This window comes from Pomacea canaliculata, linkage group LG7, assembly GCF_003073045.1.
Source record: "Pomacea canaliculata isolate SZHN2017 linkage group LG7, ASM307304v1, whole genome shotgun sequence".
In the NCBI taxonomy this organism is placed as follows: domain Eukaryota; kingdom Metazoa; phylum Mollusca; class Gastropoda; order Architaenioglossa; family Ampullariidae; genus Pomacea; species Pomacea canaliculata.
This window is the reverse complement of record NC_037596.1, coordinates 30,642,864-30,703,811: the sequence shown is the minus strand read 5'-3', so window position 1 is coordinate 30,703,811 and position 60,948 is coordinate 30,642,864. Positions and strand designations below refer to the sequence as shown.

Below are 60,948 nucleotides of genomic sequence, written 5' to 3'. Positions count from 1 at the left end.
AAGCATGTCATGTCTAAAACATAACATTTTCATGTTTATTCACTTTACAAGCGACTTCTGACAGTATTACCTTGTTATTAGGTGTAAAGTAAAGGAATCAACTACTTGTTCTTCTACTAAATTCAAACTCTAGTATGTCAAGAAACTGAAAAACACACTAACAACAGTTAGAAGATCAGAAGCTTGTCCGATCTCCCTTACTTAGCTGTTAATGCGTGTTTTTCTCTCGTTTGTTTTTTGAAAGTGTAAAATGTAAAAGCAAATAAATACACAAGTCAATAGACACATTTAAAAAATGCTGCCAGATACATAAGACGAGTATCTATTCTGTTTTTAAAATATCTTTATCACAAGAATATATTTCACATTTAAAATTGCATAATTACTGTATATACAACAATTTCATACGATTCGATCATCAAAAATAGCTCATCAGTAATGAAAGTGCAAGAATAAATACAAGAAATGTATTAGTTCTCTTTCGAAATTATCGTAAAATTGAAAACAAAATACTGCAAAAAGATAAAGAACAAGATACCTATATAGGAAAACAATTGTATTGCCTATTTTTTTATTAAATCTACAAGCAGTGTATTTAAAAAAATAATGTTTATAAATATACACAAAAAATATTTAAAAATTACAAAGTTGATAAAATCGGTGTCTTTATTATAAGTAGCGTTAAATATTACAAAGAGTTTCTATCGTCAATAAAATTGATAATTGTAAATACTAATTGGTGAATGTAACAAACAACTCTTTAATTTTGACATAGACATTCAAAACCCTGTAATATCAAGTACTGTGGTAAATACTTCTTTTAAAAAACGCGTATGACTGCATTTGAAGTAAAGATGGAAACTAGTCATTGTAAGAAGAAATGGTAAATACTGAACACTTTAACTAGGAAATCAATTTTCTTTAAACCGCAGGACAACAAGAGCCCCCCCCCCCCCCCCCCCCCCCCCGCACACCTGGTTACTGCTCTTTCTGGAATATCTGGAACAACCACAGAAATTTCTCAAGAAAATCCCTTGTTCTCGTAGAAATCCTCCTGAACTGGATCACTGGTGTTTTCGTCCTCCTTGGGAACTTCGTAAATGTGGTATGTGTCTTGATCTTCGGTTTCCTTTGCTGGCATTTTTAATAATAATAGTCACACACACACACACACACACACACACACACACACACACACACACACACACACACACACAAACATACACATTGACACGTACACACAGAGACACACACATGAGAAGTGCAAACATTTACACTCGCAAGCCGTCACTTTAATGTAAGCTATACGCTATACTAAAGTGTTTTTCTTACTGTTTCCGATATAAGAACTATAGAAAAGTAATTCAAGTATTTATTGAAATTATTACAGTTTAATTAGGTATGTGGTTATGATTAGATGGATTAATAACAGCTAATTTATATTTAAAAATTTTATTTTGCTTTCTCTTTTTTTCTTTATTTCCTTTAAAGTTTATATTTTTGTGTATCTCTTGTACAGCAATATAAACAGTCTACCTTTAATTACATGTAAAGGGAAGATAATTAATAAAGTGTAAAGCACGCAAAATAGAATGAAAATATCATAATATTATTATGTTTTCAAACACGTGAACTCTGGAACAATTTTTAATATGTACCTGTACTTGGGGTAGTCTCCTCACCATTTAAGCTTTCAAGGTTTTGGTATGAACGCTGACTCTTAATTTCCCTTAAGGGTATCTCACCATAGACATGATCTACAGGGTAAATTTAGACAAGGTTAGTTAAACTCATTATTTTGTTTTTAAGGTTTTTTTTCTCTTCTTTAATGTCACTCCAATTTTCCTTCAGATAATTTTCTCTTTCTCATTGTATTTCAGTGTTTGTAAATGAATTTATCATACTTAATGAAGTGCTTTAAACTCATTTGTATTTCAAAATCTTAATATTACAGTTTGCTTTAAATACACTAGGACATTAATACTGCCGGACTACTTACCATTGCTCACGGAAGCAATCGGGGCACTGAGTGAGAAAAAGACAAATTGAATAAAATTAAAACAATTTCATTGTTTTAGAGTTCTTTCTCCTTTCTGTCTGTCTGCCTTTCAGCTGTATAAGCAATGTAAATAATCTTTATTGATGCTGCTCTCTTGGCAGAAACTATTAATCTTGTATTTTGAAATAACTTTGTTCTATCCAAATATTTTGTAAATAAAATGTTACCAGAGCTTCCTTCTGTCAAAGTATATTATGCATATTAGCTCTATATATTTGTAGATATTAAAAAGTAAATAAATAAATAAGCTATTGAATATACTCACATGAGAATGTGGCAAGCAAAAACATTTTTGACACAATACATGTGCCTCTCTTTATTTCAGACATGGTAAATTTCTTCGCACTTAGCAAGTTAGTAAAGCACATACTGAGTCGCAAACTTCTTTGATCTTTGCTTACATCAGAAAAAAACTATTTTTTTTATTATACCACAGACATCAGAGATTTTTCTAACAGTGTTTTAAAATTTTATCTCGTTGAATCAGGCTTTCTTGACTTACCCATTTCCGAGTAGAAAATTCCATCTAAATCTAACAGCTTTGTAAATTTTCAGTCAGGAGCATTTATGGGGCTGATCAAACCCTTCTCTTCCATTTGTAAACTACTTTACACTAGCGAACATACACACACGTAAGTAGGTTAATACTAGTGTAGAAAAAGTTTTAACCGCAATGTGATGATGACAAACAAATCTTAATGCAGAGCTGGCTTATGGATGAGATAAGCACCTAAAGGCAAGATAACAGTACTTTATGCACACTTGCAAAAATGCACATTTGTAATGGATGGAAAGAAGGGGCTGAATTATATTCCCACTCAATGCTGATAAGTTTGTGGTGGAATTTAATGTTTTTAGAATGAGTGGAACAATGGAACGAGTACAAATTATTTCTCTTTATTTGTTTTGACCTTTTCTCTTGATCTTGATTTCTTTTCTTTTAATCCATTTTTTATCTGATTCTTTTTTCTGTTTCCTTTGTCTTATTCCTTCTTCCTTTTACCTAAGTGACTTCTTTCCAAGAGCCACTAAGCTGTCATTGTCAGATTTGGGTCATCTAATAGAAAATAATATGAACTAGGTACATAAACACACAAATGGAATGTCTTATTGCAGCGAATAACTGTACATGGTTATTGCAAAGCAGTTACCATCAGCAGGTATAAATATTTACATAGCTGTTTCATACAAAGCGTGTAAACATTTTGCTAAGCTGCTGTATTCAATGTGTTTATAATTACTGCATGTCTGTTGCACATTCAATATGCAACACTAACTTCAGAAGAAACAAGCGACGTGTCACACTACATGTATAAACAGGAGTTAATCAAAATAATTTGAGGCATACTAAATTTTTGCATATAGATGCGCAAATTTATTTTAATTCCTTATTACTTATATATGTATAGTTGATCGGCTATTTCCTTTTTTCATTAATAGAAAAAAATATCAAATCAAAAAATTTTGGCATAACTCCACTCAATTAATACATTATACATTTTAAAATAAACATTACAGAATAATAACATGACTAATTTATTCCCTAGCGTTTTTAAGATGGTTGGTCTATATCTCTGTTACATTCTCAACAAGAATATTAACTTTGTTACGATGTCTTCAATTATCTCTTAGGCAAGTCACGTGAATACTTTGCTTCTAAATTAGTAAAACCGATTTAAATAATTAGTGTACGATCAGTTTGTACATACGCTTCGGAATACTGATGTGGTGGTGACTCTGTTACGAAAGAACGACAATATGTTACAAATTGAACCATATTTCAGAAAAGCTCATTGCGTCCACGGGTATCAAAGCATCTAGTCTATATGACAGTGTTACAGGCACAGAGATATTTGCTCCCCATTTGGCCTTACAGGTAGTTTAGTCCTTGTTACTCCTTGAGAAGCCTAGGGCCACAACCTTAAAAGTATGCACTTTTTAAAATCTTTTTGTCTCTTTCTAATAATAGTGTAATGCTTGTGTAACTGATAGACCTTGTGTTGACAGTATTTTACGAAATAAAAACATTCGAGCAGTTTGTGTCCATGTGTGCGTGTGTGTGTGTGTGTGTGCATGCGTGCTAGTTTCTATTTTCCTCTAAACTTTTTATACCTACATTACTAGTGAGCTTAACCTGGAAATATCAAGCCCAATATTCATCATTATTTTCTCATTCATTAATTGGTTCAAGCTAGTGATCGTTAAAGAGAAATGAAATACAAACACTTAACAGATTAACTGATTGCTGAAACGTTTATGGGTTCGGATCTGAATGTGTTTTACTGATCCTAAGCTCTAACTTTCCATTGGAAATACTTGTGAAGGGAAAACATTTAAGATTGTGAGACATTTAAACTCCATGTTTGGGCTGACTGCTAATATGTAGTTATATTTGCTTTTTTGTGTGTTAATTTTTTCAGCAAGCATTGACCTCAGGTTTTCATATTTCCCTGATACGGAAAAGTAGTGTTATGTGATCCCGCTGACCGACACAGTTTGATTAAGCAGGGAACTTTTTTAGCAGTCAAAAGACAGACAGAAGTGTGACACATGTAACAGCTGGTGTTATACACGCACCATCATGCCGTCTCGAAATCATTTTTCGCAGCCTCACGATGATGACAGCAAGGACAATGACAACAACACATGCAAGGCCTAATCCAGCGCCAAGTCCTGCTCCGAGCACTATCTGAGAGTTTGCACTTTTGTCACCTTCTGGCTCTGAAGAAACAGTAAATACAGCACTTGCAGACACAATGTTATTACACAGAGCTATAGGTAATATTGCACACAATCTGTTAAAAGAATCGTTTTAAAGCTTGGATTACCTATTAGTTTTAAATATGTATATAGAGAGAAAATAGTCTCAAGATCAGAGAATACCCATGCACATACAGATGGGAAAACTAACAAACGTGTGATTTGGATAAGTGGGCATAAGGATGGACAGTAGTACAGAGGGACTGAAAGATAACTGGAGAAAGTTTGTGAAAGTATGTGAATGTTATTGGGACACATCTCTAAAACTCTTAGCTGCACTTGTGCATCTTTCGTTCAAAAGGTATATGAAGTCACAGGTGGTCTACTTTTTTTTTTTGTTTTCTTGTTTGACTTTCCTCCTTTCATTTCCTCTCTCTCTCTCTCTACCATATCGTGTATACAACACAACAAAAAGTATTTTGAACCGTAAGATAAATGCTTTATTAAAAATAACGTTTTACATTTATATGAATACTGTGTTGTAAAATATTAAAAACGACAAACTGGATAACAATGCTGATCTTACAAATATGTAAATAGTCAAAAAGAACAAAAAATAAAGTTCTGCATTAATATGCAAAAATAGAAGTATATATTGAAGCCTATCAAATAGGCAACTCATGCAAAACTTTAAAATACATCTTTTTGTCAGGCTGTGATATATTTTGGAGTGAATGATAAACATAATTAGATGCCCAGTACTCACTGCCAAATTTTGTATTTGTCGTTGTCTGAGTCCAATTTAAACTCTTTATTTAAGTTCTTTTCAGATATAATGCCCGGTAAGCATAGAAAATAAACATAATAGTAATTTTGTTTGCACAATTACTTTGTAAGTGCAGTAACAAGTTACTGGTCATACAAGAACCAACTAGATAGGCTTTTGTTTTTTTTTTGTAAAACAGCATTTTGGTCATGTACATGTTAAACTTACTTGTAAGAACAATTAGCCTTAATGGCCTTATATGTAAAAGCAAATACAGCTAGCTGTAAAGGAGGACATAGAATGATTCAATACAAAAAATATTACTTTCCAAAATTTTAGACAAAGTTTGCATGAATTATATTTAACTAGGAAGTAAAGAGCACTGTACAAACATTTATGTCTGTTGACGGTAGTTGTTCGTTATAAATTAGAATTTCAGATCCGGAACATCTTTCTCTTTCTCTCCGATTATAAAAAAAATGATAAAAAATTAAACATGTCAAACTGTAGTGCAATGTCTGTTCATTTAGACTTAAAGTTTTATTTACACTTCTAAACATGTATCAGTGCTAATTAGCATAAATATGGTCTACAACACTTGATTACTTCCTCTTTTCTTTTTGAAACACTTTCCTTTTCTTTCTCCTAGCTTCTCACAAACACACTTTTCATCTGTAGAAATATTTCTGCTCTAGCTTTAGACATAAAAGCTATTTTTGATTTTGCATAGAAGTAAGATAACAATCAAACTGTTATTTTACCATGCAGTACTCAAACTGACATATTGCTTCATGTGATCTTTTGTCTCAAACGTTGACTTTATAGCTATATCGAGCTTTACACATGATATCGTTACAAAGAGGGTTTTCTTAGCATGAATATAGAAATTATAAAAAAATAAAGGTAACTTTTTACTTTAGTTAACTAAAACTTAAAGCATTAATGAAAAGTTAAAATTATCATTTGTAAACAATACTGTTTTAGGTAGTACTACCATGATCTCAGCAAACTGAGCAGAAACAATGAACAACAGAAAGGTGTTATTAAAGTCAATGAGCTATTTAATACATAAAACTTTGTAATTATATACAATTTACAGTTCAGAAGACAGCTAAGTCATAATAAAGATTATAAAACGTATAAACTGTACATAACAGCGGAATTATTTCTTTATGACAGCAGTAAAATAAATAGTATATTATTTGCTTAAATACCTTCTTTATTTATTTCTGAAAAAAGAGTATTTCTTGATGAGTCGTAAACAACTTATTTGCGATTTGAAATGACATAAAAGCATATGAATGTATTTTACTACGTGATGAATAAAAAATATAACATTTTAAAGGATGAATATAACTAAATAATTAAAATGGAAAAATTCAAACACAGAAACGACATATTTTATTGCTTTTAAAAAAAAAAAACTTTTAAAAATAGCATAAATTAGTGAGAAGAGTTGTTTAGTCTGTAGGCTTCTGTCGTGGAACTATTTCAGCATACTCAGTGGGCTCCGATACTGGTGGTGGTGTTGGGTGTGACCGTGGGGTTGCCAAACACGACAGTGGTGTAGTTGAGACCTTGCTGGCCTCGTCGCTGGATTTCTTTTGCTCCTTTTCTTTCCTGAAATGCAGTTAATGCTTTATGTTTTTCTCTCAAAAGCTTTGTTTAAGATGTAATACTTTTTTTCTGAAAAATGTCTACTTATTTATGACTGAGTTTTCTAAAACACATTTCAAGATAACATTCGCATTACTTTTCCATGCATTTGTAGACCTCACAGATTCAGTATATGTAAACTATGTTAACTATTTACATTTAACGCGTGCAGTCAAATATTATTATTACAATATTTGGTTCCTGCGATTAATGCGTCTTAGCAGCTCACAAATAACACTTGAAAAGCTGGAATTGATAGAATATGATAGAATTTTTTTATTTACGGTAAAAAAAGTTTTCTCTTTTATGTTTACAATGTCTTTCGGTCTCTCATTCTAAACCCATTCTTTATGTTTACAGCACCTACCTTTTCTTGTTCTTTGTCATCGAACCCACAGTTTTCGTACTCAGATTCTGCCATTGGAGACATTGACAAGGCACCTGATGGAACAAATATAGATCTCCAAATATACATTTTTTTCTTAAATTATGCATGGAAATGATTTATATAAAGACACAACATTGAGTTTGGTAGTTTATCTTTTAAACAGACACTGACTTACATGTGTGTCTTTTTACAAAACATGACTAATGCCTACCAGAAAGCAAACACGAAGACACCAATATGTACGCTGTCTCAAGAATACTGTAATATAAAGTTAGGGTGGTAAGAACTGTTGTTTCCTTACCTCCGCCTTTAATACCATGTGTTCTTTTCAGACAATGGCTTTTTGTCTCCTTTTTGATAAAACAAAAATGTCATTACTTATTAAGTTGACCACAAAGTAACTAAATAAACTTCACATAAAGTAACTTGGGATCAAGATACAAAGACAAGCACTGTTAGACAGTAATACACCTGCTTACAATAATTAGGACGCTTCAATACACGGACACACATGAACGAGAAGAGCAAATTGTTCTTTACTTACAAACAGTTTGACATACCAGGTTAAGGTAAATCAAATGGAATCAAGAATGAAGCACACACATTTATAACCAACGGTTGGCTTAAAATGATGTAGAATAGATATTCTTCAAGTGGCCACCCAGGGAAAGTACATTTTTTTACAGTGTCTTCAATTCCAAGCCTACATTAATCTTTATGACTAGAAAGACTAAACAACTGAAAAATACTGTACTGAAAGTTAACGAAAGCTGTTAAATACCTTTTCCTTTCTTTTTTCCTTTACCATGTGTCTTGCTGATTTTTCCTTTTTTATCTTTTGCCGCATCCTCAGGTGTTGTGGAAAGTGTTGAGGGGACTAAGTCGAGTTCAGTGCGTTCTTTTCCCTTCTTGACTACATCAGCATACACGTCCGTCATCGTCGAGGTTGTAGTCGGTTTTGGATCCTTCTTGTCGACGATGGCATACACCTCCTTTGGTGTTTCTGCACTATTATCTGACATAAAAAGAGTGTACAAGTCCATGAACTCTTGCTAGATTTAGCTTGAACTGCTAATAATTTTTTTAAAGCATAACGTACACTGAATTATATGTGCAGGATTATACTGAGCAATAAGTATCATACATCTTATATATATATACAATCTAAAAAATATATTTCAATAAAGAACACTTTTAAAATGTGAATTCTTCTAGTATTTCTAATTCTTTTTAGGAACGTTTATTTCAGAAAAAAATACTGTTTCTATTTCTTTTACGCTCTCTCTTTCTTTCCGTGTGTGTGAGTATAAAGATACTGACTTTGTTCCTCACTAAAGTCTTCTTCCACAGCGTTATTCGGTCTGCCAAAAAACAATTTAAGAGATATCTGCTTAAAATGCGCATAAAAGTTGATAAAGAAAAGCCCAACCATTCACTTAGAAATCTAGTGAAACTCTTAACTTTTTACATTGTTATAGTCTCAACAAATGTAATGACAATGTAAATAAATTCATGTTACGTCTTAAAATCTGCTTTTAGACACAACAATTTATTAAAATGAGAATAAGTAACAAACTAAAAATAAATGCAAAAGTACTCACAGTGAGGGGCCCTTGTTACGTTTTCCTGTGAATGATAAACGTTTTTTTAATCATAAATAAAATACGATTCTATCGTTAAGCGACCATTGATTTTTTTGGCAAGAATATTCTAGCTAGCTATTTTTTTTTACGTTTACTGCAATATAACATTTTAAAATAGTAATCAGTGAATGTAAAGCATTTTTTACATTGATACCTTAGATTACGCATTAGATTATAAGCAAAGAAAAAAAAGGCAGGTACGAACATCAATATTTTAGAATAAGTATCAATAACTATTGCCTAAATCTTCTGCTTTTTAAAAAAATATTACTAACCTTTTCGTCGAACAATAAAGATGATAATGGCTACAATCAGCGCAAGAAAAACTACTCCTCCAATAACTCCTCCAACAATAGGTCCTGTTACAGGACCAGGTGAATCTGCTTTCAAAAAAAGCAAAGATTCTCGGGATGCTGGAGAACTGTATGTCACGTTTATCGTGAAAGTAATTCATTTTTAAGTGACATACATGTAGTGGTCGGAACAGTGCGAAAACCACGGAGACAAAACTTAAAAAATATAAATGTTTTAATATCTTTTATATTTAAAGTAGCCAAAAGATTAAATAAACCGCAGTCTTTATATTTGTGTATTATTTTGTAGTCTGTGGAAAATAAAAAATAGTCAACTTGTTCATAACAGTTTCTGATAAAGTATTCATTCCTTGTTTGTTTTTATTTTAATAAAAATATATTTTTAGTTACAGTAAAAGATTTTTTGCTTGTTTAACAACCTGCGCACTCAACAGACTAAAGGGATAGTAATGATGAAATAGGATATCTGTATTAAAATGAAACGTACAATGTAAAGTATTCGGTCGCTTGCAAAGGATGCAGAGGAACGTTTACAAACCAGCATAGACTATGTGCGTATATATCAATGCAATTAAATTTTATATCGTTTAACAATAATACTTAAACCCTTACCTGTTATTTCCATTGCTTTTGTTGTTGGCAGTAATTTTTCTTTGATTTCAAACGCGAATGAAATGTCTCCAAGATCATTGCTGAAAGTAACGGTGTAAAACCCAGGGGGTGTAGATGGTTTGGTTTAGTAGAGTCACCGTGCAAGTAATCATAGAGCTGTACGATGTATCAGATGAACAAGAAGACCTCACACTGTTCTCATATTCAGATTTACTGGAGATGAAATTATTTGCTGATCCGTTGTAAACTACTCCTAGCAGATTGGGTGGAGGGTAAGCATTCATTTTAAACGTCAGACCGGCTTGGCCATCCACAAACGTTGTGAAATAGGAGTCGTTCGAAGTTTTCTTAGGAGAACCTGTCAAATAAGCACAACTACAAACTCCAGTTAAACTAAATAAATAATAAATATGATTGTTAGTTATGGAACATTAAAAATATTCATTTCTTATGACAAAGATATAAACTGGATTTTTTATTTTAATTTCCTGAAAAAAAGGTTTTGTAATTTTTTTTTTCAAATAGACTCCGTTACTACAACTATAAAGAAGAGTATGGTAAGAAAAAAATACGTATTTACACATTTAAAGACAGTTCTGCATCAACTAAAAAAATCGCAATCTGTTATTCAGTTCTATTCCAGTTTAGTCTCTGGAGTGTGGCTGGTAAAGGAAAGAAGGGAGGAGGAGACTAGATAAGTACAGTGACTGACAATGTTCTTCGCAGAGACCTCTGGTGAGAGGTGGCAAACACGTTTAGCGCTAGAAGATTTGTCCTCTTCTTAATGATTTAGCCAGTCCTTTTTTTCCGAATACTGACATTTCATCACCTTTTTTCATGAGCCCTCTGAATGATGGTCTTAGATAAAGTGCCAACACACGAGGCGTCACTAGACATTTAGTGCTAAATCATTTTTTTCCTCAGTAAAGTCGCTGTGACTTTTGAAATCCTGGTCTACGCACTTCTGCGGAAATGCAATTTTTGAGAGAGCAGCTCGCTGGTAGTTAAAGAAAGTGATTTATTGTTGTTTTATGTATACTTTTCTTTGCTCTTCACCACTACATTCTGTTGTAAGCTTAGTTTACATCTTATAGAATCTTACTCTGTCGGTTCTCTGCATGCGATGAGGAAGTTCTTGTCAAATAGATACTCTATAATAAATCTCATCATTAATACAGTATTTGATCTCAGAATGTCAATTGCCTAACGCAAATCAAACCTTAACAGAGATCCGCCAAATAGTCGAAGTTCTGTGTTCCTGTTCTATTTCTAGACCGTTTCATACTTTTGCTAGAAGTTACTTAGAAGTAGGCGACTAGAAGGTATCTCTTTTGTTCCATCGCTTTTTCCGGTATTTAGTCTATCAATTTAAGACAGCATGTTTTCTGTAAGTATATACCAACAACTGGCGTTCATTAAAGAAACTGTAGGCGTGTGCATCGTGTCGAGGGTTCTAAAGCTGTGGCATCTTTCTTATTTTAGAAGTGACTTTTTAATTCAGGTTTGTTGTTGACCTAGCTGTGATGCTGACAGAAATTGCAACGATTGTTCGTATAATGACAGAAAATGACGAATCCCGACACGGCATATGCCAAGTTGTCCCAGCAGCAATGCTCCAGAGAGTTCTTTTACTTGTCTTAGTAGTATAACCAGTGGAGTTTCCTTCTTTCGATTGTGACTTGTTTTGTTAGGTTGACTACAAGGTTTGCTTCAACAGCGTACCTGCATTTATCAGTCTGGAGCTTCCAAGTGTGCAGTATTGTAAGTGTGAAACTCGGTCAAGTCCGGTTTGATAAAACGATATTTCTTTCTTCAAGTCCTTTTACACTTGTGACATTCATCTTTTTTGAAAGTGTGACTCACAATGAATGCCTGCTAGCCCGGAAAACTCTAACATACAGCTTGTTCAGCTTGTTCGGTGCTCAAAGGTATTGTAATTATTAGTGGTTTATTCAGAGCAGTTCTCCACGAAGGATTATGTGAATTCAGTGTCAATAATACCTTAGGACTTTCAGTTAGTTTTTTCTTGAAAATAATTATGCTATATAACTGTTTATTTGTACACTTAATGTATCTAAATTTTATTTAAATAAATGCATGACATTAAAAACTAAAAGTACTACAATAAATAAACAAATGAGTGAATATAAGTCAAATGTCTCTGATATCCAAATATTATAGAAAAAAAACCCAAATAGATCAATAATAATTAAAGTTGTAACTACACTTAAAATAACAATAGTGTTAATAAGCATTTTGGTAGGAAAATTAGTTCTTGAAAAATACTTAAAAAAACAATAATACTTACACAAAACAATCAGAAGTATATTTCTTTGGTCCGCAGAAATACTGTTTTCTGATTTACAAAAGTAGTTGTATGCTGCTTCACAGTTTACAACATTTATAGTATATTTCAGGTCCGACTTATTATTAGCCACAAATAGGTTCTGAGTTAGGTTGTCGTTGCCCTTTCTAAAGAGACTTATTGTTGGCAGTGGTCTTCCCTCAGCTTGACAAACTACGGACACATTTGTGTTTTCTGTGACATTTACAACAGCGTCTTCTTTGTCACCAATCTTGAAACTTTCAGCACTCGGGATGCATCTAAAAAGAAAATTCATAAAACATTTTATTCGTGACGACGTTTGAATAAGTATGATTATGTTATTTTAGTATATTATGTAAATAGAAAAAGAAGCCCACAAATGTGGCATCATTAAAAGCGTACTAAATAAGCGACACTTTAAAGTTTTAATAACTTTTAATAAGTACAAATGTTTATAAGTAAATTAAAAAATGTTTATACTTAAATTATCGACGCGTTTGTTTATGCAATCCAAAGTAGCGTTCGTATTAAATCGATAAATTTAATAAGTATAATTTTGACCAGTAAAAGAACAAGGCATTTAAACTTGGTTAAAGCATCACCTGCTATAAGTTATGCCTGAATAACAAACTTTCAAGAACCGTTATAAATATTAGGTACAATGACAATGAACATTTCTGTTTTCAGTAAGCTCATCCCCATAAATGATGCTCGGGGAGTGGAATGGGTATTAAAGTAAAAAATACACTTATCTAATACAAAAATATAGTTACAACATCAATTAATTTGGTAAGAATAGAACCAAGTAATTTGCGAATTATTTGTTATCCCTAGTCAGGAAAATATTATTAGAGTACAAGAAAGCCAGAAATTGGCGTCTGTTGTGCTTAGTTTTCTTTGGGTAACTCTGCTGTTGTCAAATTTTTTCTCCAAGAACAACTAGGACACATATAAATAGGTGTGCTATTTCGATTAAGGAATGAGCAATACATTGTAAAATAAATGAGTTCTGGCTTTATTGTGATTACTTTATGATAAAAAAATTGTAGATGTTTCTCAGGCAAAAGTAAATAGCGTTGTAAATAATGAAAAAAATACGACACATACATGATACATGACAACAAGATATACTTCATAATGAAACATCAGAAACAGCAAAATACAAAAGATTTCATACATATCACACGAACAAGTGACGCAGGTTAAAGAGAGAAACGTAAAATGAATAAAACTTGCATCCCAAGCAAGGGTAAAGACAAGAACTATATAAATGACGTTTTCCAAAGTAAACTTACAGTTTACTGTTACTGTGTACTGTGTACTTTGTACAGCATTTTTGTTCCACGTCAAGTTACACGTATTGCTTGTCCCACTGTATGACCTGTTTACTTTGTCGATCTTGAGCCTCGAAGAGCTTGCGCCTCTCCAGACAAGAGAACCAGATGGAAGTCCCAGGTCATCGGAGTAGCACAGACAGTCTATGTCCTCACCCTCTGTTACATACTGCGGACAGTTGTGTGAGGAGGCTTAGATGGACGTCCTAAAATAAAAATATATTATCATGGTGTACATTATTCTTAAATCTCAGTAAGATTGGTAGTTAAATTTAATGTGGTTTGTAGCAGGAATTACTTCAAAACATGACAGATTTAGAGACCGCTAACCGGAGTTGTATGGCTAATGTACAACAACAGTTCAACACTCTGTAAAATACTATGGGTTCACCTGAATACTAGGTGTGGGCTATTATCTTAGTGGTTACTAAACTGTTGCACACCTTGCCGTATGCAAGTTGTTTACGGGGTTATATGTAACAATGTTTATAAAATGTAACAAAAGGTATGGTTTTTATATCACTAAATAAAAATATAGATGACATAGCAGATACAAATATCCGTAACTGAAAGAAATTGACCTGTTTAAAAACTCAAGATATGTCTAATATCACTGAAAGTTTCATACAATTTACTAATCAAATAAAAAATAGCAAAGACATAATGTCTAAACAAAGCACTCAACTCACTGATTTCGTTACTTCCATTAAAGGAAGGAACCACTCGTACTTCACCAGGTATAATGATGACACTGTAGTTGTACTTTCCTTCTGGAGGAAGAGTAATCTTAATTTCACAGTTGCCAGAAGCATAGTTAGTTCCCGAATCAGTCTTCATTGTAAAATTTCCCACCAAAGAAGTAAGTTGTTGCTGACACATAAACGGTACATAAAGAGGTTTTTAAGTAATAAACACATGTAAAACATTCATGTATCTTCTTTTCCTTTAAACGAAAGTAACACAACTCATGGAGTAACTTCAGATATATTAACATGCATAAGATGTGTTATGATAATTACAATATTTAGTCATTAGGCATTAAATTTTAAAAGAATACGACTGTTAGCTACAGTAAACTGTGTAAGAAATATTCAATAAACAATAACCAAATGGTAGAAGTAGGAAAACAAATCTCTACTTTAATAACGTGACTTCTTGTATTCTCAAACTTTCAAGGAATAAAATTAAGGTGTTGAGCGTAAAATCGCCCATGGATTTGATGTTTATTTACTGTTTAAGCGAATATACAGAGATAGATGATAAAAGTGCCTATACCCACTGTGGTGGTAATAGCGAAACAATTCAAAACCGGTTTTGTGGGTTGTGAGGCAGTGAGACTTCTTTGGATAAGGTAAGAAAAGGCAGTAATTTTCGAGAAAACAGTCATGACATTAATTTGTGGGAAAGTTGGGCATAGGAGAAACAATTGAAAAAGTATTAAACAATTTGTAAGAAAAGCTTACCTGTGAAGTCTGGTATACATAACACAAATATCTGTTTCTCCTTGACCGGGCCTTGGGAACAGCACACGAGCCAGTTACTTCCCATGTGTCTCCACTGAACTGAATCTGGCATGTGGCATTCTCAGCAGGGTCTGTAAATAATTATATGTACGGCGGTGAAAGAAAGAGACTGTGCGTACTCGTTGCATTTGCAGGAGCGCTCTTAATCACACGCGCATTCACACACACACATCGAGAAAGAAAAAAATATATATAATGTGACAATAATGGGAAGGAGGCATAGAACGAGGATGGCTAAAGTGCCTGAAACTGTGTATAATAACAATGACATTGTAGATCGACGTGAACATGATTTGATCAGATATTTTATACAATGGCAGTAATACGTACATTGCTCGTGAGACAGCTAACAAAGAAATAACGCGGTCTCTATCATGCTGTAGATTGCCTGGCTCTTCAATGTGTAATGATGAAATGAAAAGTGTAAAAATGCAAGTCAATAATCTGCGCCAGAACTTGTGATCCATTTGCTTATTTATGTCTTTCAACAAACCGTTCAGCTGATGCTGTGAAAAGCGTTAGTTCTACTTACTTCTGACTAGTCAATGTCTTTACCAATTTTGCAATGACTGTAATAAGATGTATGGTGTCAAGAACATTTCAGTGGTGTTCCACACCGCACAGAGTCATTCGCATAGTTTTTCTAGACTTCACAAACAAGAGCCTTCAAGCTGTCAAAAACAGCAATATATTGCCAAACAAATAAAAAATAATACGAAGGTAAAATGAAATAAGCATAATAAGTGTTAGTGCATATATGCGTATTCTACACAAATCCCATGGGGTCATTGCCGCATAAGAGAAAGCACAAAGCAAAGGTAAAGAGGTACGAGACCCCACCCGAGCTATGGTATTAATACGAATTCTACATATATACAGTCACAGTCAAAGGAGGTAAGACACTGTTCAAATACTCCATAGTCAGCAGTATGGCATGTAACTGAATCCACCCAGAGAGAACACACTTCTACAATAGCGAAGAACCAGACAGTAGCTTAACTCCGCCCTTTGCGTAAATGACGAAAATCTACACATCACTCTCATCATACCCCCGTCATAACACACAGTCACTTTCTTATCCACTTCTATGTTATATTTCAGACAGTTTCCTACACCAGTTGTCTCTCTCTCTCTCATCTCGGAGACTCCCCATCCATTTCAAACTCACCCTGTTTATCCGTTCGCCGGCTGAACGTTCTCGAAAATCTGTATCCCGTATTCCAACATTAAAATTAACCCCATTTGATCTCACTCGCTACCATGACAGGTGTAAAGCCCAGGTGGGAACAAATATATATATATATCTTTCTAGCTTTGCCACCATTCTCCGAGGAAAGACATGTGACGCGACATCAAAAACATCAATTCAACATCGCAAAAAACAGTTCACCCAGTAAACCACCATCCGGGCATACCCTTTGCTCTTCCATTTCCCCGCTACCATTTCAAAGTGAGAAACAAAGCCGAATAAATTTGGCCGGACACAAGTCCCAGACATATGGAAAGGATGATAAGTGTGTTCCTTTGCACTGTCAGGTTTTGACCTTCATACAGACTTCCTTTATTCACATGTTAAAAATGCTCTTTGGTATAGTCTAACCCTAACCCTACATTAAATTTTAGGAATCACCCAAGACTAAAGCAAAGACATGGATAAATGATATGATACTACATTTTACACCCATCTTTAATCCATGGTAAAGTTATTAAGAGTAGTGAAGCAATAGTCTTATTTTTAGTGTGCGTGGGCACGAGTGTGTGTGTGTGTGAGTAACGTGTGTACGAGAACGCTTGCTCAAATCGTCAAACTATACTTACATACTACATCCAGCTGACAAGTCACCCTTGACGTCTGCTGGCAGGACAGGTCAGTTGTAGCTAAATAATTTAAATCAGGGAATGCGGTGACATAAACTGCGATGTCACTTGATGTCGGTGAAGCTCTGCTGATCTGGAAGAATTCAGGGCGCCTGTCGTTGCTGCAGCTTGGATCACAGGTAGATATAGGTTCCGATCTCCACCACCAGTAGACGTTTTGTGTTGCTACTAGCCCTGTACAGACAAACGTGTTGCCTCGGCCTTCTTTTACCTCCAGGTAAGTACTGGAATCGCACAGTGACTGTGAGTCAACTGAAACAGCACAGAGTAAACAATGTAATAAAAGTGTCATTGTAGGCCTCGTACCTAATTCAATAAAAATTATAATAATAATATCACATAGGATGCTGAGCGATGCCCTATGTATAAATGACTTTTAAAGAAGTATAACTAGTTATTTCATTCATTCTTTGTACTATTCTTCACAGGTATTTTTGCACTCTGCTTTAGTGTAACAAAATGGATAGAGCGTTATCAACGCCATGTAGTTTTCTCCCTTCAAATTGTTTACTAATCTCTCATCCTCTTTCCGTAGGACTGACGGATTCGTAGATTTTTTGGGACTTAGTCAAACTCCTTTGAAGGATGTTATTGTCTTTCGTCAGCTAGAAGTTGTGCAGGTCGTTGAAATATTAAGTCGATTGGTTTGCATCATACTGTGATCACCGTAAGAAGGGGGCCATTGCTCTTCGATTTTGTTGTGTATCTGTCTTGAGTAGTTGGTATGCCTTGTGATGGCTCCTCTCATTCCTTCCGCAATAGTTCAGCTTTGGTCTTAGATCCCGTTCTCCCTAGCTGCCATTATCCGTTTCCTAATGTTGCACTGTACTGCTTTGTACCTGGAAGCTGCTTCAGGGTTATTTTTTTCTTTTTCTTTAGGGCCGTCCATTATTCACAGACATCTACATTTTTTTTAATTACCTAGGTGTTGAGCATGGGTCTCTTCTGGGGTAAATATCCATTGTCCTTTCAATGAGCTTGGTGGCCCCGTTATTCCTCTCCAAATAAACTGCAGCCGATGAGTTGGTCCGTTCGTTAAAACGGTAAAACGTTAAAAACCCTAGAGTCTAGTCGGAACTTTATTTCGGAAAGCTTTTGCCCGTTGATGTCATGTTATAATAGTCAAAACACAGAGGTTATGCGTAATCAAAGGGTGGAGTTTGACGGTTGAGTAAACAACTTCCTCTAACACACTCAAATCATACGGGTCGAGAGGCAGAAAATGTAGTACACTGCTGAATTCCTGTACAGAATGCGTGGGTAACGTCCGGCCCGCGGGCCTTATAAAGCCAGTTGACTGCTTTTCGTAGTGTAAAACAGTGATGTCAGAAACTACAATATCCACACCGTCTTCTTTGAAGTCTTTCAAAGGATTTTGCTAACCTCTGTAGGATGTTATTACTAAATGTTGAAAATTCCAAAAGCTCTCATCGACTCTCGGTGACTGCACTGTTGAAGTCTTTCTAATACGTAAAAGTTAATATCGCGCTAGTAAGTTGCTCCCGGTTGGCGATGATGTTAAAGGGAGGCAGCTCTAGCTCACACAACAGTACAGTTTTCTTATTGGTTACCTCCCCTTTCTCAATTAACAATGTAGTTTCAAGAGTGAGAATCGTGTTTCCAATCGGGTTATTCTCATTACCTCTTACGTGCTCAAACATCATTAATGTCCTATCAAACATTATAGTCTGATTTATACTCCGATGAAAAGGAACGGCAGAAACATTCTATATCCTTAGATAATATAGATGCATTTAACTGTGCTGTCAGCAGTAGAAGGCTGAGAGGCTGGCGATTAAGTCAGAGTTTATAATTTTTTGAAAGGTAACACACTTTTCTTGCTTCAGAATGACATAGCTGATGTGATCGTACCGCTATCACCATATGGATGCTGTAACGGTACACAGAGGTTGACATGAACAGCGTGGAGAGAGAGAGGGGAGTAATACAAAGCGAATTCCACAAGAAGAAATCTTGTGAACTAAAACAGAAAACACCAAACCTCGCAAACCAGAAAGATATACTGCAAGATGCCCTGCATCTAAAAAAAGCATAAAACAACAACAAAACAAAACACGATAACAGGGAGAAATTATAAGTCAGATACACAAATCATTTACTTTATGCGATTTTGCAGACAGAAACAAAACTAGCGCATGTCGGAGCTCCATTTCTGACAGCCTCACACATACATACTACGTAAGCACATGCACGTACGCACACACAGAAGCTCATCATCCACTTAACCATTTAGAGACACAGACATTAATGTATATTTACTTATAGTAAACGAAAGACCCCTACCGTGTGTGGCTCTGATAAATAGTAAACAAATCAATCCAATTAGCGTTGACATGATGTTGAAGTTGTCAAAATAAAAACTAGCCTTGGTGATAGTCAGATTTGAGCGTTCTTCAGAAGTTATGTGTCACAGCCTAACTTGTAGACTTAAAAACTATCAGGTGACACAAACTTCACACATCACCAGACACACGACGGCAGTAGGCACCTGCACCACACTGACGGGGAAGCGTGTTACGACAGACTGATTTCATTGGTCAACACAGCAAGATTTAGCGAAATGGTGCAACGATCTTCCAATTGAAATATACACTGTGTGCTCTATCTAGCTAAAGTAGAGTCTTAAATGGGGTTCTAATTCCTCCATAAATCGAAAAATATCCAAAGGTTATCAGGTCTATTATTAATTTTGTAGATAAGTCTTGGCTACTATGAGTTATGGGTATTGTTTGGTTTTGTTTGGATAAATCATACTTCACTTCAGTTTGTTGCTATTAATATTAGAGCAGCACTTCAAACAGTATTTTTAAAATACTTTTAAAATACCATAATACAGAAATGTGTATCTATTGGTTCACATTTTGTATGATAATGTTTAGATAGTGCTTACGTTTGAACAAAAAGCTATTTAACTAAAATATGCATACTTCTAAACTTCTGAATTCAAAAGGATTAATTAGTACTGGTAATCAGCTTTTCCCGGACATGAAATCTTCTCATGGTTTCAAGTATAATGACGGATTAAAATAATATATAAACAGATAAAATAAACTCTGTAGTCACACAATGGAAATAGGTTTTTCATGTTAATTACAATTAAGTAATTCAATCGATGTGTTAAAATGTGTAAGTTAAGTTAATAAATCAACTATTTTGAATTTTTTTATTTTATTATGCTTTTATACTGTATATGCCACGTCGTAAATTACGAGTTGTCAAATGGAATAAATATTATTTTTATTAGACTTTTCTCCTAATTTTACTTGCTCCTGAGCTCACCACAAATATTACAAAGTCTGATGCTGCTGCTGCTTCTGCTGCTGCTGCTGCTGCTGCTGATGATGATGATGATGATGATGTTTTAAAACAACCGAAATCGATTAAAGTTAGTGGTTAGCATGATTTTGTCCATGTAACATAGACTAAGAAACTCTCATTGAAATGAACTAGAGAACTCGATATGTAAAAACTTCTACTATCATTGCATCGCATCGTCTTTTGTCTAACCATGCGTCTCCTTTGGCTAGCCTTTCCCCTTCCAACATGAATCAGAAACCAATAAGTTGGGTTAACCCCTTGTGTCAATTAAAAAAAAAACACAACAAAAAAACATGGAAACCAATAAACACAAATCTATTTTATCGTATAGTTTCTAAAACACAAAGCAAGAGTCATTCACTACTTAACCCCACCACCACCCACTCCAGCTTCTGTGGTTCAGCTGCACATTTGAAATCTTTTTGAACAGTTCATTGCAACACTTTGAGTGTGATGAAATACGCTTTTGTCTCGAATGCATAATCTCCTAAAGCGTAACTATTTACAGAGCCTTAACAAGGTGTCTCCAACTCCTGTATAAACAGAGGAGCGACTGCCATGCAACGAGCACGTGACCACACGCCCTCAACACCAGCTGCGGCAGTCGTATCAACCGAGAGAGAGAAGGAAGTGTTAACACGAAAAATGGCGCCCGCAGTAAAATCAGTGTGCCTGGAGACTAGACCACTAGTTCTACTGTTGATTTTGATGAACTTTATTTCAGGTAATGTTTCTTGTGTATTTCTCTTTCGTAAATATTAAGGAGCATACCTTTTGTTAGGCTCGGTGTCTGGTTTTTACTATCGGCAGTTGTCAAGTGTATGCTCCGTGGTTGTGTAAGTTTATGAGTGTGAGAGATGTGTGTGTGAGAGAGAGATTTAGAAAGATATTGAGCTATAGCTAAATATCGAAAAATAATCAGAGATAGTGAACAAAACAAGATCAATAATAACGAATATTTTTAAGTATAAGGTACAGACACTAGCACACAGCCTGCTTACATGAATATGCTGACACTAATGGAAATATCTTTTATTGTCAGCTTTGAGAAGCAATCGTAAAACAAGCTTTATCTTCCTGTAATTTATGCATGTGGCGGACAAAAGAATTAGACAGCAGACGGGTTTGGGAGCAGTCGACTACGAAAGCATTTAAATAAATCATACATATTCCAAGATCAAAATTTGTGTTGAGACGATATTACAATAATACTTACTGATCTGTTACAGATGGCACGAGTGAAGCCATATCACTATCATGCCCGCTTCTTCAAGAAGGATCCATAGTAAAGTTTAACTGTATAGTTCAAACATCGGCGTGTAATTATACCTCTGTTTTCTTTGATTTTGTAAGCAATGTCGGAGTTCCTACTACTCCATGTCGGATCAGTTTTTCTAGCCCATGTAATCAACAGCCTGCAGATGGAATGACCTGTGGTTGTGTCTCCTCTGATTCTGATTTTAAAACCTACCAGCTAAACTTTTTGGGAAACACATCTTTACATGACGGAGGAAAGCTATCTTGCAATACAAACTGTTTAACTGGGTCACCTGCCGTTTGCCAGCCTCTCAGCTTTGGTGAGTTTTGTCACTTAAATAATAATTTTACATCCACATAAGACAGTAAAATTTTAAAACAAATAAGTAATAGCAACATTATGCCATGTGTTCAATATTTTGTTTGGTATTTTATCTTGTTAAGCTTGTAACAATTGATTTAATTCTTTCTATTTACTGAAGTGAAATTCATGCTTGAAAGTTAAGTTTTGAACCGAGCTGTGTTTAATTAAATAAGACAGTAAATAAAACTGTCTTCTCTAAGTATTTAAGTCTTTTCTCCTGTAACCTCTCATCCTTTACTCGCCTCTATACTCAAATTCTTGGCAAAATCTAAATAACTTTAGGTGATTCTACCAATTTCAGTGATTTGCTTTGTGGAAAAGGATGTTTTCGAAAGCTTTTTTAATCTCTAAATTATTTATTATTCTGTCTCGAAAGAAAGATACATATTATGTTTAAAATTTATTAAACAGAACAATCATTATTTGCTTGATGTCCATAAACATTTCTGCAAGCTTAAACAATAATTAATACTTTAGGACTATTGTTTTGCCTTCCATGTCATTCTGATGGTTAAAAGTTTTTAAACTGTGATCTAATATCATTATAAACATGAAAAGATTAGTAACTGTCATTGACATAAAATTCATTAAACTATAAAATATCCTTCATCCCCATTATTATCACACTGTAGCCTTTTTTAACTTTGCAAACTACGAGCACGCTGGGGGGTACTCTGGTTAAATTTGTATTTTTTTAATGGTGCTACTTCGGTATTACGGATCTTGTTACTAACCTTCAGTAAAAGATGAAATTAAGTTTAAAATAGAAGACACTGAAAAGATCATAGAACACATACAGGCTGCTGTTCGATTATTTCTAGTTTGATTTCTTGTTAACTATTGTTGGATTTCTTTTAAAACCAGCACAGTCCTTTATCATAAAAAAAGAATTTAAAAAGATTGATTTCTCACTGCTCTCTTTCATTTCTTTCTCTTTTTCTTTCCTTCCTCTCCATTAACTTTCCTTCTTTGCAGCCGGACGGGCACACCTAACTACCATTACATATGCTTGAAAAACAACTAAGAGAATTATATTGATATTTCTGAGATATTTTAACTAGCAAAGTGTTCTTTTAATAAAAACGTATTCGAGAGTTCTAAGTAAAACTATTACCTGGTTGTATCTGCTAGCTGACGCGAAGGGAAATGTGCACACACAAAAATCATGATCAAAATCGAGAGTTGAGACAATACGATTGTTTCACAATCAAGTGTAAATTACAGTTCCGATATTTCCGACAACATCTTTTTGGGTTGTCATCGAGTTCAAATGAATGTAATGGACTGCTTATCATCAATATTGATCATATTTATTTTTAAATGATTTTGTCTTTCAGCATTACCTTCTTCCTCTCCATCAACAACAACTATTGAACCAGGTGACTGTTTATTGTCTAGTATAAATGCCGGTTTTTCGTCACTTATCAATGTCATTACAATTTCTAGCTTCAAGTTTCGCTGATGTACAACTACTGGTAAATCCTGCCGGGACGCGACTTTTTTTTCGCACACGATTTTTGCTTACTCTACATGCAAATTTCTCAAGAAGCAAGTTTTTTTTAATCTACTTTGAAAGTAAAGTCTTGGATCAGTTGGATGCACATCTATTATTATCATTCTTATGGCTGTTAAGCATATGTTGGAGCCACCCATGGTGTAGTCTTCTGTTCCACATATTTGTCTTCAGCTCGTCCTTTCTCAGTGTTAACTGATGCAATGTTCATCAGAACTAGTCATGGCATTTTTATTTATTTTTGTCATCAGTCTTGAATCACAACCATCATGGCATTTCTTACTTATATGCCTATTGTTTTGAATTAAAGCTTCTGTCACGCGAGCTAGCATTTCTTTTGCAAGGTGGAGGTCAAGGTTTGTCAGTTTGGTAACCACGTGTGGCAGTGCGCACATGCATACAAGTCAGTGCAATAAATGGTGTGCGAAAAAGAAATAGTCGCCGCCCAGGGTGATACAGTACTAAAGCCACTATATATATATATGGAACTGAGAAAGAAGATCTTAGCATCCTTATTTTCCATGGCTTGTAAGACATTACACAAATAATATCTACTTCCTTAATTTTAAAATGAAATAGCTGAAGCATTGAAAAAAATTAAGAATTATACAATGTTGAGAATTAATCAAAACATACAAAAGTACAGTGGCAGGGTATTTCCAATACCGAGACAGTAACGCCTTATATGTTGTTGTTTGTTTTGTTTGTTGTTGTTGTTGTTTTTTGGGGGAGGGGGGATTCAAGCAGAGCAAGTAAGGGTCAACCTATTCGTTTTAAATCATAGGCAAGTCTACAATTCTTATCTGGATTACTATCTTTGCCTAACTTCTGAACTCCTTAACTAGTTCCAAAGTACATCCTCGCTTCGCTTGAGTTCAATGGGTGCATTTAGACCTTGACAAGACACTTCTAACTAACCTATAACATTTCACAAGCTACATCCCTGATTTCTTTTTAAGTCATGATATGCATGATGATGTCTTTTTATGTGTTCTTTAGTAAAGTTTTACAATTTTTTAACAATAACATGATGAATTTGTTATTAAATGTTATAAACAGGATCAAAAGCGATTAATAAATAAGCTTTTTAAGTTTTCCAATGGTTTGAAAGTTAAAACAGCATGAAGACGCTCTTTATGTCGATGTTCATTTTATGTATCATAGATGATGTTAAGGGTAAGACTTTAAGATTCTAACTGGAAATACAGACAAACTGCACTAAGGGTAAGCTCCGTTCAAAACTACTGAACTTGACCTTGTAGCAGGGGCTCAACCATGTGTTGAACAACATGCTCTAAACCTTCAAAATATTTCAAAAAAGCAAATTTAGTTTTTAAAAACTTCTTTTCCCTATAATTGTTTCACAAGTGCATAGGAAACGTGTGTTGATGGGAAAAGACTCTGGTTATAACAGATGTCTCTGTTTAAAACAATTTTAGGTTTAAAAAAATGTTGTGACCGTATTGTGCACTGTTTTTATAAAACTGGTTATCTTAATAAATTAAAGTGCAATGAATGGTGCAACTGGCATCTTGCCTGCTGTTTAAAATATACTTTGCCAACCCCACAAATTTGTAGCTGAATTTATTCTGTGTATTCTGTGTATTAAATGGAAATGATGGGGTTTGACCAGGAAAATCAAATTTTATTTGACCTACAATGACCCATAACGTATGTATCTGAAACTTCTTCCTTAAGCTAAGAAAAACAAATTTGAATAAGAAAAAAATGGCAAAGAAAATGTTATATCTAGGAATTAAGAATCTCTGTAGCTTAAAACTGACGCTTTCTATAAATTTAAGGGGGTTAATAGCTAAATCTTTTTCCAGTTTCTTTTAATTTTGTTTAGTGTTTTTGAAAGAGGTTGTTTGAACTTTTCCAGATTACATTTAACAAGTAGTGTCAAAATTTTACTTGCTTATTCCTTTTACTAGCCAGACTTGTGGATGTCTTACTATTCGAATTTCTGTATACCTGCTTATCTTCTTCTTTCACGTTTTCATCTCTTTTCACCTTTTTTGAGGTAATCAGAATGTGGATTGTTGTTTCCTACAAAAGTAATTTCGTGGTCATGTCAATTACATTTATCTCTAGTGCCCTTTGAATATAATTGTATCAGTCATATATTTTTAAAATGAATTACTATTGAATACCACTTTATGACATGTTACATTTCTGAAATGCGTTGATCTTAATCTAAATCTAAGTACTAGTTAATAAACAGATGTGGAAAGACAGCTGTTGGCTACAATTATAAAAAGAAAAATGTCTTGAACCACTCGATCTTGATTATTTCAGCCGTAACATCTCATTCGCCTTCTGCTTCAACATCTTCTAAATCGCCTTCTACAGAAACGGGTGATAAAGGTGTGCACACTTCTCTTTTATTGAATAAACATAGGGTTTAAAATGTATGTACAATACAAACATATAAGCATTGACGCGATGGGAAACATATTGAGACTTTTTCAAAACTTTGTAATTAACGTTGCGCTAAAACATGTCATTCGTGTGGCTGCTTGGCTCCCTCCACACTATTGGGACTGCAAACAGCATTGGTGGTCTTTTGCCATTCAACCACTGTGAAAACTGTGTTGCACATGTAGCACAGCATATATTCGGGGACAAAAGCTTGTCGCCAATCTTGCATCCCAAGCTTACTTCAGTAGCCGCTCAATAAACTGTAGATGGCGTGCGCATGACGGTATTACGTAATGTGATGCAATACTATGTCATTCTAGGTATGTTAAGGATGTTATCACATTCCTACTGGATAATACACACGGTGAAACTAAGAAATTGAACTAAATAAAATATCTTTAAAATGAGAGGCAATACAAAGATCTCATGGTTATATTCGTATTCAGCAGACCAAGATACTGCAGATCATGACCTTTTCAAGTCAGTAAAAATTTCAATGATGACCAGTGTAACCACAGGGGTAAAGTTTATGCCTTTGGGGTAGTCTAGCTCTGTCGTTTTGTTGTGACGCCGACCCGGTTAGGTTGACACGCATCGATGTTCAGACTTGACAACTGTACTGCTGTAATCGTACTCACTGGTTGTTAACACAGTGATGGGAACTCGAACAGTGGACTGTTGATGGCTCCAATGTCATTTGAAGCTAAAATGTCAAGGTCTTTAAGTCATAAAACACACGCACACACACTGTCAGTCTCTCTTTCACTATCTCTCACACGCAGAGTTTGAAAGATGTAGCTGCCTGCATGTCTGTCTTTAAAAAGAACCCAAACAGCATGCATACAAGCCTTCCGTCTTTGTGTCGATATATCTGCCTGACTATCACTTCTATATATATTCATCAATATATTTTTCTACCTGATATTTTGCCTCTGCATTACTTTTTCTTTCTTTAGTAGTTTTTTCTGTCGCTCTTTTTGTATGTCTTTCTCAATTATAATTTTATCTTCTTTATTTCTCAAAAAATATGTCTTTGTGTGCTCCTTTTTTAGGAGCGGGGGGTGTAGCTTTGTAGCTACTTAAATATCTTACAGCAAACATAAAACTTTGTCAGTGCCCTATAAGATTTCAGTGTGTGTTTATATTAACTTCCCGTTTATCAATAGAACAAGAAATATTTTATCAGAATGTAAGTTTCCAATATGACACAAACAACTTACATTTAACAGAGACAATAGCAAATTCACAAACTGTTATTTCAAGGCTTTAGATCGATGCCTGTATAGAGAACTTGCTTGGGTTTGGTTTCTGGTTTAAATCCGTGCTTCAGACCTAGTACCACTGTTTGCTCCCGTACGTTTAGCTGGATCATTGCTTAGATCATATTTCAGACGAGCAGTCTTCTGAATAGGAGTCATCAGTGAATCATCGAAACCTGGGGTGCCCCCCTCCCCCCAGCGCGCGCACACACACACACAGTTCTCCTCAGAAAAGGCATTTAACATGTCGAAACAAAGAACAATTCGTGCACTTCCAAGTCTGGGCCGAAGAATTTGAAAAACAAAATATATAGAAAAAACAACTTTTTGAGCTTAATCTCTGATATTTTAGCTTCGCGCGAAAAGAATTTGGTATTTCTTTAGACAATAAAGTGTTCCCTCGCCAGCGCTGAATTTACATTGTGTGCATGTTTTACTAAGTTTACCCATATATCTATATGTGTGTTATACAGGCAGCGGAAATAGCTTGCACGTCTTGAAAACTGGGATACTTGCTTCCGTGTGTGGAATCATTGCTTTGATCTCAACACACTTGGTAAGTATATATACTATGTTGCCACCATACTCAGCCTCACTATCATTATCTTAGTTATCATCATTGTCATTTGTCTTTTTTTTTTAGTTAAAGAGTCGAAGTATCTTTAAGTGAGAATAACAAATAGAGAGAACATGATTAGAAAGCATGCGTTAATGTGTGCGTGTGTGGTGTGTGTGTGAGTGCGCGCGCATTTACGCAGGTAAAGTTGACTGGATTGTTAGAGATCGACTAATGAATTCATCAAAAATTGTGCTTTGTCAATCGAATCCTTGTTATCCACATCGGAACAAATAAGACACGACAATTTAAGGCAGTACTTTGTAAAAAAAAAAGGAATTAAACACAAGTTATACGCATATTTTTTAAACGGTAAATCCAGTTGTGATTTTTTTAATCTCAGATATCAGTTAATCGTATACTTCCCAAGATATTGCAAGCTGAACAGTCTACATTACACAAGCACATGCGTTTCTGTTTCAGGGTTAATAATGCGTACATTGTGACGATCACAGCCTTCAGTTACAGATGATAAATACTTCTGTGTTATAGCTTCTTCTGTGGGATACATTGTAACAATTTTCAAATATAGTTCATGCCATCTTGATTATTCCCGAGTCAAATGTACTCTTGATTATAAGTAAAATCAGCTGTAATATATTATACTAAGACTCTTTGTTCCACACATATGAAACATAGTTTCTCTGCAAAAATTGCTGAATTTAGTGTCAGAGTGACACCTGTTTTAATTATGCTATGTGTATGATTCAAGCCAATCGCAAACCCTTCTGCTGAATAAGTTTTGCGCCTTAAATAAAAATTTCACAATAACAAAGAGTCAACAGGGAATACAGGACTGGGTGTGGACAATATTAGAAATCAATTAAATTTATATCTTCCTGGACGCCAACTGAATCTTCATGGCAGCAAGACACAAGAGGATCAAATAATGGAGTGTATAAAAATATGTATAAAAATAACAGAGTGTGAAGTGTTGGAGCGGGGTGATTGTCGGCGCAGTGTGAGTTATGTCCATCAACATCCACGGGCTCTTTGTCTGCCACAAGGTGATCTCTCCAAGCACAAAAAGATTTTGGATTGGACGTCACCGTCTTTGGATATATATATATTATAACACAGAGAGTACTGGTTTACTAAGAAAAGATTTTTTAAATCACATGGAGAGAATTTGTGATTTGTTGACAATCAAGTCTCCAGAGGGATTTTCTAAACACTCAGGAAGCAATCAAGGGGATATGTAATTCACGCCATCGTTTGATACGCCTTGCTTGATGACAAAACCGATGGACCATTAAATCCACATACACGCGCTTTAGCGTAAAGACGAATATAAAACTGTTTTTCTAAAATCAGTGAGCCAAACAACTCAACTACTAACACACAAGTCCACGTAAAAATTTGCCACACACACAGTACAAAGTAATTGCTTTGCCTTTCAATTATTGTTTCTCTTTCAGTGTATATTAACAGTTGTGTTATTTATTCAAGGATTTTAAGAATGATTAATGTATTAACATTTTGCATATTGTTGTTGGATAATGAAAAGTTGCAATTAAAGGCCAAACAGTCCAAAAATGTAAACAGTTTCAATCTATGCCATTAAAACATAATCATTTGACTTGAAGTTAATGTACAGCTTATTAATGTACTTATATTGCTGCATAACACTAATAAAGACAAATGTAAATACACTTTTAATTACAACTCCTTTCTTCAGTATGACATTGATGTAAACAACAAAAATGATGTGGTTATGGATGTTATTTTAATAGATAACAAGTAATTTTGCTTTGCAAAAAATGTGAAACCTTGGAATCCTGTTATTATTGTCTTCATTAACATTTTTATCTTCAGTATCAAGACAAACAACCTAAAAACAATAGTCTTCTCTATTTGGAGGTTTTCATTCATTCCGTGAAATAACAATGCAATTACTGTTTATGTTCTTAAGTCGTGGATGTCAAGTTTAAATGGATTTTACAGGACCACTTTTGTAGGGATCAACTTTGTATAAGCCTAGAAATTTGATACAATGGTACAGTCATCCCAAAACTTGCTGTGATAACCTTTTAACTTGTCCTCACACGTTTAGTATCAACTGAACACTGCACAACACACCACCTCATAGGTGGCAAGCTGTAGGCAATGTTTACATGTAGTGTGGTGTTGCTAGTTATACACAGTAGGAAGGGCGCTCTACACTGGTGCTGCAGCCCTGGCTTTGCTGTAGCTGTCTACATGCCCTGAAGTGAGTTGGCCGTGAAAACTTGGCTGAGAGCCGAGGCCGACAGAATGTAATGAGGTCACCCTCACTGAGCTTCACGTCTCGCGCAGCCGTCTGTAGTGTGTGTAGCTCTCTGTGTACTCATCGTGCTGTGTGTAGTCAGCAGCAGCCGCCATCAATAATCGCCACCACGCCTTGACATCTCCGTCTGCTGGGTCGTTGTGCCTGACCCCTGAACTGCACACGCACATTACTTCAAGCTCTCTGTCCTCATTGTTTAATTTATGTCTATAAGTATTAGTAATATACTGAGAATTATTGTTTAACCGTTGATTGGTCTACTGTTATACTACTGTATTTTTGTATATGTTTTCTATATTAAAACATGTAGCAATTTTGTCTATTATGTAGCACCACATTTTATTTCTCTTTTACCTTCCGTTTGTTCTCTCTGACTCAGCTTGAGTATTTCGAACACTTTTATTTTTTTTTTCAAATAAACTTCATTTTTGTATATGGCATTGTTTTGTTTTGTCTCGTTCTAACTATAAATAATAAACTCGATCAGCTCTGTAGGTGTGCGCAGTGTACGTCTAACATTTCATTTGCAAAGAATGACCTCTTGCATGTCTGTACAGGCATTAAGTGGGGCTGCTCCTACAACACCTTCTCCAAACCCTTTGACTACCTTACACAGGCTTCGTACCTACCCTAATCATCTATTACTGACACCCATAAAACATATTCCTTATGTTATCAGTCCTCTAGCCAGCAAAAATAACCTTGTCACTTTACTTATCAATCACCATATTTGTACATAGTTTCTCTCTGTATTTTTATTTCCTTTATTTGAATTACTGTAAAGTTTTCTTTCCTTCTAACTCCAAAGGCTAGATTTAAAAAGTTTATTTTTTTCTTATTCTGCTATCCTGGTAAATAAAGATTTGTCACAAATTGCTCGAGGACGCACTGACTGTCAACAGTATGACCGAGGATTTCGCAGGTAGACCTGACAGTGACAACTAGCTGTGTCTGTCATCCACACGGGTTCGGTCACACACCCACGGCTCACTAAAGAGGATATGAGGTGACACCAGATCCTGGTGGGTTGGGAAAATCCGGGGCTCGTACACCTACTTGTGTCTTTTTCCTTCCGCGTCCCGGCCGCCACTGCGACCTTCACCTCTGCACCAACGCTTGCACATACACATGAGTACAAGGTGCATCGATATAGCTTCTTGTGGTGATACAGACCTGCATATATTTAGCACTGCACATCTCTCAACCCTCGACCTCCAATCTGTCCATATGTTTTATACTCTCTCTCGCTCTCTTTCTTACGCATGCATCCACAGCAAGCAAGCAGGATGAGGGCTTGAGAAATAAATATTTTATTTTAAACGATTTAATTTTAAATGTAAAAATACTCAGCATTATTTTCAAGTTTGTTGACATTAAGTTGGTTAGATAATTTGCGGAAAAACTCGATCTATACGAGTCAAATTTTGTTCTCCATGTAAATTTACTCCTAATCGTGTTTAAAAATCACCTTTGACATACTCTTCTGGGACTCCTTCTACAACGCATTCCTATACAAAGTCTCTTAATTAACTATTAAATTTAATATTAGAGTTACACCTGTTTTCAGTATGCTATGTAAGCAGATCCATTCTTGCCAATCCTAGCCCTCCTGCTGAATAAATGCTCGTTCTGCTAAGAAGTGTTGAGCCTTAAATTAAATTTTTCACGATAAGGAAAGAGGAAACAAGGAATGCGGGACTAGGTGTGGACAACATTAAACAGCAAATCTCTCTATCTTCCTGGACCCATCCAAATCTCCATGGCAACAAGACGCACGAGAATCCAATGCTGGGTGTGTCCTGTACACGTCACAGAATGTCACGTGATGTAGTGGCGTGATCGCCTACACAGAACATGTAACGGCCATTTACATCGATGGGCACTTTGTCTGCAACAACCTTATCTCGCCAAGCAGGCTATTAATATTTCACAGAGAGACTTCCTGATTTGTCGACAATCGATTCCCAGTGTGATTTTGTGGACACACCCCAGTGACCAATCACGTGGCTATGACATGTTATTGCTAAAGTGTTTGCTTTAGAGCAATGAGGAAGTAGAAAGGTTATGCAATTAAATAATAAGCAAAAAGAGATAAGCTCTGCTTGTTGTAGTTGTGTGGTTGCTAGTGGTAATGTTCGTTCTAACAATTTCAAAGATTAATTATGACACTTTTAACGATACTACACTTGTAATGCACAAGAGGTCAATAATAGTAAGTTATAGAAAATTGAGTTTAGTCCTTCAAGAGGATGACTAAATATTCATAATTCAACAGACGCTGTTTATATTGTAGCAATTATTTTCAAGCGTTTCCCAATGTAGGCATGTCTAAAATAACCTGAGTGGAATTTTTATCGGGTAAGAGTGCACTCATGTACAAATTCACTCGAGTGATGGTGTTAGAGGAAAAAGTCACTTAAAGTGAGTAGGATAGGAACAAGAGGCTTACAGTACGTGATGCTCTGTAACAGGAACGAAAAACAACCATCACCACATGATGGTAACCGCATTTGTGTGTACAAATACATTATGTATAGTAAGTTTATGTTGAAAGTATTTCACAATTATTTTTGTCTTGTTTCTGCGTGTGTATGTGTGTCTTTTTCTCCATGTGTGTCAAAATTTATGCTGTTCAAGAATGTAACAGCTGTACATAATTTATCAAATGTCTAAAACCTTTTATCTGTCATAATAAGTGGAGGAAATTTATTGTCGAGGAACGCCCTTGCTGGCAAGGACTATTTGACATCTTCCTGGTCTTATGACAGCTGGACGAGTGCCAGCGGACACATTATGAGTGTCTCGGGAAAAAAAAAAAACCGAGTTTAAAAACCCTGTATCTCTTTTGTCACTCCCTGCAAGTGTATCACACCCTCTCTCTTTCCCTTGAGGAATTCACAAACATGAACATTTAACATGTCCACACACACACACAATCGTAAGCACACATTTAGAAAGTAGTACGAACACACAGACACACAAATATACTCACAAAAAGCACAAATGAAAAGTGAACGCAAACACACGAATACACATATTAGCACGCACACACACATACAAACGCAAGGACAAAGTAGTAATATCCATCAACAAAGCACTCCAAACTAGAGCTCTGAGTCACATAGCATTTACACAATTTTTCACTCAACAACAAAGCACACTTCCAGCTTCGTGTTTAGAAGCTTTCCGGTGACAGTTCCTTTGTAGGAAAAAAGATAAAAGCTCTGAGATATTATTAAAAAACAACTTAATTTCGAGAATACTTTTTCACCGGTATCTTAAGTATCGAACTATCTGTGCCTTCCGGGTTAATAATCATTAATTTTTATCCCATCCTGCCAGGCAGAGACATCCGTTAAAAGCGAGACAAACTCGTTGTAGAATTGTTTTTTAGAAGTTAAAACAGATTTCTAATAACTTGAAAACAGAAATTATTGCAACATTGAATATCAACCTTTACCAAAGTAGCACATCTTTATCACAATATATTTCAGTGCTCTACCTGTAATTAAAAAAACTGAACAGAGCGAATGAAAGAAAAAAATAAACACAGAAAGAAACTGATTTCAATACCCGTTAAAAGCAATAAAGTCAAAGCAGAACAGGATATACTATATTTAGTTGCTGCCAACACTAGTTTTTGAGAGAGAAGTAAGAGCTAGGGGACTCGAAAACATAGTCAGTCAAGTCGTGTGTAGTGTGCACGTCTGTCGACCAGGAAGTATATTCAGTTTGAGTAGACAATGAGGTTTGACATCAATAGGGTTCGTGTGTTTGTGTGACAGAGAAGAGCCCAAAGCCGAACAATAAAAGTATTCTCTTCATTCAATATGTTAAGACCACGACCCAAACCCACCCGTGGGCTCCACTTGAACGTATTTCACCCCTGAATTGAAGGGTACCTCTTGAAATGTATTCAAAGCAGTGATAGAAAAGAAACATGGGTGCGAGTCTGTGTTGAACTGTCAACACCAGACTAGGACCGATCTTCCTTGTTCGCGAACTATTAACATTTTTTTATTTAGATTACAGCACTCACTGCTTTCATTTCTTAAGGATTCACTTGTAACGAAATACAGAGAGATGTTATAAGTATATAAAAGTTACGATAAATATGAGAACATAAAGAAGCAGAAGAATTAGAAGAGTTTATTAATAGGAAAACAACAGCTTTCTACTTCGCTTAATATATTCTAATATCAATCTATCCCAGAAGTTATTTTGTAAAGCGTATACAATGAAAACTTGTATTCGTAAAGTATCCATTAATATAACAGACTACAGTTAAATAAAAAATCTACACAGATAAAACTAAATAATCAAATAAAAGTTTTGCCTAGCGGCTTTGTGCCTCACGCTATCACATACATGCAATACGCGTATATAATACAAGTACAAGGGAGACAACTACTACACAGTTTTGCACAAGGCTGCAAGAGTGACTGCTCCGTATTCTCTACCGACAATGAGAGACTCATAAATAAAAATCATGAAAAATTACTTTTTCTAAACTCTACTGGCGAAGATAGAAATTACAGCTATATACAATCAAAAATGTTAAAAAGATAACATTGAAGGGATAGTCCTCATGTTATTTTTGAAATTAGTGTTTGTGTGAGTGTGTGTTCGCGCGTGTGTGTTGAGATTGAGAGCTTGTTTTTGTTTTCTTATAGCAAAATGCTTTTGACAAAGCATAGTCACTTGCCTTTATCTCTTTCTTTCTCTCTCTTCCTCAACATATCATTCTGTAGCTCTATAGCTTAACAGACAGACAGACAGACAGACAGACGAATGATTATTCAAATAAACTGTAACCGACTGGACCCTTGTTTCTGTTTTGTGTCCTTAATTCATGTTATAGGAAGGTGATCTAAAGTGAAAAAGATATTTTATGCAGTGATAGAACGAAGAAGGATGCTAAAAGAGAAATTATTAGTATACGTTCTTAATTTATTTTTTGTAACCTGTTTCTCCAGGTGCTTACATAAAATATCCCGCTGTGCTGCAAGATGCTTGATGACTAAATAATATTAAAAGAGAGGCACCTTTGTAAATGATTTTGCTAAAGTTTGGTTGTGCCTAGAATTCCTTACCCATGAATTAAATGGTCTCCAGGCTTGCTACTAAGCCCATTAGCATGTTTCATCATACAGCAAATATTTTTTTCAGATAGAGACGTTGGCCTATCTTTACTTTTATAACCCATTCACGCCTTGAAATTCACTTTTTACATTCATGTAAACTTTCATTTTATTTGTCTGTCTTATACAATAAAAATACACTTACATCAGTACGACATTCATAGAAAGGTGTGTTTATGGTTTTGCGATTTAGACTATTTTAATTTCGACAGATTAGAAAGTTCAGATTTCAAGCTGAGTGAGTATCAATAAAACAACCCCTCGCTTAAAAAAAAAACAAACGGTTGATATCCAAGACTCGCTTCTTTCATTGAATTTTTGATGTACAAATGCCGTTTGAATATTATGTAATTTGGATAGTAACTTTGGTATAGAAGTGATCAGGAAGAAGATCCACTCCATATAGATAGTAGTCTGCGGTCGGCAGGGGAAGATCCATGCTGCAAGTCCCTGTATGGCTGTCATGTGTTTGGATGACCCTTGAGGTTCCAATCATCTTTCTATTGTCCCCATGCTAAGTAATCAAAGCATATTGGCTATTTTAAACATATTCAAAGATTTGACAAATTTTCCTTTGAAAAAAAAGAATCGTGTACTCAATTAAATCGAAATTAAAAGAAAGTTACGGCTGCTTTACCTGATTTGTGTGGTTTACATAGTTACATGACTGTGTTTTTAGTCGCTGTCAATATATTAAGACTTACCTCTTGAGACCAGCTCCACCGGCACTGGTAGAGTCTTTCTGTGAAGTAAATTTGTGTAACATGACAATGTCCTGAGAGGGAGGATTTATCTGGCTTCATTTCCGCTGTGCAGTTAATTGATGGAAAGGCTGGATAAATATAAAACCACATCTTTTTTAAAAAAAAGTATAAATCAATCGATACCTTTGTTTTCTTTATCATCTTAAAAAAGTTTAATTAAATGAGAGATGAAAAAAAAACCAAAAGTGTTCCAGCTAACTAGTGGCTATATCACAAGTGAAACATCATGTTGAAGCTTATTTAACTACTTAAAACTTATGGATAGACAAATTATTTTTAAATTAGTATGGATAATACATTTTTGAATGTTTATGCCTTTCTAGTCTGAATACTTAATACGTTCCATAAAGCTAGTTTCATGAAGCAACAGTTTGATTTAATAGGATTTCACAATAGAATTTCAACCATTTAGCCACCGATTAAATATCTGAAGTTCCTGATCAATCAGCAGAAAAAGAATACCTTATTTCTCTGGGGAGAAAACTGATTATTGCTCCCTGTTCACTATGAAAACGATAGAAAATTTGTCATTAGGTTTTCGTAGTCGTAGATAGTCATAGATCTTCTAGTTTAAAGCGATGAAGGTGAGGGAGGCAACATTCCAAGCAAAGTTTCAAGTTTTCTTCAACCATCCATCCAACGAGGAAACCGCAGCAACCACCAGGATACGTGTCCTGCCAGTGAGAAGCAGAATTCAAAGTAATGAGTCATTCATCACTTACGTATCACGTGCAGGTTACAGGTGTAATCGTGCATGAAGTTGTTGTTGTCATCAAATTCTCGACAGGTGATGCTGCTGTCCTGGATAAGGCTGGGTCTCTCGTGGAAGACATCTTGGACGCGAAGTTCAATGACCGAGTCGTTAATACGATGAGCTGTCAGTGTCTGCAGCCATCTATAGCAATGTACATTGTAGGTGTAGCAAACTGCTGCACTGATAAAATCGCTCCAGGTCTTGTGATGTTTTCTGAAGAACCAGGTAACATGATAACCTGCTGTGATTTCTTTGCACGTCAAGACGAAGGACCTTTGAGCTTGCTCCACTACCAGATGCTGATCAGAACCGCACCCTTCAATTTTTATTGCTGTGAAAAAAAGATTGTTGTAGTGTTCTTTAAATTTCTTCATTAAACCCATTTTGTCTCCCATCAACACAATGACAAAGTGTCTACACTGTGAAATAAAAATGTATGACAAAACAAATTAAGAATGAACGAGAACAAAACATGAAACATTAAAATCTCACATATCATTGACTTGACCCTTGACCCAAAAAGTCTGTCGTCTGCTTATTATGAGCCCCTAAAGCTTAGTGCCATCTCCTAGTGCTCTCTTGACAGATGCTAGCACACTTGATTGTGCATTTATTTTACTGTAATCATATTCTCTAATGTTGTCTTGCCCTATTCCTTAAGAATATACAGAACTACAGTGTCAGGGAAACGGGGCCATGCTTCCTTCGTTAACACATTATTATTACTTTTATTAAAATAAGGTACATAGACATCATCATTAAAGCATCATTAATAAAGACAGCATAAAAAAAAAGAAAAAAGCATGCAAAATCATAGCATGACAAATACTTTGCTTACCTGAGCAATGGTTCATCATTATAAAAATGACAAGGCCAGCGACATACATGTTGTAAAGAGTTTATATTATAAGCGGTCCCTGCAGCAGAACAGATAAAAAAAGCGAGATTTCATAAAATACATTTTCTAAAAAGGTGATGCAATAATAATTGCGGCGTATTAAAGTATTCAGACTTAAATAATTTTAAAAACGAGAAGCCAGTGAAGATTTTCCACGGCAACCTACTTAAGAGAAGCATCTCACAAACTGTATTTTAATTCTTCCTCTTGGAATCCAAGCGCTTTAAAATGCGTACAGAAACCTTTGCCATAGCAATGTAGGGAATAAATAAGGTATGAAATTTAAAAGATACAGAAACTCAGAAAGTGACGATTGATATCAGTGAATCATTCTCTGACATCAGAAGAAAATAAAACTAGCGAAATAATCAAACGTTTGATGGCGCGTCTTTGCTGAGCCTCGGAACAACAGAACTATTACTTTTATAGGAAACTTGAGTTTCAAAATTTAGTAACATTACAAAACTATTGTAATCTTGATGGTTCTAAACGAAAATCCAAAATGGTAAAAGTAAAATAACAAGATTTTTGCCGTAAATGATATTTAGTTTAGCATTCCTTTTTTTTTTTACTATAACGGTTATTTTTCATTGGGATTTTCTCTTTTTTCCTTCAGATTAGTTTTACCCTATGAAAAACACCACCGTCATCATCATCATCCTTCTCATCATCGTCATCCTCATCATCATCGTCGTCGTCGTCGTCACCGATTAATGTGTTGGTGTCTGTGAACCTATGATTGTGAATATCTTTGAGTTTAGATATGAAGATGCCATCGTCGGCCTAGCTTTATCTTGAGAAAGAATATTCACGCCTTCAACATTCACTTTTTACTTTAATGTAAATTTTCACTTTATCTAGTCTGTCCTACCATAAATATACAGCTGTAACAGTACAGTGGAACCTCGGTTAACGAACATAATCCGTTCTGTAAAGTTGTTCGTTATCCGAAACAGTTTTTCCCATAAGAAATAAAGGAAATAGATTTAATTGGTTCCCAGCCCCTAATGACTCGCTATGTACAACTCTGACGTCTGTGCGAGTGGCCTTGACCGGTACATGCTGATGTTTGTGGGAGTGTATCTTGAGAATGGAAAGGGTGGATTACTTTGAATTCGGCAAGTCTTATCTTGAACGTATCATTATCTGGTATCATTAGACATTATTCCATCATTAGTTTCTTTACTTGCATGTAAATCTTTCCAAAGTTAACGTACAAACAAATAACTGAAGAATTTACAGAAGATCTTCTTAAGGATGTTTTCTAAATCTTAAAAAATAAAGTCTTTTACCGGGTAAGACTTTCCGACTCCGGTAGCCTCTGTGTTTATTTTCTTCTGTCTGTGAATATTTTTACTGTTAATGTTATTTGCGTCGCTATGATATACTTTAATGTGAAATCTGTATGAAAGACCCCTACAGTCATTCAAACATTAAACAGCGCTCCGGCTATGAAATATTTCTCAACGTGCAAGAGACATAAACTGAACCTGCAATGCCAACAACTAAACTGAAATCATTAAATTCCACACACTCCTCTATAATAACATCATTAAATGCCACACAGTTTTCTATGCAGCAAGAAAGCTTTGTGACTCCTATTAAAACGAAAATAAAATCCCTCAAGTAGAATTTGACAGAAGGTAAATTAATTCTGCTCCATAACGACAGGTGTTACTGGTCTCGGCCATCTCACACACAAAGAAACCCTCCATGCTTATCATCACTTGGAAGGCAACAGGCGGTCAAAATGTGTTGCTGGGTGCACGAAACGTATCCCCCTCCTCCTCATCATGTAGAGGAGGTCACTTCTCGATTGTTCCTTCTCCCGAAAATTCAAGGGTCCCATAAAGTTTACTTCGTAAGCAGGGTTCTATCTGTATGACTTTCTTATTTTTCTTGCTGTTGGCTGTCCGAACTCTTGCTCAAAATCCAGCTATCCCAGATACATTCATATACAAAATAGTACATGAACTTCATACAGTAGTACAGCAGTATATACCGTAAAACACAAGGTGTATACACATGCATAGAAGTATGTGTACTACATATACACAGCAGTACACTAGTGTGTGTATATATAATAGTCTATTAGTACCCATACATAATAATTAATAAATATATTGTAGTACATTAGTACACACATGGTAATTAATCCATATACAGTAGTACATTAGGGCATATACATGGTAGTGCTGAGTTGTAGTACTTACAGATGGAATATGTGTTGCACATGTATAGTCATAGTTGTAGTACATACATGAATGCAGTGTATGTGGCACGTGCACACAATGGTTTATGTAGTGCGTGCGTGTGTGTGTGAGAACAGTTATAATACAACATAAATGGAGTTAAATAAACATAAAAACATTAACGAAAGCATTTAAACATAAGAACACTTGTCGTTTTGACGGTGTGGGTGGATGGAGGTGTGGGGAGGAAGGGGTGGAATTACTGCTTTGATTGCCCTTCCATGACGTGACATTGTAAAAACGGGGGGGGGGGTAACTTCCTTTTTCTGTCGCTTTGAGGTTGAAGGAAAAAACTTGTCCAGTGTCTGTTGCTTCTGCCTTTTTTGTAAAACTCTTGGGTAATACGACATCACATTATCATTGAACATGTTTAGGCTCCTATTGCCTATTGCACTGTTAGGGAAAGACTTTTCTACAGACTTTTCTTTGGAGCCATGATTGAGGAATATCTTATTAAAATAAAGCACAACAATCACTAAATAAGAAGGATGCGCATAGATAAGGAACGACTGATCGTAACTGTGTCTCGAGCGCGAATGATGACATGCTGGTCGGTCACGTGTGGTTCACGTGGCTGTTCGTTATCCGAAATTTTGTTCGCTATCCGAGACAAACTTTTAGCGAAATTTTTGCTCGTTAACCGAAATATTCGCTATCCGAGGCGTTCGCTAACCGAGGTTCCACTGTATCATAGAAATGTGTCTTTATGGTTCTGGGAATTATTTCAAGCTGGACAGGTTCGAAAGATCAGATTTCAAGTTAGATGGTGAAAAAGAAATCATCAGCTTAAAAAAAAACAGACGATTGAATATCAAAGACCAATTTCTTTTAATAAACTGTGTATTTACAAATGCAGACTAAATATTAATTCAGGTGCAAAGTAACTTTGGAATGGTAGTCATCAGGAAGAAGATCCACTTCGTACTCATAGAAGTCATCAGTCGACAGGGATCCATGCTGCAAGTCCCCTCAGTGTTGCTGTCATGTGGTCTGATTACCACCGACGCCCCAACCGTCTTCTGTAGTGTCCATGCTAAGTAATCACAGGATATTGACCATTGTAAACATCTCTAAATAGAACTCAATTGTAAACATCGCTAGATAGAACTCAATTAAAAAGTGTTACAGCTGCTTTCACGTTTGCTTTTGCTAAATAAGTTTGTCGTAAACACAGTTCAAAGCGAAACCTATTTACCTTTCTTCAATAAATCATCTGTTGAAGTCGTCCCTCCTTCGTCGGCCCCTTCTTCTTCAAGTTCTGGTGCCCCTAAAATTAAAACCAAGGAAAAGTTATTGCAAGTAGATGGAGTGTCCTAAACTCGGTGTTTCAGGAAAGTAAAGATAAAAGAAAAATTGGTGAAGCATTCGTATCAGTTCATAGAAGTGAAGGAACAAATAAGAGAAAGAAAGATGTAGACGGAACTGCAAGACACGCATTTCACTTATTGCTCTCTACCAATCACACCAAAACATTTCAGCTAAAACACTCAGTCACTCATTCACATGCACAACCAAGTGCGAAAATAATTACCATTAATAAAAATAGAGGAGGACAAAATAACAGGTGGACAAAACAATTTAAAGAGATAAAATGATGGTCAAAGAGAAAAAAAAAATCAATTTAAAATACAGAGAAGAAGAAATAAAATAGTTTAACATGGAGACAAATAACACATAAAAATACAAATAATAATATTATAGAAACAATCTTTTTCTTGTTAAAGGAGGCTCTTATTAACTGAGCTCATTTAGTTGATTGATATATATATATTTTATTGAGTAACAAATGATAATGACACAGTGTTATAATATGACTAGGAGGTTTATTTTGTCACTTCCATCCACTAATCACTAACGTCTCTCCATTTTTCATTTTAGTGAAGTAAAAACAAGTACAGAGCATGCAAAGGTTAAAAGTGTATTATCAAACAAAATGCTGAGGACTAAACCACAGTGGCAAGAAGTCTACAAACTGCTTCGTTTTAAAGCCCCACAAAAAGAAATAACCTAGAGAAATTACTCAAGGCATAAATAAATAAACATAAACAACTAAACGCTGCAGCTTAATAAGGATTAATCTCAGCATCTACATAGCTGAACGAAGGTAAACAAAGATCAGAGAATAACTTTCTCACAAATGTACCTGAGTCATTGGTCCTCTTCGTGTAGATTTCTACAAGAAAACAACTTTGTGAGATGACATATTTAAAGAAGTTATATTGCGAATCGAGTCCAAACTTAATCTGCCATCTTTGGTAGAAGCAATCTATCCATAAATGTAAAATTTAAATCTTACCTACTGTCTGTAGTTATAGTTACTACAGGAACTTATATAAGGGCTTGTGATAAGGCTGCAGGGAATGTCTGACGACCTCACAATAAGTAATATTTATAAGACATATTTGAGACAACAACAACAACAACAACAACAAAAAATCCCACACATTTCCTTGTCTTTTATTCTTTTATTACTTTGTCCATCTTTTTCTCTGTTTCTTTCTCTCTCTCTTACACATAAGAAGATACTACAATGATAAAAACTTGCTTTATATAAAAACGTGTTTAAAACATCTTTAAATATTTGTGGGGATACAAATTGCTGAGACACTCAACCAGCCACCTATAAATGTTCCAACCATACACAACTTATTCCCACAGTTTAAAGCAAAACATATTTACCTTTCTTCAATAGATCATCTGGTGAAATCGTCCCTTCTTGGTCGATCCCTTTCTCTTCCATTTTAGCTGCCCCTGAAAATTAAAACCAAGGAAACATTTACAATTAAACAGTAAATAGTTGTAAGTATTCCGTTTCAGGAATTATATGTCAGGGACCTAGTCAGAGAACTAGTACTGAGTGCACGTGTGAGGGCGAAAGTCGTGAGTGATGGGAGTTACTGGAATGTGTGCCTGTTTGGTGTTAAAGAAGAAAGAAAGAATAGGTGTGACCGGAGAGGTAGAGAGCGGCCAGCGAGGAGAGATTGAAAGTGAAAGAGGGATGCTAGCGGTGTCGTGACACTCAACCAGCCACCTATAAATGTTCCAACCATACACAACTTATTCCCACAGTTTAAAGCAAAACATATTTACCTTTCTTGATTAAATCATCTGGTGAAATCGTCCCTTCTTCGTCGATCCCTTTTTCTTGAATTTTAGCTGCCCCTGAAAATTAAAACCAAGGAAAATTTACAATTAAACAGTGAATAGTTGTACGTATTCCGTTTCAGGTATTATGTCAGGGACCTAGTCAGAGAACTAGTACTGAGTGCAGGAGAGTTTCTGGAATGTGTGCCTGTTTGGTGTTAAAGAAGAAAGAAAGAATAGGTGTGACTGGAGAGGGAGGGAGCGGCCGAGGAGAGATTAAAGTGAAAGAGGGATGCTAGCGGTGTCGTGACACTTAACCAGCCACCTAAATGTTCCAACCATACACAATTTATTCCCACAGTTTAAAGCGAAACCTATTTACTTTTCTTGAATAAATCATCTGGTGAAGTCGTCCCTTCTTCGTCGATCCCTTCTCCTTCAAGTTTAGGTACCACTGAAAATTAAAACCAAGGAAAAATTTTCAATTAAACAGTAAATAGTTGTACGTATTCCGTTTCAGGTATTATTGGAGTTTTTAAAGGATGTAAATACAAATAGACTATATATATCGGTTGTAACGGAAATAAACCATTGTCAAAGAAATGATAGTCAAATAATGATTCTCCAATACAATCAGATATTAGCACCTTCTTTTATTATCATTATTATTTTTAGAATAAGTTGCAAACAAGTCATTTCATTGAAGGTTTTCACATGAGTATTAAGTACATCGGATTTAAACATATTACTTGTCTGTCTGACGGTTATCGAGCAGTTGTAGAATTTTTGTTGTTTAGTCTTGCGGTTGTAGTCTCTGCAAGATATACCCGACAGACCGAGGTTCCTCACGCGGCCCTTGATGCGAATGACACTCGTTGTTTTCGTCGGTCTTTGAATGGAAACGAATTCCCAGTCAGAATGGCAGACGCGACTGCAGTATCCAACTTCAGCAAAGTCCATCATATATGGCTCACTCCACTTCAAGTACCACGTGACATCATTCTTTCTGGGGATGCCTATGCAAGTAGCCTCATGAGCCACAACAGATCTTTCCAACTCTAAGGGATGATTAGGGTCACAGTCTAGGATCTGGAAGGCTGTTGATACATAATATTCATTTATTATAATGCTTATACCATGTAAAAGTCTTCATTGGTAACACTACTTTGTGATCCCATTTTGTTTACGGAAAGAAAATTATTTCTTTTAATTGTTATCTATTAAACGGCGTTTGAAAAATGAAAAAATAAAGAAAGCGACAGAAAAAAAAATTAATTCTCTAATAATTATTACATTATTATTAACTCATGCCACTAGCTCTGTGTTTCTGAAACTGTGGCATGATGAATTCTACTACAACATCTACATGGCTATCTTTCTGAGATACATACATCCCTCGTAGTCTAGGTTGATTTCTGACTTTCATACCTACATTAGACGTACCTGGCTTTTGTATCGATAGACAATACACAGAGGGTCGTGTAAGCATCAAGATGATGGCAAATGCAATCACTGTGGCAGATGTTTGTCTCTGCCATTTTGCAAACATTTTTGTCCACCAGAAGGTAACACAGCACATTCCGTGGACTGTTGAATATAAAGATTAAAGTTATGGGTACACAGATATGTTAGAAAAGCTTATCCTGGCTGCAAACCTGTGTAAAGGTACATTTTAGAAAAAGTGTAGTAATCACAGTTTTAAAAAATTCTACTATACTACGATTATAGCAGCAAAGGTCTGATTCCATAGTTTGGTACAAACATCCCGCGTGCTCACACATACAAACATATGCACATTTATATATATATTTTTTTAGTTGATATATGTATGCACATATCTACACAATATCCATGCCATGCATGAGCAATTACACGCTCACAAACATACATAATAAAAGGAAGAGAAATATTAGGAGAGATGAACATATGAAAAGCGATAGAGAATGAAAGAGAGGTTAGTTCTTGTTAACTATAACAGAAACTTTACTTTTCATGTAAGCCAGGATACTGTCAGCCATTACTGATGCTAAAGCTAACTAAAGTTTCAGCAAATGTATTTGTAATCAGTAACATCTTTTCATTCTACCTGTAAAGTTTAGTGGCGCGGAGAGACTTGTGAACAAATGAAAAGTCGTTTTGTGTATTAGGGGAAAATGGCAACAGGTTATCGGTGATGTCTTTTTTAATCTACAACATGACAGAGTGTTTGTGATAGAAGACGAAACGAGATGAAATTGCAAAGGGGAAGTAATGTGAAAAAACGTAGTATTTTAAGGACGGATTCAGGTATATCTTTAGATTTAATTGGTTCATAGGAACGACAATGTCATCCTTCTCCTTCATCATCATCAACATCATCGTCGTCGTCGTCGTCGGCGGCGTCATCATCATCATCATCATCATCATCATCATGCAGTGGCGAATGCATTTGTCTCTATGACTGTGAGGCTGAAGATTCCGTGATGTTTGTATTTCTATGTCAGAGGTTTTTACCTGGCTATCTGGTCGCCTCTACACCTTGCTTGTGTGCATGGGGGTGTGTCTGTTTGTTTGTGTGTCTGTGTGTCTGTTTGTGTGTCTGTTTGCTTGTGTGTCTGTTCGTGTGTCTGTTTGTGTGTCTGTTTGCTTGTGTGTTTGTTTGTTTGTCTGCTTGTGTGTCTGTTTGCTTGTATGTCTGTTTGTGTGTCTATTTGTTTTTAAAATGTAATGTAATGTAATGAATACAGTGCGTGAAAGAAGGCATAGTCATTTTGTTTACAACAAAAGAAAACAACATGCACATGTCCAGGCGACTGTGTCTGTGAGTGTCACTGCATGGGACACACTTGTCTGACGAACTGCACAATAAGTAAAATTTATACACATAAGAAAAAACAGTTTTCTTTCGTCATTTATTGCTTACTCAGTCTTTACTTTTTTCTCTCTGTCACTCATTTCACTTTCGGGCGTGTATATATATATAGTGTATATATATTACTTACTCCCTCTTTCTCATATACAGGCATCGTTATCTCAATCTTGAAATACTTCTATTGAAATCAGATTGTTGGAAAACCAATCATCTGTTTAAATTTTTCAAAAATACTCAACTTCCGTGGTTCAAAGCAAAACCTATCTACCTCTTGTGAAATCCTTCCTTTTTAGACGATCCAGGTTCAAACCCAAAGACCCGACACTTTCCTTTTTTCTCCTCAAAGGTCGAATCCTTACCTACCTTTACCCCTTTTTCAATAGTTAGCTCATGGTTCAAGCCCTTACCTACAAAATCCCTTATTATTAAAACCAAGGAAAATGTAATGACTATAGGAAGGCATGTAATTACTGGAAGAATTAATTGCAGACTAGCCACTCACTCATAGACTATCCACTAAGCTAAAGTCAAGTTACCTCTGACCCTTATAGTGCAGTTGTAGTGTATTCTCATCTTAGTTTTGTTGTTATAGTCTACACAGGATATACCAGACAGGCCCCGTTTCCTGAAATGTTGAAATAAACGAATAACACTAGTTTTTTTCTTCGGTCTTTCGATGGAAATAAAGGACAGAGCACAGAGGCACTTGTCGAGGCAGTATCCTGCATATCTCACTTCGTGAGTATCAGTCCAGTTTATGTACCACATGACATAATGATCGTTGGGTACACCTGTGCAAGTGATATTATTCACCTTAGCATCTCCTTCCACTTCTAAGGTCCTGTTAAGACCACAGCCAAGGATCCTAAGGGCTGTGAACACATAATAATGAATTGTTATTTTTATGACATGTAAAAGTCATTATTAATAATAAATTATTCCTATCTATTTTGTTTACAAAAAGAAAAAAAGTTATTAAATGTATATCTTTTCAAAACATTGTTGTAAAACCAGGAAAGAAGAGAAACACTTGAATTCTATGTTTAATAAAATATATAAATGAATCGTTATGTAATTAATGATACTTAGGAGCTATTTGCTGGGATTAAACCTGCTGATTGTGAAATATATCTCTTTACTTTGAACTCAAAAATATTTTCTTAAACTGAAAGAAAAGGTCTACAATAAGTTATTTTCAGAAAATTAAAAATAAATGATGCGAGTTATTTCTTTGGATGGCGAAAATAATAATGTTAGATATCTTTCTGTTGTCTCCCTTATTATATAAAAATATGTCATAAATTCTACTACATCTACAAAATCTGTATCTACTTGAGAGGCATGCACCCAGCGCATTCAAGATGAAGTTCTGACTTTTCCGATTACATTGCTTACACTGCTTCTTGGTGCTGCTCTATAATACATCGAAGGTTTAGCAAGCATCACGATGATGACAAGTGCTCCACACACTGTGGCAAGTATTTCTGCCTTGAACCTTGGAAACATCTCCTTCCACCAGAACTTTGCACAGCATAGAGTGTGGACTGCCTCACAAAAAGAGTAAACATACTTTACTGAAGTAGTGTGCAGGATGTACTTCAAAAGACTGGTAACCACAGTCTTTGAGAAAGTCTACGATTATTACAGCAAGCAAAATAATATTTCATATCCATAATTACATGGAAGCATCGCCAACACACATACATAACTATATACAAACATCAGATACACCTCGACCAGTAAACATCCCTTAAATGCACAATTACAGGCACAAACACACATTTAAAAGAAGGAATATAAGGACAGGGAGACATATAGAGAAGGAAAAAAAAAAGAAAGAAAAATCAGACAAAATAAATAAAAGAAAGCATAAAGGAAATAAACTCAAAAGACAGTAACGAAAAAAATGATGAGGACAATAAAAATATAAATAAAGAAAATCGGTAAAAATAATAGAAGCAATCAAAAAATATACTTGTATATATATATACAAATTATCTATGCATTGTCGCGGAACCTCCCCCGAAGTCGGAGATGCACGCTCGCAACCGCTTAAACAGCTGGCGAAACCTTGTCTGATCAAGGTGTCAGCTCTTCCTCTCGTCCAGCTGGCTCGCCCTCCTTCCTCTCGTCCAGGCACTCCCTCCCGGTGGGCACTTTTGCAGGCACGAGACGTGGGTAGGCCGCTGGTCACGTGAACACCACCCTACCCGCTCCACAGAAGGCTAGGCCGCACTCTGGCGCAGCAGGGTTACGGGTTCACGCGCCGACGAGGCGATGAGGATGCAGGGTGGACGGTTGACACAATGGCGGACAGTAGCACGAAAAGAAATATGAAGAAACGACTGCACGGACGAAGACCAAAAATAAATAAATAAAAATAAAATAAAAAATCAAGAAGAATGAAGATGAAGAAGAAGATGAAGAAGAAGCCTAAAACGGCTTGTCGATCAACGGAGATTCCCCTCCATCCGCGCGTGCACACCCAAAGACAGGCCAGCAAAGTACGGGAAGCCCAACACAGACAACAACACAATCGCCGACACGTGACATGCATATCTAGTTCATTAATGTATACTTTAATTGTTGTGTAAGACGTGATAATGACATGTATATTATGCAAAAATCCAGCTACAGTTGCTGAAAAATCGTTTACTAATAACTAACATGTTTGCATTCTACCTGAAGAGCTCGATGCTACCCGATGGCGCAGTCTTGTGAACGACTGAAAAAGTCGTTTTCTGTGTCAGGAGGAAATGTAAAAAACGTATCTGTGATGTTTTACTTAATCTGTATACGACAACATAAATGTTAATTGGAAACGAAATGATAAGATGACATCTGAAGAGAGAGAGATCATCATCATCATCTGCAAGTTGCCTGTAGCAAGGGGAGGGATGTTGACGATGCCAAGTTGTTTATTCTGAACACACTGTACAAACATTTGGACAAGCTCAAGACGCAAGACAGACTACTCTTCTCTGATTTTAGTTCTGCATTCATTATAGACTGATTTCTGATTTTGATATTCCTGATGAAATAGTTCTGTGGATAGTGATTTTTTTACTCGCAGACAGCAGAGGGTGTATATAAATAGTAATTATTCTGATTTTGTTCTTATATATGCGGTCTATCTGCTCAGCCTCAGATAAAGTGTCAGTGGTGTGAGTGTGTGATGTTGTAGATGAGCACATGATTATTTTTGATGCACGTTTCTTTGTTTTATAGTATATATATATATATTGCTTTCTTTCAGGTGCTAATATACATCTTTACTCTGCAACTTGCAGTGAACTTGTTCTAGTTTTATTTTTACCTTTAAGTTAACTAGATCACCTTCCCATGTCTAAATTGCCAACTGGAACAGATACAGTTGATCCTCCTCCTCCTCATAATCATCATCATCATCAAGGAGGTTGGTCCTGCAGCGGCTAATGTATCTGTCACTACGTGTCCCGTGGTAACTTAAGTGGGGGAGTACCAATCGCCCCTAGTAAGGTCTAGAGTGACTTGTTTACAAGCTTGACGGCCCATAGGCCAGGAGAGAGGGGTGCACGTGCAAGTGTACAGGTGTTGACCAACTTCACTTGTTTTTGAGAAAATGTATTTATATTAAACGATGTTTAAACGATTATCTTAATATAAATAAAGTTTCCCATTGTAAGCATGATTCATTTCTGTCAGTGAAACCATGATAACCGAAGTAAATAAACATTAGTAAACTGTATGTTTACCGTAGAAATGGAGACATTAGTCTAAATAATCTTTCATTTCAGTCATAAAACATTCTTTTAAAAATATACAGTCTGCTCAATTGGTTTAAGATTTTAATTAAGATTTGAAACTCAACATCACAAATACTTTCGCAAAATTGATTTAAAAATCTTGCATCAAATTATTGTATAATAAAAACGAAAACAATGAAATTTTATCACTAATCAATAGGTCATTTTATAAACAATTTTTTTCCATACAAACACTTTGTCTTTTACATTACCAAATTACAATAAGTCAAAGAATATACATAAAAGACAGTTAATTACTTCTAAAATGTATGCTAGTCATAATCAAAATGATTTTTATCAAATGAAAAATGCAAAGTAGAGAACCGTTTGCAAGCCAAAGCACGTGACTGATACATCAGATGAAAATATTCATTCTTCGCCAGTCGAGGTACGAGTGTCAGTCTTAGCGTCCAGACCGGTGAACCTCTCATCCATACACTTCCTTCCGTGCAGTACTTAAGAAAAATTAAAACAGATGTTTACAGTTAGGCTTTAGATTTCTTTGCAAATTTTTGTTTGATTAAAGAAATGTCACAAAAGCTAATAAAAAAAGGACGACGACGACGACGATGATGATGATGATGACGACGATGACGACGATGATGACGATGATGTTTTCATAGTAAAGAAATAGTACTTACACACGAAGACCATCTGGCAGAAGAAGTACCTCATATTTCAACGATAAATCTTTGGTGATACTGAATATGGCGCTGCATTTACCACTAAAGTGGGATCCGTGATCTTTCAAATTATATAATCTTTTTCGAGCAATTTCTTTCGTCTGTTTACTGATCTGAGGCACCAAGAGTAAACAAGAATTAAAAGTGTTTGAAAAAGACATTTTCTAATACATTACTCTTTCATATTACACGTGTTTACATTTAAATAATCACAGAAAAAAGAGAAATTAATGAGCAGGTAATTATTTCTCTTTACGAAAAATTATTATTTTTTAAGTAAAGAGATGATAAAATTAACAGAAGGATTACAACTCTAATACCTCATTAGTTTGAACCCACGTGCATGTGTACGGATTTCCTTGACGGTGGAGTTTTGTGACATCACACTGTCCTATCCCTGTATTCATTGTCGGTGCAAGTGAAACTTTGCATGACATGTGTGGTGTGCCTAAGAAAAATAAAACAACAATAAGTCTTAAATAAGTTTGTTTTAAATCCTTAAGTTTAAAAATCTAAATTCTTAAATAAGTTTGCTTTAAATCATTAAGTTTAAAAATCAAAATGCACAAATGCTTTATTATAACTATATACTAATAATTTATATTGTAAACATTTATTAAATGATGACAATTATAGAATTTTTCTACTACCAAATTCATACTATTTTGTCAAATTTTTTTATGTATAAACAAAATTTGTAGGATAAAAAGGTTTGAAAATGTATATTTATATATTAATAAACCTCTTTCCTGATATTACTTTAATTGAAGAACATTTTACCCACTAGAGGATTTTCCAATACCCTAGCAAACATATTGTTGAAATTATTTTTTACTTAGACTCAAAATAATGTTAAATACTTTTGTTTGAATATAGTTTGTAAGCTTGCTAAGTAGTTGGATGGTTTCCTATTGCAACATGTTTGCTCATGAAGGTGTCCTAACATTTCTGGTTAATTATATAAAGGTGGATAGAGATATAGTTTTAAAGGATTAATTTTTTAATGTGTAATTTCAGCAATAATGCGTATATAGAGTAAATTTTACTTAATTACTTTTTGACCATACTTACCTGATGACTGGTTCAGTAAGAAAAGTACCATAATACTGAAGATAACAAACATTTTAGAGTACATCTCTCTTTTTGGAGCAATTGGATAGGTCCTTTGAATAATCAAGCCTTTTGGAAAGAAAGAACAAAAACCGTTAGACAGCAATTGCAAAGTTAATTAAAACAAAAGTGCAGTGATTATAAATCTTATTAAATCGTATTAATAGAATAAACTGTTGCTAATCGTACACACATACAAGAGTATATACTTACGGAAAGACAGAAGGAGAGAGAAGCTGAGGCATGAAGGACAGAGAAACGGGTGACTTATTTCAGCAAGTTTATTAATTACTGTGAAGCAATGTCCTCTCGTCTTACCTCTTGTGATTGCTGCTGTCTAATGGCTCATAGAACACTGTGCAAAACTAAACCACGAGAAAGCCCGTTGATATGACGTAGACAGTAGATGATGAAAGTGTTTATCTGTGATGCTTTTATCTCATGTTTTATCTAAAGCGACAAAACTTTTTTCGCTGAACTATGAAAGCAGATTAAACATGTGTAGGTTGGTAACTGTTTAAAAAAAAGTACTTTTACTGCAGGGAAAACTCCAAACGAATTGAAAGAATTAAACACATCATCATCGTCGTCGTTGTCGTTGTCGTCGTCATCATCATCATCATCATCATGGCGGTTGATGCTGCGGCTAATGTATCTGTGACGACGTGTCATGTGGTAACTTAAATGGGGTATATGTAGTACCAATATGTAGTAAGATCTAGGCCCCTAGGGTGACTTGTTTACAAGGTTCACGGCCCTTAGGTCAGGAGAGAGGGGTGCACGTGCCATTGTACAGGACCCGGTTGCATTGCTCGGGCGCAAGGCCTTAGTCGGGACGTAGCAGGGGTATAGTACCCGACTAAATTTACGACCGTTGCATTGCTCCCGACTAGGCGAATTTTAGTCCGCAGCTCGGGCGTAACTTTAGTCCAACCAGGGGGTTGGCGTAGCTGCCGACTAGCAAGTGACTAACTGACGAGCGTCCACAGCAACTCGGTTTTCGTTTATAAATTTTACAAAAGAAACATAGGACGACGATGTGAAACTTGTTTTTGGTAGATGAAAGTTATGTACTTTTACAAAATGGACCTTAAACTTGTTAATCGTTATCGTGAACTATAACAAAATACGGCGAAAGCGAACCTTCGGAGTCACGTTTTCGATTCTATTCTTCGGGATGTTTTCAAATAGTTGCAGGAGATACGATCGACACGCATAGGTCGACAGTTTCTCGAACAATTCACCGTGTTTCTAAGGCTCTTACAAATCGACTAAATAAGTAAAATACCAAACCAGAGGAATGGAAACAAGCAGAAATCCTAATTTTACGCAATCGCTGGATTTCCAAGCATGTTTGGGTGCGTAAATGACACCCATGTAAAAATACAGGGACCATCAATTGAACATGCAACAGTGTGCCGAAAAGACGCCTTTCAAAGAAACATCAAGGTATGTCATACTAAATTATATTGGAGTCATAAGGTTTGGAAACAATATTTTTACATTATATTTGAGTATTATGTACACATGAAGGAAGAGAAAATTATCATAATTGCTTTATGGTTTTCTTTTTCAAGTTAGTGTCTTATACGTTAATAAATTAATATATTATATTTTGCACAAATAACAAAGAGCAGAAAGTAATGGGCATGTTTGAATGTGTTCACTTGTGTCTCTTCAGTAAAACTTTTGCATGTATAACACATGCACACCTTTCAAGCCATGTTTCCCCTAAAGAAATAAATTAACATATATTTATGCACTTACATCTAAGCTTTTTCTCATGTATACTGTTCAGTTTTGTTATTAATTTGGTTACTATCATTTTCTAGGTTAAGCAATTGTTGTGTGCCCATGTCATTTGTGTAAAGATGCAGAATATATGATTCCTTTTTGCCTATTTGCAGGTACAGTTCAAAGAGAGCTATAGTTATCATCATGGCATGCATAGTATTGCACAAGTATAGTATGCATTCTGTATGATGAGCATGATGATAATCATGATGTTGAACTGTATGGAGGTCAACAAGCCTTAAGTGCAAGAACAAAGCAAGAATCCTTTATTCACAGATCCTTCTCCTAGAGCTTTAATATTTGATGGTGAAGTACAATTTATTTGTATGCAGAATTTCAAAGTTAAAATTAAGACATGTCTTTTTCATCAGATTAAGCAAAACTTGTGATCAGCATAAGTCCTCCTAGAGGTTTAAGATGAAGGCTGGATGAATAACAGCATCAAACATGCACAGTGTTTGTCATCTATGTAGACCAGCCAGCCTTATCAGTAATTTTAAAAGCTTTTGTATAAAGATGTCCTGGTAAAAGTTCATAGAGTTTCAAATATGTGACACAGGACTAGTTTTAAATAATGATTACCCTGTATTTGGTTAATGGTATAGGAAGGTGTGATTACTGTGGGGAGGGATGTGTGGAGGTCAAATGTCCCATCACCATGAAAGGTAGAAACAAAAGTGCTGATGATTTTGGATGGTGAACATCCCCAAACTAAGCTTTAAACTAAGCACAACACCTAGTTATTTTACCCAGGTACAGCTTCAAATGTTCCTTACTGGAACTTGTGATTTTCTTGTATGGTTACCACACTCACTCATTATTACTAATACAGTGTATGCTGACCCTGATTCTGGAATGTTGCAGCACAGAGGGATTCTCATTTCCACAAGTGTTGCAGCAGGGACCAGATGATGGAAGTCATATGATTCTTTTTGAAAGCGGACACTCTCCCTATCAGGGCTTACGATGAAGAGGGTACCAACTGGGAAATAGATGTGCTTCTAGAAAGTGATTTAAATTTGTATGAAACCAGATAATTCTAGGAATTTTCTGTTTGTATAATATTTTTTTACAGTAAAAGAGCTTTTTTAAATGAAAATAGTTTAGTCTTAGTCTTAAATATCTGTGTGGCTCAGTAAGCACACATTGTAGGTTTTGGAGACTACATGTATATACTGTAGTTCTTATCATTTACAGGTGTATACTGTAGATTTTGGTGTGCACATGTTTTTTCCCCTCTGTTGGACCACCACTTTGCCATGGTCAAGTGGCATGCTTGTCTCGATGACCCCTAGAACTATGCCGACGGGAACACTAGCTCCTGGCATGGTCACCCATGTTGGAGAGATCAAAAGTGGTTCACTGGTCCTCTAGGTTAAAGGGGTTGGGCAATGGACTAACAATTGATTCATATAAAAGCATATGGTTACTGAAACTGGCGACATCCGAACAAACTGTTGGACATGTCTGAGATGGCAATTACAAGATTGCGTACTGAAAAATATTTCATTTATAATACATGATATGCAAAAAACAGATGTACATGAATTACAATTATGTTTGTACCTTGATTCACTTTTTCAACTGAACAATTTTCATTATCACCTGAATAAAGTAGAGAGGGAGCACTTGAACTGTTATTGAATAGTCCCGAGCTCATTTCAATAGGGGGAGAGAGCAGTAACATTACATTCCTCGCTTGCTGCTGACCAGAATGAAAACCAATACATAGTGTACGGCAGAATTTACTTTTAATGACTGCAAAAAAAAATAAAGTTTTTATATATATATCACGTCTGTCAACTCCTTTTTCAAGACAAGGAGCGGTCCGGTGGCGCAACGGTTAGCGCTGTTAGCGCCTGTCACCAATACAGTGAAGGTTGGCTGCCCTGAGTTCATTTCTCCTCTCGGGCACGCTGATCTTTCTCTGCACGTGGCATCTGTTTACAGGGCTGGCTGCTTGCCGTAATATAGCCTTAGTTGCTGACACGGCGTAAAACACAAATTCCCCCCCCCTCAAGACAAGGATTTAGGATTCTTGCACTTTCTTTTTTTTTCCTCAAAAAATATGTGCATTTTAACATGTTAGAATATTGGTACCATGCAGCATAACAGACATACATGTTGCACTCAATTCCTCAATCAATACATGAATGCTGACTAATAGTGACATGATCTAACACACATTCAGCTATGAGGACTTAAGACTGAAAAGTCTAATGAATCAACACAAAAAAGAACTACTAGTAAGTTCCAACTAATTACAATAATATATAAAGTAAAATAAAAATTACATTAATATTTAAGAACTATTGATGTTGTTTAAAAAACTGCCATGATTCATGATACTGGCTATAAATAGACAAGAATGATCAATTAACAGAGCGTTTAAATATTTTTTAGTAACTGATGTGTTCAACGCCATTGAAACTTGGATTAATAATGATAAATGCACAATTTGTAAAGCACATACCCTCCTAAGGAGCTTGCTCTTAGCGCTTAAGAACAAAACATGGACAACATGCGAGGAACAGGAAAACAAATAACAACATAACGAATAACATATAAAAGAATACACAACAGTACTAACGAAGATATAAATTCAAATACAGAAAACAAAGAGGAACCAAATAACAAGAGCTGAGAGTAACATTTTATTGCAAAATATCATGATTATGCAACCCAAACATAATTTAGGATTGCATCAATCCACTCTGCAATCTGTGGTTTGTACAGGGACGCTTTACATTGTGGACATTGTTTATCACTCGCGAAGCAGTCCTTCCATTTCTTCATTGCCTGAAAATAACAAATTGCAACCTGTGTCAGCCAGAGCGATACTTTATTTTCCAAATTGATTCCACCTATCCAAAAGACTATTTTTATGCATTACGTTTGTGGTTGTTTACATGCAAAAAACTTAAAACAGTTTATTTACCTCATGCATTGATCGTTCTGCCGACGACTGGGCACACACCGTCCTCACCACATCTTTCCGCTGCTTCTTTAGTTGCAGTCCGTTGTTCGAAATTTTGACAAGAGCAACGTCTGATTTGCAGCGACTGTCACTATTAATCCACATAAGTTTTATTTTTCAATTTGTCTTTCACTTTAGCATCTGACATTTTCGAGATTAGAGTGATCTCCCGCGTGAAAATTTCGTTTCGCGGTGGAAGCCCGTGAAGGTTTTTGTAAAACCCTTAGTCCGTAGCTACTAGTTCGGACGTGGCTAGTCGCGAGCCTAATCCAGAGCAGTGCAACCGGCGTAAGTGAGGAGACTAGCTAGTCGGGTATAAGGGGGTTTAGTCGGGACTAGCAGGGGACTAGCTACGCCCGAGCAATGCAACCGGGTCCAGGTGTTGTAGGAGGTAGGTGCGCACAGGTGTTGTAACTGGGAGACAGCCCTAAGTGGTTACAGTCAGACAAGCGCGACCACCCGCCGACAGGTGTCAATAAAGTCAACAAAGACAGCTACACACACAGGGGCTCACACACCTGTCCGCCAGTTTGACAGGGAGTAGGGGTTAGTCACCTGTCCGCAACGTCACTTCAGTAGGGGCGGAGCGTCAGTAGGCTGGTCGGTCTCTTGTCGATGTTGGCTCTTTGATTGGCTGGTGAGTGACCAATGGCGGTGTGTGTGTGTGTCATGCCAATGAGTAAAGTAAAACAGGGAACTGAGGACTGACAGGACCCTTCTCGGCACAAAGTCAGGGTGGAAAGAGCAACTGGTCAGCAGCTGAGCCACTTCACCATCTCTAACTCCGACTTCACTTGTTTTTGAGAAAATTTATTTATATTAAACGATGTTTAAACGATTATGTTAATATAAATAAAGTTTCCCATTGTAAGCATGATTCATTTCTGTCAGTGAAACTGAAGTAACCGAAGTAAATAAACATTAGTAAACTGTATGTTTACCGTAGAAATCGAGACATTAGTCTAAATAATCTTGCATTTCAGTAATAAAACATTATCTTAAAAAATAAAGTCTGCTCAATTGGTTTAAGATTTTAATTAAGATTTGAAAAACAACATCAGAAATACTTTCACAAATTTGATTTATAAATTTTGCATCAAATTATTGTATAATAAAAGTGAAAATAATGAAATTTTATCACTAATCAATAGGTCATTCTTTGTCTTTTACATCACCAAATTACAATATGTCAAAGAATATACATAAAACACAGTTAATTACTACTAAAATGTATGCTAGTCATAATCAAAATGATTTGTATCAAATGAAAAATGCAAAGTAGAGAAACTGTTTGCAAGCCAAAGCACGTGACTGATGCATCACATGAAAATATTCATTCTTCGCCAGTCGAGGTACGAGTGACAGTCTTAGCGTCCAGACCGGTGACCCTCTCATCCATACACTTCTTTCTGTGCAGTACTTAAGAAAAATTAAAACAGATGTTTACAGTTAGGTTAAAGATTTCTTGGAATTTTTTGTTTGTTTAAAGAAATGTCACAAAAGCTAATAAAAAAGGACGACGACGACGATGGTGATGATGATGATGATGATGATGATGATGATGATGATGATGATGATGATGATGATGATGATGACGACGACGACGATGGTGATGACGATGATGACGATGATGTTTTCATAGTAAAGCAATAGTACTTACACACGAAGACCATCTGGCAGAAGAAGTATCTCATATTTCAACGATACATCTTTGGTGATACTGAATAAGGCGCCGCATTTACCACTAAAGTGGGTGCCGTGATCTTTCAAATTATATAATCTTTTTCGAGCAATTTCTTTCGTCTGTTTACTGATCTGAGGCACCAAGAGTAAACAAGAATTAAAAGTGTTTGGAAAAGATATTATCTAATACATTTCTCTTTCATATTACACGTGTGTACCTTTAAATAATCACAGAAAATAAGAAAAATTACTGTTCAGGTAATTATTTCTCTTTACGAAAATTATTATTTTTTAAGTTAAAAGATGATGTTAAATGAACAGAAGGATTACAACTCTAATACCTCATTAGTTTGAAACCACGTGCATGTGTACGGATTTCCTTGACGATGGAGTTTTGTGACATCACACTGTCCTATCCCTGTATTCATTGTCGGTGCAAGTGTAACTTTGCATGACATGTGTGGTGTCCCTAAGAAAAATAAAACAAGAATAATTCTTAAAGAAGTTTGTTTTAAATCCTTAAGTTTAAAAATCTTAATTCTTAAATAAGTTTGCTTTAAATCATTAAGTTTAAAAATCAAAATGCACAAATGCTTTATTATAACTATATACTAATAATTTATATTGTAGACATTTATAAAAAGATGACAATTATGGAATTTTTCTACCACCAAATTCATACTATTTTGTCAAATTTTTTTATGTACAAACAAAATTTGTAGGATAAAAAGGTTTGAAAATATATTCCTACATATTAATAAACCTCTTTCCTGATATTATTTTAGTTAAAGAACATTTTACCTACTAGAGGATTTTCCAACACCCTAGGAAACATATTGTTGAAATTATTTTTACTGAGACTCAAAATAATGTAAAATACTTTTGTTTGAATATAGTTTGTAAGCTTGCTAAGTATTTGGATGATTTTCTATTGCAACATGTTTGCTCATGAAGGTGTCCTAACATTTCTGGTTAATTATATAAAGGTGGATAGAGATATAGTTTTAAAGGGATAATTTGTTAAATGTGTAATTACAGCAATAATTCGTATAGAGTGTAAATTTTACTTAATTACTGTTTGACCATACTTACCTGATGACTGCTTCAGTAATAAAAGTACCATAATACTGAAGATAACAAACATTTTAGAGTACATCTCTCTTTTTGGAACAATTGGATAGGTCCTTGGAATAATCAAGCCTTTTGGAAAGAAAAAAACAAAAAAAATCAAAACGAGTGACAGCCCATGCGGCGTTAATTAAAACAAAAGTGCAGTAATTATAAATCTTGTGAAATTTCTGCACTTAGTGATTGAAACAAATACAGCTTAATTAATCGTATTACTAGAATAAACTGTTGCTAATCGTACACACCTACAAGAGTATATACTTACGGAAAGACAGAAGGAGAGAGAAGCTGAGGCAGGAAGGACAGAGAAAAGGGTGACTTATTTCAGCAAGCTTATTAATTACTGTGAAGTAATGCCCTCTCGTCTTACCTCTTGTGATTGCTGCTGTCTAATGGCTCATAGAACACTGTGCAAAACTAAACCACGAGAAAGCCCGTTGATATGACGTAGATGATGAAAGTGTTTATCTGTGATGCTTTTAACTCATGTTTTATCTAAAGCGACAAACATTTTTTCGCTGAATTATGAAAGCAGATTAAACATGTGTATGTTGGTAACTGTTTAAAAAAAGCACTGTTACTGCAGGGAAAACTCCAAACGAATTGAAAGAATTAAACACATCATCATCGTCGTCGTTGTCGTCGTCGTCGTTGTCATCATCATAATCATCATCATCATCATCATCAAGGCGGTTGATGCTGCGGCTAATGTATCTGTGACGACGTGTCATGTGGTAACCTAAATGGGGTACATGTAGTACCAATCGCCCCTAGTAAGGTCTAGCCCTCTAGGGTGACTTGTTTACAAGGTTCACGGCCCTTAGGCCAGGAGAGAGGGGTGCACGTGCCAGTGTACAGGTGTTGTAGGAGGTAGGAGCGCACAGGTGTTGTAACTGGGAGGCAGCCCTGAGTGGTTACAGTCAGTCAAGCGCGACCAGCCGGCCGACAGAGGTGTCAATAAAGTCAACAAAGACAGCTACACGAACAGTGGCTCACACACCTGTCCACCAGGTTGATAGGGAGTAGGGGTTAGTCACCTGTCAACCACGCCACTGCAGTAGGGCGGAGTGTCAGTATGCTGGTAAATAAACATTAGTAAACTGTATGTTTACCGTAAAAATGGAGACATTAGTCTAAAAAATCTTTCATTTCAGTAATAAAACATTATCTTAAGAAACACAGCATACTCAATTGGTTTAAGATTTTAATTAAGATTTGAAAATCAACATCAGAAATACATTCGCAAAATTGATTTATAAATATTGCATCAAATTATTGCATAATAAAATCGAATATAAGAAAATTTAATCAGTAATCAATATGTCATTTTATTAACACATTTTTAATACAAATACTATGTCTTTTACATCACCCATAACAATATGTCAAAGAATATTCATAAAAGACAATTAATTATTAATAATATTCATGCTAGTCATAATCAAAATGAATTGTATAAAATGATAAATTAATGTAGATTGCAAAGTTGAGAACTGTTTGCAAGGCAAAGCACGTGACTGATGCATCACATGAAAATATTCATTCTTCGCCAGTCGAGGTACGAGTGTCAGTCCCAGCTTCCAGACATGTGACCCTGTCTTCGATACACTCCCTTCCGTGCAGTACTTAAGAAAAATTAAAACAGATGTTTACAGTTGGGTTTAAGATTTCTTTGCAAATTTTTGTTTGCTTAAAGAAATGTCACAAAAGCTAAGAAAAAAGGACGACGACGACGATGATGACGATGACGATGACGACGACGACGACGACGACGACGACGACGACGATGATGGTGACGATGATGTTTTCA

At 35.5% G+C, this 60,948-nt stretch overlaps 6 protein-coding genes across 15 annotated transcripts in view; 1 reads left to right on the top strand and 5 right to left on the bottom strand.

Moving 5' to 3' along the window:
- Positions 1–960: 960 nt before the first annotated feature.
- LOC112568100 lies at positions 961–19,749 on the bottom strand. 7 transcript variants are annotated; one of them, XR_003099992.1, is made up of 14 exons: positions 19,504–19,749; positions 17,140–17,451; positions 15,262–15,392; positions 14,488–14,568; positions 13,760–14,004; positions 12,447–12,742; positions 10,139–10,496; positions 9,488–9,592; positions 9,171–9,195; positions 8,890–8,930; positions 8,351–8,584; positions 7,871–7,919; positions 7,549–7,622; positions 5,706–7,145 (listed from the first exon to the last, which is right to left on the bottom strand). XR_003099992.1 is itself a non-coding variant. In XM_025245202.1 (12 exons), exons 7-12 carry the CDS (start codon positions 10,149–10,151, stop codon positions 1,022–1,024), a joined length of 423 nt encoding a protein of 140 aa, XP_025100987.1. In that variant the 5' UTR covers positions 10,152–10,496; positions 12,447–12,742; positions 13,760–14,004; positions 14,488–14,668; positions 15,262–15,392; positions 17,140–17,451; positions 19,504–19,749; the 3' UTR covers positions 961–1,021. The 7 variants fall into 7 exon arrangements, 1 of the variants encoding a protein (XP_025100987.1); XR_003099990.1 differs by having other exon boundaries at positions 9,488–9,595; positions 14,488–14,668; positions 19,504–19,748; XR_003099989.1 differs by having other exon boundaries at positions 14,488–14,668; positions 19,504–19,748.
- A 1,356-nt stretch (positions 19,750–21,105) lies between these two features.
- Positions 21,106–30,670, top strand: LOC112568650. Of its 4 annotated transcripts, XM_025246055.1 has the most exons (6): positions 21,106–21,262; positions 21,768–22,115; positions 23,497–23,538; positions 25,971–26,039; positions 27,826–27,908; positions 28,392–30,670. In XM_025246055.1, exons 1-6 carry the CDS (start codon positions 21,184–21,186, stop codon positions 28,395–28,397), a joined length of 627 nt encoding a protein of 208 aa, XP_025101840.1. In that variant the 5' UTR covers positions 21,106–21,183; the 3' UTR covers positions 28,398–30,670. The 4 variants fall into 4 exon arrangements, with proteins under 4 accessions (XP_025101840.1, XP_025101841.1, XP_025101842.1 ...); XM_025246056.1 differs by lacking the exon at positions 23,497–23,538; XM_025246057.1 differs by lacking the exon at positions 25,971–26,039.
- A 5,034-nt stretch (positions 30,671–35,704) lies between these two features.
- On the bottom strand, positions 35,705–38,073 carry LOC112568548. The gene is made up of 5 exons (XM_025245873.1): positions 37,958–38,073; positions 37,732–37,810; positions 36,862–37,224; positions 36,080–36,207; positions 35,705–35,889 (listed from the first exon to the last, which is right to left on the bottom strand). Exons 2-5 carry the CDS (start codon positions 37,778–37,780, stop codon positions 35,719–35,721), a joined length of 711 nt encoding a protein of 236 aa, XP_025101658.1. The 5' UTR covers positions 37,781–37,810; positions 37,958–38,073; the 3' UTR covers positions 35,705–35,718.
- A 2,792-nt stretch (positions 38,074–40,865) lies between these two features.
- Positions 40,866–44,712, bottom strand: LOC112568601. Its single transcript, XM_025245976.1, has 8 exons — positions 44,571–44,712; positions 43,877–44,224; positions 43,510–43,581; positions 43,134–43,205; positions 42,723–42,794; positions 42,187–42,216; positions 41,239–41,310; positions 40,866–41,076 (listed from the first exon to the last, which is right to left on the bottom strand). The coding sequence occupies exons 1-8, from the start codon at positions 44,704–44,706 to the stop codon at positions 40,913–40,915; spliced, it is 966 nt and encodes a 321-aa protein (XP_025101761.1). The 5' UTR covers positions 44,707–44,712; the 3' UTR covers positions 40,866–40,912.
- Positions 44,713–49,797: 5,085 nt separating this feature from the next.
- On the bottom strand, positions 49,798–51,996 carry LOC112569464. The gene is made up of 5 exons (XM_025247256.1): positions 51,875–51,996; positions 51,518–51,625; positions 50,767–50,894; positions 50,405–50,559; positions 49,798–50,218 (listed from the first exon to the last, which is right to left on the bottom strand). The coding sequence occupies exons 2-5, from the start codon at positions 51,579–51,581 to the stop codon at positions 50,191–50,193; spliced, it is 375 nt and encodes a 124-aa protein (XP_025103041.1). The 5' UTR covers positions 51,582–51,625; positions 51,875–51,996; the 3' UTR covers positions 49,798–50,190.
- A 5,557-nt stretch (positions 51,997–57,553) lies between these two features.
- The window catches only part of LOC112569466, a 4,832-nt gene continuing 1,437 nt past the window's right edge, over positions 57,554–60,948 (bottom strand). Inside the window, exons 3-5 of the mRNA XM_025247257.1 lie at positions 58,352–58,479; positions 57,988–58,142; positions 57,554–57,746 (exon numbers count right to left, since the gene is read on the bottom strand). Coding sequence (XP_025103042.1) covers positions 57,719–57,746; positions 57,988–58,142; positions 58,352–58,479 — 311 coding nt within the window. The 3' untranslated portion in view covers positions 57,554–57,718. The remainder of the gene's footprint in view (positions 57,747–57,987; positions 58,143–58,351; positions 58,480–60,948) is intronic.

Bases quoted from the DNA above. Each gene is read 5' to 3' on its own strand.
- LOC112568601 (XM_025245976.1), bottom strand. From the start codon at position 44,706: ATGTGCTGTGTTACCTTCTGGTGGACAAAAATGTTTGCAAAATGGCAG. The intron at 41,311-42,186 runs GTACATTTGTGA...TTTTAATTTTAG, and splicing joins GAAGAGGACCAATGACTCAG to GGGCACCAGAACTTGAAGAA. The intron at 41,077-41,238 runs GTAAATAGGTTT...GTGATTACTTAG, and splicing joins AGATGATTTATTGAAGAAAG to CATGGACACTACAGAAGACG.
- LOC112568548 (XM_025245873.1), bottom strand. From the start codon at position 37,780: ATGTATGTCGCTGGCCTTGTCATTTTTATAATGATGAACCATTGCTCA. The intron at 37,225-37,731 runs GTAAGCAAAGTA...TTTTTTTCACAG, and splicing joins AATGATGAACCATTGCTCAG to CAATAAAAATTGAAGGGTGC. The intron at 36,208-36,861 runs GTAAGTGATGAA...ATATTTATCCAG, and splicing joins CTGTAACCTGCACGTGATAC to CCTTTCCATCAATTAACTGC.
- LOC112568100 (XM_025245202.1), bottom strand. The intron at 1,758-1,999 runs GTAAGTAGTCCG...TTTACCCTGTAG, and splicing joins GATTGCTTCCGTGAGCAATG to ATCATGTCTATGGTGAGATA. The intron at 1,135-1,658 runs GTACATATTAAA...TAAAAATGCCAG, and splicing joins GGAGACTACCCCAAGTACAG to CAAAGGAAACCGAAGATCAA.
- LOC112568650 (XM_025246055.1), top strand. From the start codon at position 21,184: ATGGCGCCCGCAGTAAAATCAGTGTGCCTGGAGACTAGACCACTAGTT. The intron at 23,539-25,970 runs GTGACTGTTTAT...TGATTATTTCAG, and splicing joins AACAACAACTATTGAACCAG to CCGTAACATCTCATTCGCCT. The intron at 26,040-27,825 runs GTGTGCACACTT...TGTGTTATACAG, and splicing joins TACAGAAACGGGTGATAAAG to GCAGCGGAAATAGCTTGCAC.
- LOC112569464 (XM_025247256.1), bottom strand. From the start codon at position 51,581: ATGTACTCTAAAATGTTTGTTATCTTCAGTATTATGGTACTTTTCTTA. The intron at 50,560-50,766 runs GTATTAGAGTTG...TTGGTGCCTCAG, and splicing joins CGTGGGTTCAAACTAATGAG to ATCAGTAAACAGACGAAAGA. The intron at 50,219-50,404 runs GTAAGTACTATT...ATTTTTCTTAAG, and splicing joins CTGCCAGATGGTCTTCGTGT to TACTGCACGGAAGGAAGTGT.